The 71,410-nt window shown below is 48.6% G+C and overlaps 1 protein-coding gene across 1 annotated transcript; it reads left to right on the top strand.

Annotated features, from left to right (window-relative positions):
- Positions 1-30,367: 30,367 nt before the first annotated feature.
- Positions 30,368-54,634, top strand: ATOH8 (atonal bHLH transcription factor 8). Its single transcript, XM_030023088.2, has 3 exons — positions 30,368-31,157; positions 45,440-45,631; positions 54,266-54,634. Exons 1-3 carry the CDS (start codon positions 30,651-30,653, stop codon positions 54,269-54,271), a joined length of 705 nt encoding a protein of 234 aa, XP_029878948.1. The 5' UTR covers positions 30,368-30,650; the 3' UTR covers positions 54,272-54,634.
- Positions 54,635-71,410: the final 16,776 nt, after the last annotated feature.

Genomic DNA, 71,410 nt, shown 5'->3' with positions numbered 1-71,410 from the left:
TAATAAAAAATAAGTTGTAAAAATACAGGAGAAAGCCAAACTTACACCAGCTGAGAATCCTTCTGTACGTTTTTCAGCTGCTCATGACCTTAAGTCTTCCTTCTCACTGACAGGTAATGGAGTTGATTTTCCCATATACAGAAGGGGCACTGGATACTGGAAAGTTTACATCTCTAAGTGTTTGTCTTAACTAAATATGTTGAATGAGTCCTGAAAGAATGATAATTAAGATTTTCTCTGCATGTAAATTGACACTTAGTTGGGAATGATGGGATTGAGCAAACACAGCAATGAAATAATTAAAGGTCAGTATAAAACTGAGCTGCCAGTGTAGTGGTTGGGTGTTAAAGCTATGTCTGGATCTGACACCAGAGGAATCCAGCAGCCCACCAGTATCTGAAGCCCTTGCCATGGCAAAAAATGCACTAGGATAAATAAGTCCACACGAGTCCATAGCCCAACTTTGCGTATTTGGCAGCCGTTAATTAGCACCAAACTTTTCAGCCCTAAATTGCTCTCACTTTCCTACTCTGTGAGTCTTTTCTAAGCAAAAGGTTGTCCTTGCATTAGCTCCTTGTAGTAGTGGGACTGTGCATGAGGCTCTTCAGTGGCCCATCTGTATCATACGGCTTGTATTATGTCTTTCCCACTGTCACAGTATTTATTTAAAGGCCACAAATGAGTGTTTACATTTCCACAGGTCTTCCACTGGAGCTCCCATTCTTTCTTCTCTCCCCTACACGTTAACTTCAAAACATGGTATATAAAATGATCAGGAGCAGTCAGCAAGAATTTACAAAGAAGTCACGCTTGACCAGCCTCATTGCCTTCTACAAAGAGGTGACTAGATTGGTGGATGAGGGGAGAGCAGTGGATGTTGTTTACCTTGACTAGTAAAGCCTTTGTCACTGTCTCCCATAACACCACCATAGACAAGATGACAAAGCATGGGTTGGGTAAGCGGAAAGTAAAACGGATTAAAAACTGGTTGAACCACCAGACCCAGAGGGTTGTGACCAGTGACAGAAAGTCAAGTTAGAGGGAAGTCACTAGGGGTGTACCCCAGGGCTCAATTCCTGGGGCCAATACTGTCTGACATCTTCATTAATGACCTGGACGATGGGACAGAGTGCACCTTCAGCAAGTCCACAGGTGATACAAAACTGGGAGGAGTGGCTGGTATACCAGATGGTCGTGTTGACATTCAGAGGGACCTCAACAAGCTGAAGAACTGGGCAGAGAGGAATATCTTGAAGTTTAACAAGGGGAAATGCCACATCCTGCATCTAGGGAGGAATGACCCCATGCACCAGTACACACTGGGGGATGACTGGCTGTAAAACAGCTTTGCTGAGAAGGACCTTGAGGTTCTGGTGGACAACAAGTTGACCATGAGCCAGCAATGTGCCCTGGCAGAAAGAAGGTCAGCAGTATCCTGGGCTGCATTAGGCAAAGCATTGCCAGCAGGTCAAAGGAGGTGACCCTTCCTCTCTACTCAGCACTGGTGAGGCCACACCTGGAGCACTGTGCCCAGTTCTGGGCTCCCCAGTGCAAGAGAGCCACGGACTTACTGGAGCAAGTCCAGCACATGGCCACAAAGATAATTAAGGGATTGGGGGCGTCTCTCATATCAGGAGAGACAGAGAGAGCTGGGACTCTTCAGCCTGGAGAGAAGGCTCGGGGGGGATCTTATCAATGTGTATAAATACCTGATGGAAGAGAATGAAGATGAGGGAGTCAGGCTCTCCTCAGTGGTACCTGCTGACAGCACAGGAGGCACCGGGCACAAATTAAAACACATTAAAATGGTTACTCTGAGGACGGTCAAACCCTGGAACAGGTTGCCCAGCAATGTTGTGGAGATAATTCAAAACCAGACTGGACACGGTCCTGAACAACCCTCTCTAGATAACCCTGCTTGAGCAGGGTTGGACTAGATCTCAAGGTTGGGCTAGATTTCAAGAGCTGCCTCCAACCTCAACCATTCTGTGATTCTGTGACCCTGTAATAACGCATGGCACAACAGCAGCATTGATATTCTTTAAAGGCAAAGCATATCCAAAATACGGCATCGCTCATTAGTCTATGAATTGTTTATTAGCATAGTTCTCATTGAGATATTAAAGTATGTATGCTTTTAGACTGTATTTTCAGTTGCAGGCAATTTGACAGACTGTAATATAATAATTATAATTGGAAGTGCAGCAGCGATCAGATCCAAGAAGCGTTTTGGCTGCAGACTCTCAAATTTTCAGGAAGTTCCAGTGCAGATCTGCACCTCGCACCTGGTTCCTGTCTGTGTAATGGGCAGAACCAGCATTTCTTATCTGAACAGCCACCTGCTATTTCAAGAAAACCCCAAACCCACAGCTTTGGAGACATTCTTGTTTAGATTCAGACTCAAGTTTTTTAGCCAAGGTCAAGACTGTAGCTGTAAAATTTTCTGCCTGCTCCACTCTATCCTGCACCTCTAAATGTAAGAAAAATGTAGGTTTTAAAATGTTTTAAAAGAAAAAAATTTAAAAGGGGACATTGTATTATTGCTGAACAAGACAAGAATAAAAAGGGTTTTAAACAGATTTGATCTTCATTTTTTGGCAAGTTTTTCAAATAGCTTTTGGTGACACATATTGCTAAAATGGAGCCAGAAATAAACTGCTTACAACAAATTGTTTTTCCAGTAAGTGAGAATTCAATTATTTTGATTCAAAGGAATTTTTTTTTAAAGTAACATTTTAAAATGTTTTGGGGATTGTTCTTTAAATGAAATAAACAATCTCAGTTTGCAGAGGAGTGCTCTCCCAAGGCGATGGCCCTCCTCTATCTGAAGAACCAGACACAAAAAGAGAAATACTGAATCCCAGATCTTCAATGAGAATTATTGCATTACACCAGGAGGGTCTAATTTCACGAGCTGAGAATGTATTTGCTTGGCACCTTTCCTAACAAGCACAAGTTCCATTACATGTAAATGTGTATTATTACAAAATACAACTGCTCTGACAGAGTGTAAATTCAGACTGTATTTTTTTTCATTTTGTTTTCTGTTGGGGACTGCTGGTGACACTTATTTTTATGCAATTGCCTACATTTCCATATCACTGGAGTGCTCTTAAACCACAGCTAGTGTGGATCAAAGTCCTGACTCAGGACTTTTTGAAATGATCCCCCTAAAAGAAGAAAGCCTCACTCCAAGAGCATTAGCAGTGGATATTGTCTGCCTAGACTAGCAGTGGATATTGTCTACCTGGACTTCAGTAAGGCCTTTGACACTGTCTCCCATAAGATTTTCATAGACAAGCTGTTGATGTAGGGGCTGGATAAGCAGACTGTGATGTTGGATGAAAACTGGCTGGGTGGCTGGGACCAGAGGTTGGTGATCAGTGGCACAAAGTCTAGCTGGAGGCCAGTAACTAGCGGTTGGACCCCAAGGGTCAATACTGAGTCCAGTCCTGTTTAACATCTTCATTAACAATTGGGATGATGGGGCAGAGCGTACCCTTAGCAATTTTGCTGATGACACACAACTGGAAGGAGTGGCTGATAAGCCAGAAGGTCGTGCTGTCATCCAGAGGCACCTCAATGGGCTGGAGAAATGGGCTGATGGGAATCTTGTGAAGTTCAACAAGGGGAAGTGCAAAATCCTGCACCTGGGGAGGACCAAGCCCAGGCACCAATACATGCTGGGGGGCACCCAGCTGGAAAGCAGTTTGGCAGAAAAGCACCTGGGGGTCCTGGTGAAGACCAAGTTGAACATGAGCCAGCTTTGTGCTCTTGTGGACAAGAAGACTAATGGTATCCCGGGCTGCATTAGACAAAGTATTGTCAGCAGTTCAAGAGAGGTGATCCTTCCCCTTTATTCAGCGCTGGTGAGGCCAAACCTGGAGTACCGTGTCCAGTCCTTAGTGTAGACAGTCAGACCTACTCTACTGCGTGGGATGCTGCTTGGCCATGTGGTCCTCGTCTCTGACTGCTCCCCTATCAGTGCATTTTCATGCATTTTGTCCCATCTAGTTTAAAAGATACCACGTGCTGAGCCTATTACCATTTCTTTTTCACAACTGTGTGGGTCTATGCGAATAATTTTGGCACCTTACATGCTACCTAACTTTAATAAAGAGACCCCTGTACTCTTTTCTACCTTTTACAAAATGCTGCTAGCCCAGGTTGGGAGGATTAGAGAGTAACCTGCATGGCCGTGCACCTCTTGCTGTTTTCTTCCCCCCTTTTTCCTTGTGTCAGTTTGGCTTAGGAGGGTTTTACTTCAAGAGAAACTTTCAGCAGCGCTGGCGATGGAGAGACCGTATGGAGGTGCAGTGTCCCATCCTCACTCACGTGCCAAAACGTGTGGGCTATGTCTCGATTATGGGCTCCTTGTCCTCCTGCAACCCCTGGTGCTGGCACAAATCGTGCAGCAGGCTGCTGTGTCTGTCTTGGAAGTTGGTTTTCTTTTGTGTTGAAATTTCACGAAGCCTTAACAACTTTCACTCATAACTTTCCAGCCAAAACTTCACTGCCGTTGACCCTGAAAAAATGAATATATAAACAAAAGTCTGAGAAGTGAATGCAGCTGAGCTGAACCAACTTACTGATTAGGACTATAGTGGCTTAATGGGTAAAGCATGTACTTTCTGAGTCTCTTGCTTTGGCTTACTTGTGGTGATGAAGAAGAAATAAAGACCAGCTCAACATAGGAAATCAGCAGACAGGATCGACGTGGCATTGGCTATTGGTAACTTTTGTTACCCCAAGGAATCTCAGGGAAGACACCTGAAATCTGACAAGATTTGTTAGGAGAACCATTAGCACCATCTCCTTATTAACAGTTTTATCACATTCTGAAAATAAGGTATTGGGAAAATACTGTGCCAGAGAAATTATATATATTTGTAAAAAATATCTCCTCCATCAGAGTCTGACAAGTCCTGAAAACACTGAGCTAAGGTACATCATGCAGTAGGTAGTCAGGCATAAAACCAAATAGAAAACATTACAAGTTTGGTTCATAGTTCAACCATAGCTCCATACAACCTCATCTAACAGACAAATAAGCAAAATACAATATTTAAAAAATAGCATAGTGCCATTGTTCTCCCTTCCTGACACTCAAAACCTGGCCCCAGCTTTGCTGTGGCTTTCACTGGCTACTGAGAATGTGTCTGACAAACCTGGCTTGAGCCTTGGGCTTTTAACTAAAGAGCCCATGTCCTCTATACAGTTATCTGTCCCCAGTCCCCTCAATTTAACAGCCAGATTCAATGCAGCTCTCCCTTCAGCTGCCGGAGGTGTTGATGGTTTCTCCACTATTCCTTTTCTGTTTCTTTCAAGTGGGGTATTCTCCTCTGAGGACGAATCTCACCAGTCTTGAAGGGACTCTTGCAAAAATAGGAATAATGTAAGTTAAGATAGGACATGTTTGGAGAGGGACAAGAGATAGTTAGAAAAGAAGTGGCAATGCACTGGGGAAAAGGAGGACACATTTTAAATGCTTCAGGGATATTCAGTCTCAGCCTCTGAAGTCTAAATCTATGAATCCATTCTGATTTTCTGAAATGATTGAATGCGTACTTTAATAATATGGATTCTTGCTTTCAAAGCCCAGCTAGCATAAATCGCAGATCTGCATCATCTGCAATATATATGCCACGTTTTATTACCTAGGTTCACGGCCAACACTTAACTCAATTTAATGCTCACCCTTTCATGTAATATATTCCAAGATATGCATCACTTCATGGTTCTGCACCACGATGCTCAAAACTGCCTATAGTATTGATCTATATGATGATTAAATCTCAGCATTTTTTAAGAAACTGGACTTAGAGAGCACTAGATGGTGCTAGAGAATGCTCTTAGCCAGCTCCAGGGCCACGTCCCTGTAAATTCTCTCCACGTACCATTTATTTTTGTAGGATATAACAGCATAATCTGCATCAAGCATCTATATTCTCAGCAGTGTTTCAGATGGGCTGCTGACATTGCCCATCACTCTTCCTTGCCGGGTGATGAGAAGTTGTTTGTTATTGCCAGAAGCAAGCTGTCAAACCCATGAGTCAGGCTCCCCGCATCATGAGACTGCTTTCAAAAACAGGGGATATATATATTTTTTAAAGCATACTTTTTATTTGCACTCTGGTTCCTAAGCTTTAGGACTGTTATGATGCTATTTATGTGCTCCCTAGGAAAGTGTGGAAGTGCTGGGCACTAAAAGCATCTATGATCAGGGCCAGGCATGGGTCTGAGCAACAAGGTTCAAACCACAGTTCAGACTTGACCTGGGGGTGTTTGGAAGTATGGTTTTGACCCATCCAAAGTAAAGAAACCACCCTTGGAAACCATCAGATGAAAAAAGAAAATTAGGAAACGGAGTGGGGAATTGTACAGTTCTGAGTCTGCTAACTACAGTAATTTTTTGGCTGGACCACAATGCTTGGAGAGGAGGGTTTGGGGAAGACCAGAGCAGCCTGAACCCAGCAAGAGGTTTTCTCATGTCATCAAGGGCAGCGGGCTACATCTTTAGCTGGTCCCAGTAGGATAAGGCTGGGTATGTGTCCTGTGATGTCCAGAAAGGGAAAGGAAGGACGTAGTGTCTTTACCAAGGCAATGGTGGGCTGCACTTCTCCATCTCAGAGATGGCCCTGGCATCAATGACGACGAGCCATTTTGTCACCAGCAGCCGTACCACGCGAGGACAGGCTCTTGCAGAGAAACCCAAGTGTCGGTCCTTCGTCTCCTGCCACGTGCCCCAAGGACGTGGGGTGTCTCAGGGAACCAAGGCACACAGATACTGGCAGTATAATGGGGATGATACGGGGCATTTTTCCCTCCCTGACAGCTCAGCTGCGAAGCTGCACGCTGTAGGCTGTGCAAGACTCAGGTGCTTATAGGCAGCCCGTATACGCTTTGCAGACAGGTGCCAAATCAAGATTTTCACGGCCTTGGTGCCACCAGAGATGCTCCCCAGCTGTGCCCATCCGGGGGGCCGGCGCGGCGCGGGCACGGCACACAGGCGGCCGCCGAGCCGCAGACGGCAACTGCTGCCCGACAGCCGGAGCGGCCGCGGCCAGCGGGTTATAGGGCTGCCTTGGGGTTAGCCCCGGGGGCCACGGTTGGCAGCAAGCACCCCTTCTCCTCCTGCCTGCGGGCCAGCTTCCCCAGGCGCCGACACCGCACGGCTTGGCCTCATCCTGCCCCGCGCAGCATGGGCTGGAGCATCCTCCAGCTGCAGCTCCCCCGTCCCACCAGGCTGCAGGCTCAGCCCACAGACCCGTCCAAACCACGACTCCCATATACGAGCCAAGCATGTGATGGGTCCGTCTCCTGTGGCTGTTTCTTCCTAGACATGGTGTAGCTACCATACGTTCATGCAACAGCCAGCAGCACGGATGGAAATACCGGAGTGCAGCCGTTGACCATGCCATGCTTCATTCCACCAGGAGTACCAATGAAAAGCAGCGAAGAATAAAACCCATGGTTTGGACAACACAGAAGTCCAGACAGATGTTTTGGGCCCTGAACTTATGTGCCTCTGATATCACGGACTGAAAGCAATCGCTTCTTGTGGTTTATTTAACCCTGGTTTTGTTGGTGATACACGATCCCATTCTGCTCTGGCTTGATGATGGCATTTAAATCAGATGGAAACCGTTTGAAGAATTCAGATATGACATCATGGAATTACAACATCATCACTAAAACAACTAATCAGACAACAGCTAAAGAACGACATATCCAGGGAACTGAATTTGCGTTTTGTGTTTTTAGCACCATTAAGACATTGAAGGGACACAGTCAGATTACATTGGGCCCGTAGCTTAAGACTTTTTGAAAGATCAGTGGAAACATTCTCATCATTTTTCTTTTAGCTGAAATCGAATCAAGTGTTTGTATGAATTTAAATGTATCCCTGAAGTATTCACAGAGGATGAAAACTACAAACCAAAAGGAAAACCCCACCACCGTGCTGGTTGTCCCAGCTAAGTAACCTGCTTAAAGTCTTTGCACTACCCAAGAAACTCACCATGGTGCCTCATCCCTGTCTCATTTTATATCAACCACAGCCTTCTAACATCACACAGGGTGGGAAATTTGCTTTTAATTGATTGTTAACCTACCAGCGTCCCTCTGTGTGCCTTTTATTTACATTAGCTGCCTGAAAGAGCAAAGTATTCCCCTTCAGGTTTCATTCTGCTGGAGAAATGGGGTTGCTGTCATCACTCCTCATAAGCACAGCCTGAGACCCGCTTTCCTAAATCTCTCCCTTCCACCATTTGTCTTTACTACCTCATAGCTGTCAGTTTTTCTTCTAGCTGCTACTATGAAATGAGCACAGGGTTGTATTGGCCAAAAATCACTCAATAATCCACAAGGAGGGGAGGAAGGGAGCAATTATTGATCTTCGAAGGGAAAACTTCCCTGGATGGGTTGCAACCCCCAGATTGAAAATCACTATTAATCCTACCCAATAATAAATTCAAGAGGATTATAAGCGATCACTTATTCCTGTACCACCAAAGTTCTCAGATCCTCCTGCCACAAAGAAACCTCTTCTCTCCTCAAATAATTTGATATGTGGAGAAGCCCTAAAGTGTCTCTCGGGTCTCTTATTGCAACAGCTGTATTAAACAAAGATTGACAGCGCTCTACGATTCCCTTATCCAACAAAATTTTCCTTAGGCAAGTTATTTCATCCACGTTGCCTCAGTTTCCCCACCTGTAAAATGGACATAGTGGTAGCTGCTGGTTTGACAGTGGAAGATGTTGTCCAAGGAGGAACTGTGTTTTCAATGAGCTGGTTGTTTTTCTTTCCCCAGCTGAACGAGTATTCAAACATAGAGAGAAAGTCAGGTGAGAAACATACCAAAGAATCTGGGAGAAGTAAATATCCCAAATTACTACAGAGAGAGCTCTCGTTGGACCACCCCATGAGAAAACAGAAAGCCGTGTTCAGGCTCTTTCTGTTCGGGTGATAGATACCTTAATAGACAGTCAGATAAATGTATTTATTTTCCCTGAAGAAAGAAACCTTGTGCAGAAAAGCCTACTATATTTTAATGTCACTGCAACTTTCACTTGGGCCACAAAAGTCCAAACATTTCTTTCCAAGCCCTTGGCTTCCCAGAGGGTTTTTTGTCTAATAGTCACTGAAAATTCAGACAAATGCGTCAGATATCACAGGCATTTCAGAATGAAAGAAGCAGTCCATCAAGACAAGAAAGAGAAGGCGCCTTCCTTTACCCTGTTCAAGCTTCTTGGCATCCTGCTGGGTCATTTACCCCCACTTTGGGGATGCAGGATGAATCCCAGGAATATTTGAAGAGGGAAGGAGGCTGAATTCTCACTTTTGCCTGAAGTCCTGGGTAAGAACAGCCCATCAGCTGTGGGGCTGGTGCACAACGCAATTAGATATAATCAATAAAAAACCAGCGCTCTGCAGTCTGAGCAGGAGCCAACGGGCACTGGTGGTGGTCCGGACTGTCACCCACCTGGGTGACCTGGGTGCTGCTGGGTGCTGTCACCCAGCTACCTGCCAGGCACGGAGGATGCTGGAGGTGCCGTCCGGCGGTGAATCCGTGCCCTTTTCGGGGGAACCCCCTGCTACCATACATCATCCCAGCTGGCTGAGCAGCAACCCTAACCTGGGTCTGTACGTCAGGGCGGCCAGAGCGGAGCCAGGCTGTCCCCTCGCTCCCCTCCCGCCACCCCCTCGCCGGCCGCGAGGACTTTGTGTCCTAAAAGCTCATTCTTTCCATAGTGTAAAAAATAAACCAGCATGTGCTCCTCTCCAACGCCGTCCGTCTCCGCAACGGCCCCGGGTGGGTTGTTGTTGTCGTTCGACTCCGTCTCTCCTTAAATAACAGAATTACAGCGGGTCTAATCCTGCAAAGCGCTGAGTAACAGCTCGTTCCCAATAAATTAAGCAGGCACTCAGCGCTGCAGCCTGATATTTGTATCCATGTCCTCCCGGATTATCGGTCTCTCCTCCTCGCTCTCTCCCCGGCCCCTCGGGGAGCAATTATCTGTGAATGAGAACAGAATAACTCTTTTAGCAGAAGGTTTCCACACTCGCGCACAAGGAGCGCTCTGAATGGATTTATCATGCTCGCTTAAAAGGGAGGTGGAAAAAAATCCCCCCTTCCCTCTTTTTTTTTTTATTTTAAGGAGAAATCCCTGAAGCGGCAGCTGTTCCCCGGTGGCTCCACGCACAAGGAAAAAAAAAGGAAAAAAAAAAGAAAAAAAATGGATATAGTAAAACTTTTTAAGGGAGGCATGAATCGGTTCTTCAGAAAAACAAGGCAGCGGTGCCAACTGGAAATGTTTGCTTTGGGGGTGAGTTAGATGGCTGGCGTCAGCCAGGGCTAAAGACATGCCAGCGGAATGCAATATTGGGGAAGCAGCAGGTCACTCAATCACTGGCAATTTGCCCAGGAGCAACTGGATGCCTTCAGATTTTTTTTTTTTTTCTTGTGTGTGTATGTTGCTTTTTTTTTTTTTTTCCTTTTTTTTTTTTTTCCCAGGCAAACAGAGCCCCAGCAGTTTTGGGGCCGGGGAGCTGGAGAACGGTATTTCTGAAAGGCACGTTCCTGCAGGAATACCCCCACGGTCTGCTCGGCCATGCAGCAGTGGCATCCGGCAGAAGAAGTTGTGTTTTGATGGACGAGGCTGAATCTTGCCTGCTGCTTCCTCGGCGCACAAGGCAGAAGATGCAGTGCCGCGTGCCGGCTCTGCCGGGGGAGTGGGCAGCCCCAGCGAAGGAACGGGGCAGCGGGACGGGACAGCAGTGCCGATGCCTCCAAAAATACCTTCCAGCAGACAAGAATATTTTTTCCACCAGTAACAAGTATCAAGCACTAGAGAAGAAACTTTTGTTTGTATTTTTGGGAGGCAACAGGATTTTTTTTTCAAGGTTAATTTGCTTACAGAAGTGGAGAAAGTAGGTAAAAGACACAAATTAAAATTTCCCCCAATGAAAAATGTCCATTAACTCTCCGCAGCACTGGAGGGGGTACAGACCCAACAGGCATTTTTGTCTGCACGTTTGTAGTTTTTCATTGCTGTATCGTTTGTGCAGAGTGCCAGGCTGCACGCAGAGCCCAAATAACCCAGGGAGGGAGGGCGTTCTGGCAGGAGCAGCTCTGAGCAAGCTGGTGGCCCGACTCACAGCAACCACCATCGTTAGGGATTTGCCCTTTTTGCTAACGAAGGAAATCGGTGTTGGGCCAGCAGCTGAATGCAGCACAGTCACCAGCACATGATTGGGCTGATGTCGACTGTGGCACTTCTCCAGCAGTAAAAAGGAGCAATAAAATTGCCCTCGTTGTTGCCTTCTCCATCCGTACGGGTAAAACCTGCTGTGTGAGAAGGAGGGGAGCTCTCATGAAAACAAACCCAGGGACCAAGCTGTACCTGCGACTCCAAACCCGCAGGGTTCAACACCATTCAGGAGCATTTTCACAGTTAAACACCGCATCGTGATGCCATCACCAGCACCCACCCATCTTCCACTACGTGTCACCACTCCACGGGGCAAAGCCACCCAAGGAGACTGCTGTTGTGGATGGAGGAGAGGTGATCTTCCACACAGGCAAATCTGAGCAATCCATGAAGAAATTGGAGAGAAACTATAGATCTCTGGAGGCAGATCCCAGCTATGAGCAGCAGGTAGGGATCCCTGAGGGGTCTCCTAAGAGGGGTCTGGACCTGTGCTCTGCTGCTGTCCCCCAACCTGACAGCTGCCCTTGCACTGCCACGTCATGGTGCCCGGTGACATGGCCACCAGCCCACCCAAGTCCAAAGACCATCAGGCTTTGAACTTCAGCTTCAGCTCAGGACTCACTCCCCACCTGGAATGAAGCTTATTTTTTCCACTTCTGGCTTTCAGAGCCATTGTTCCAGCAAAGATGATTTTAGCTCGATCACTCTTGTTTCTCCATTGACTCCTTTCTTTTTACATTTTCCTCCTGGTATTGGATCTTGATCCAGCTATGGGGGAGAACAGACAAAAACGCACTCAGCATCCCAGCTCATCATCATTCTCCTTTTGTGTGTCCCTTTTAATCTTAAAAGATTCATACTTGGAACAAGACCTTGTCATTAAATCACTGGACAAGGGCTTTAGTTAAAATAGATTGCAGTCCCAGGTCAGTCACCAGTTTTTTGTGTGATCTTGAGAAGGATGCGCCTGCCCCAGGTCCTTCTACTGTAAGATGGATATTGCAACCTTTCCTTTTCCTTGATGTGCTTTTGTCAGTCTGAAGGGCAGAAAGAGACTCTCTCTCGCAAAGTGCATGCACAGCAAAACAGTGAAAACTATTTGGTTTTATTGTGAAGTATCTTTAACCACTATTTAATAAAATACCCAAGTTCCTGACAATGTCTTGGGGAAAAAACATTTCCCCAGCTTCCTTTCTAGATGATTAATCCTTGTAAAAAGGATCACATCAGAGTGTCCAGCCCATACAACCGTTCTAGATGCTGCAGTTGTCCATTCAACCATGACACCTAATCGCTTGCCTGCAAGCACCTCCTTCTTCCCAGGAGCACCTTCAGTGTGGTTCAAGGGGAGCATTGGAAAGCAGCAAGGAAAGAAAAATGTGGACAAACTTGATCACCCCAAAGGATAAATGTTGCAGTGAGCTCTCTCACCCAACCCTGTGCTCCAGGGCTGCAGCACAAGGCAGGGCGGCCACCGGAGATGGGCAGGACTGAGCCCTTCCCCGCTCCTGCCTCAGCGCTGCTGTGTAACTTGGGGAAATGGGTTTTGCGTCCCGTACCTCAGTTTCCCCATCTGGAATATGGAAATAATGATCTTGGCTTCTTTTTAAAGCTCTTTGAGATGAACGGCCCTTTTAAAGAGGTAAGTCGTATTATAAGCAACGGACTCTCACGTCTGCCAAGAACCAAAAGTGATATGAGGGTGATGAAATTCAGGCCACCTCATCAGCAAAGCATGTTGTCCTGGCCTTCAAGACAAGGTTAGGGCTCTTGGAGAGAGCCCGTTCCTTTTTGGGACAGAAAGAAGTGGACACAGACCCAGCACATGCTTTCCTATTATTAGTCATTTGTATCCATGTATTGCCGCAAATGTATACAGCCCTCAAAAACCCAACCAAAGCAAGTGTGTAGCCTAAAGCCATCCAACCCAGGAGCTCAACCACGCAATATGGGCTGATTAGAAGCTGCCAGGTGATTTCCCCATGACTGCTCGAGGAGGACAGATGCAACCAGCCCTCAACAAGCCTGAAAGCCCCAGCATCTCATTGAGCCTTCCAGTAGGACTGGAGGGGGACAAGAGCAGGCAGAGGGACCTGCCTGGGGACTGACGCTGGAGACCACGGCGTCTCCAGAGGACCAGGCAGGAGAGGATGGTGACGCGCGGTTTGGCTGGGGGAAGGAAGCTGGAAGGAGGCGAGATACAGGCACGGGCGAGGTTGGTGAGGACCTCACAGACGAGGCTGGAGGCACGACCGAGAGCTGCTTTGCACGACAGGGCCAAATCCGTCCCTGGCACAGCTCCGCTCCGGCTGCCTCTGTGTGTTTGTGTAAGGATCCAGCTCCGGCCACGCCGGGAGGCACCGGCTGCGCGGGGCTGGCATGCCAGCCCGGAGGCCCAGACACGAGGACAGTGCCAGATGCCAGGCATATTTTTTCAGCTGCCCGGGCTGCGGGTTGTCACACGGGGCTCAGCGTGCACCTGCGCGACCCCGAGCCGCCCGGCCATTAACAGCCGGCGACAGCCCTCTGATGCCGTATCGCTGACCGCTGAGTGTTGCTGAGCGGGGCGATAAATCAGCCGCCCCGCTGATAACCCCGGGGCTCTTCTGCAGCCGGGATTGATGCAAATGCTAACGCACCTAAGACTCGCTCCACGGCAGGATTCGGCCGCGTGTGGCCAGCCCGGCTCCACCGCGTCCTGCCACCCCGGTTCGCTGCTCATGGGTTGTCCAGTGCTCCTGGTGCTCCTGGACTAGCCCCTTGAGCCGATGGGGCTCTAAGGGTCTCCTGATACTGTTAATGAATGTTTGGGGTCCTCCAAGCAGAGATGAGACCAGCACAGATTTTTCTTGGAGAGGAGCTACCGTGGGGAGGACTAACACAAGATGTGAAGTCGCTGGGGTGTGCTTGAGGACATATAAAGCACCCAGAGGCAAAAGCTGCAGCAGGCACTGAGTATCAGGGGGCTAAAACCTTCTCAAACATGGGGGATAACATCTGAAGGGGTCAGGGAAAGAGGCATTGACGGAGAAAGCTGCATTTACCTCTTTCCTTACTCCCTCTGCACCAACCTAAGCACCAGCCCTGCACAATAACTGCACGCCCAGAGGAAAAGTCCAGCCACGTCCGGTCCCTTTGCATGAAACACGCAATGGGCGATGGCCTTCACATTCTCTCTTTTCTTTCACTGGTGACCCGAAATAAGCACAATCTGACTAATTAAAAGACCTAGTTAGCATCTGGATGAAACGTCCAACATGAACCGCAGACTCTTGGGAAATAGATTTTGGTGCCTTGGGACGCAGAAAAATGATTTCCCAGGCATCATGTGCACAGCATAGCCGGCTCTGTGACTTTTCCTCTTTTTCCTCATCAGTTCTTGGTTCTAGCACAAAGATGATTTTTAATGCCAAATCATTGTGCTTCTTCCCTCTTTATTTCAGGCCGCAGGCTCACCACATTCTGGACTGGTTGCAACCCATCTGGTTTCACTAATACTTCTAATATAATATTTATAACTAGCTAAGGGCTGATCATATGACGGGTGTAATCAATAAGTCATGTGCCAATTGTGGTTATTCTACACCTCAAGCCATTTTTCTGTATTTTGGTGTCCATAGCCTGCTGGGGTATTTGTATGTTTTGTTGCTGTTGTGCCTTTCCACCTTTGCAGCCTGGCATTAAAGAAGGCTGTCTTGAGTCTCAGTAATTCAGAAAAAAAGAAACATCACTTTGTTTCCACCCAAAAAAAGGAAATGAGATGAGAGAAACGACCAAAAGCTCTGCTTGCCAGATACCACTTGCCACCATCTTTGGCTCTACTGAAGGAGCTTGCGCTTAGGAAGGTTGTTCAATCTAAACAAAATCATCTTCTCAACAAGTTCCTCCTTCCCTCTGCCAGAAGGATCACCCAACAGAAACCAAAACCAAGTCTAACAGTTTTAGCTCACCCGTAGCCAGCTGTGGCAGCCCAACTTCATCCTCAATGGGCACAGGACATTTCCTGGCACATCATCGGATGCCAGGAAGTAAAGAACTCCTACATTAAAGGGGGAATTCCCATTGCGTGCAGATACCTCCTTGTTCTTTGTGCCCTTCTCAACCTTCATGGTTAGGGTGGGCTAGTGGGAGTAATCTCTTCGTAGATGCTCAGATACAGCAAGAGGTGTTCTTGACCCCTCCCAAAAACTACTTTATAAAATATCTTCCAGAAACTTTGGTTGAGGCCATCTTTGAGAAAAAAAAAACCAAGGCTTTTAGCTTAGTTTTGAAAAGAGTGAATATCCTTGGGGTAAAACCACTGGAGTGGCACCAGGCTAGGATTCGGCCCCATGTGGCTGCATGGAGGCAGAAGGAGAGTGAATTCTCCCTTTCCACGGGTGCTTATAGCTGGCCACAGCCTGTAAAAGCAGATGATTTAATGATTCATTCTGGCAAGCAGGGAAGGATGACTTCAGGTTTGAGCTTCCCACATCACTTCTACCAGCTCCCCCCAGAGAGCCAACACATCGGTGGCCAAGACGATTGCACGCCGCAGAGCCAAGCGGTCCTGCTTTCTCTGCCTCTGGAGCAGGAGCACAAAGGAGGGTCCCTCTGTGACACATGGGAATTCAGCAGCAAAACGGAGGCTGTGCATCAGCCCCAGGAGGACAAATTAAATATCTTCTTTTCATGCAGAGGCTTTCAGCGGTGACAACCGCTACCTTGTAAGTCAGTTTATTCAGAATGGCTCTGCGCTAACGGGATTAACAAGCTCTTCACTGCTTGGATCGCTTCACAGTGGGAAGATCCAAAATCAACTGATGGAAAAAAGGAGAATTCCTCCTGCGGAGGGAGCAAGATTCTTTGTGGAACCAAACGATCAAACAATGACTCTGAGGGCTGCAAGTAGGCCATGCATGGAGACACGTACCCAAACTCTGTTGGGTGCTGGGCTGGATGATGCAGGGTCACAGTATCATCGCATGGTTGGGACCCCATGCCCTACACTTGGGTGCAGCTCTGTGGGATGGTCAGTGTTTGAAGGTAGGAGAGGCGACAGGGGAAAGGAGCAGTCATTCTCTCAGGCACTTCTCAATTGTAAACCTCAAAGCCGGAGGCTCAGCTCCAGTGAGGAGCACACACTACTTAAAGGAACTTAAAGTCCTGAAATGCCCGAGCACTGCTTCTACTGAGCAGTCACAAGTAACACATCCATACCCACCAGCACATGAGGACGTGCAGAACACTTCTTTTCAGAACTGGGTTTCCCCTTCCCCACAGACACTGCATGGCCTTGTACCTTGCACAAACACCTCTCTCTAAGGTGAAAGATACTCTCAAATTCCTTCATTACCAACTTTGCCAAACTAATTTTCTGGTTCAACCAGCTCTCGTGGGATTTAGCACTGAAGAGGGTGAATTGGCTGAGCATCAGCACCAGCAGGGTCCCAGAGTTTGTGACAGAAGAGCAAGGCAAATTGTGGAGACCCATCAAGTCTTCACCATCAAGCATGAGAGTCACTCAACTGGCCTTGTTTCCTGCTCAGGCTGTATCTCAACCATTTGCCACATAGCACAAATAAACCTAGGGCCCCGCCTGCTCAAGGCATCTTGATGTGTAAGTCCACCAATCATCTCAACTTGGTGCACATGGTCAGAGATGGGCAGGACACCAAAATGCTACACTCTGGTGGGAATGAGCTATCTTGCCAGCGCCAGGCACCAAAAGCAGCTGGTCACAAAAAGGGTTGTGGCTGTCACCTGAGGCAACACGGCAGATTCCTCTCCCATTCACTTAACCTGGTATTTGGAGTCCACTTTTTAAGAAAGAGGAACACTCAAAAGAGCCTTCATGAGTGCAAATGTTTTGCACTAAAGGCAGTCATATACTTAACGTGTGTGCACTCTGAGCAGTTTTAGGACCTCATCAGAAATTATTATTAGAGGTTTCATACATGTCCTGTTTTCCTTTGGTCTCTCCCATGGCAGGGAGTGAAGCCATGCGACAGGCATGAGTCAAACCTATCTAGCCAGGACCCTACTAAGGGTTTCCAGTGTTCACACAGAGTTTGGTTCTTCAAAATGACATTATTCAAGCTCTTCTCCATCTGGAAGAGTGAATGGACTACAGCTGGTCTGAAAATGGAGTTTTCTTCTTCTCTTACAAAAAATCTAACTTTTACTTTAAAAAAAAAAAGAAACAGCTGAAAATAAACTTTCTGCTTTTAGCTGAAAAACTTCAGTAAACATCTGAAATTTCATGCTGAAAACAGACACTTCTCAAAAAAAGTTGCTTAATCCATAATGGCATTTTCTGTCAGAAAACATTTGAGAGGTAAACATTTTGGAACAGCCCTGGAAATGCTCATTTGCCTAGCTCGGTTCAGTGCACATTAACCATTTTAAATATCAGCTGGAACACTGTCATCTGGACCTTTAAAAAGAGAAATCTTTTTTACCCACCTTTTCAGGTAAGCTCAGCAATAGATCCTCATAAGGGCTCTATGGCTTTCCTCCCATCCTATTTCCACCTTGATTATCACCAGGTTTAATAGTTATCAAGATATGTACCTGCAGATTTGAAAGCGAATGAGTCTCTCAGGAATTTATCAGGGGCTCTGAATGTCATTACGAGCAATCGGTAGCAGGAAAATGGTTGCACATTAGGGTGAATGCTAAAATTAAAGGGCCTCATTGTCTTGTTTGACTGTGCATCATGTTTGGCTCTGCTAAAAGGTGAGTGGAAAGAACAAGGATAAAAATGTCCACATGAAAACTGGACTCAGGTCCACACCGTATATTTCAATAGGCTCCTGTTTCAGTGTGGCTAAGGTTAGCTTTCCGATCAACTCAGCCTGGTATCACAAAGGGAAATATTATCAGCTCTTTCTGTTGTGTTAATATCCAATTTATTTTTCAGCAGTGCAATTTCCTGCCTGCTCTTTGAACAGCTATCAAAGGACAAGACACCAGATCATGGCAGACATTCTTCTAGTGGTGACATCTGCTAAACTAGTCAGTCTGTTCCTATACAGCCCACTCAATGCATCCTAAAATATTTTATAAGCCACCAGTGGAACAGAGAATGGTAATGTGGGTCCTTGACCTTTATTTGAGCCACCTTGATGTTCAGTACAGATGGGGAATCACACTTCAGCAGCCAGAATTTCTGGGTCCATTCAGCTTAGGGTTTCTCTGTTACCTCCAAACCCAATAAATTTCACTTAATGCCATCTGGCACTTCACATCCTTCGCTGTTTTTCATCTAAGAGCACTGGCAAATCTGCATATGAGGCTTAATCCAAAAGCCTCTGAAAACCAATGGAAAGATGGTTTTGGATCACGCCTAAAAGTACAAGCCTTTATTTAGAAACATGCTTTCTACAGCTTCACTCAAAGATGCTCCTCCTTTGAACAAGCACTCAACCAGCAGTGAACATATTCAAAGAAAACATCTGGACACCTAGGACAAGGTTGGTCTAATTACATTTAGAGAAGCTAAGAAATATCACTAATAAGGTATTACCCAAACTCTTGCATGATAGCTCCATTGCTAATTTTGCTTTAGGCAGTGCTGCTGATACCATGAATATCAATGTGTTTCACAAACACAGTCAAGTACTGCTAGGGACTACTCACAGCTAATTTTCAGAGTTATTCATAGGACCTGCAGTCTCTGTGTCACTGTCTCTCCTGTGCTCTCTGGCTATATCCCAAAATGTTTTCCATACCAGTGCTGACTTCTGCCTGAATTTTGTGTTCTACAGCCAGAAAACAAACAAACAAACAAAAACAAAACAAAAAAACCCAAACAAACAAGCAAAAAACACACACACAAAAAAAAAAAAAAAAAAAAAAAACCAACAAAAAAACCCAAACAAAATGTGCCCAAGCACCTGAGAGTTTTCTTGGAGGTTTCATTGGAGCTTTGTCTCAACCAGTCACTATTCAAGGAGTCCTTCTCATTACACTCTGCTCCTCACTGTCCTTCTGGGTTGTGGTTGTATCTCCTGAGCAAGATCGCTGCTATGCTTGAGCCCTGATCCATCTCTGTCTGACCTCACTCCCATTCTGTCTAGTCCCTTGTCTGTCCTGGATCCTCTCCTGTGTCACTGCTCTTCCTAATCTTCAACTTAATCCCAGGCTAATCTTTTATTTTCTTCTTGAAAGAGTTCCTCGATATATTTTGGCCAAATTTATGGCCTTTCATCCACTTATATGGACCACTGTATTCTTCAAATTCACATCCATTGACCACAGTCGTCCTCATTCACTTCTTTTGAGCCCTGCCTGACCTTGCCGGCACCTCTTAACAACCAGGGACCTGGCTAAAGGACGTGGCTGACTAGCAATGTCATTCACTGTTCAGTAACCAGCATGCTTGGTTATCTTTTCTCCCAGATACAGACCAAGCTGAGAATCTATGAGGCTGACAGTACAGCAGGCTGGAGGAAGAAATGAGACTTGCTCAAACACACCCAAGACCTTCAAGAACAGCAGTGAAGGCTCCAACTGCATGCATAATGATAAATAAAACAGGTAAAGGCCATTTTCTAGCTATGAGGTCAATTGTCATAGCATAACATGGGTCTGAATGGCTAAATGCTCCTCACCCCCACCCAAAGAGAGGGAAAAAAAAAAAAAAGAAAGGAAAAAAACCATGTTGGCCACATGCGAATTGCACATTGGGAATCATCCCTATCCCAGGCTATCCCTGAAGTGTGCCCAGGCATTGTCTGAGAAAACTCACTTGGCCCAGACAAAACCCATCCAGTGAAGCGCACTTGTGATTTAGCAGAACGGACAAAAGCTCTGTCCTCTGATGGGGTGTGCACCTCTGGGTGCAGACTGGAGGACGGCCCTGGTGTGGCAGTCTCTCTGCCCTCCTGAGAAAGGCTTCCACGGTGGGGAAGAAAGCATTGGCACAGTCCTGCTACGAGTGTCACCACCAGGCTGATGGGACAGGAGCGAATTCAACAACAATAACAAACCAATCCATCTTCAGCCAGCTGAGAGACCATCACGCCTATGACTAGCCAAGGGAGAAAGTGCCAATCCACAGACACGGCAATTGACAATCAACCTCTTCGCACCGTCCCCGTGTCACCAAGGTGGATGGATATGTCCAAATCTCAGCACTGAACGACTCACATCCAATACAGCAGGATACCCAAACCCAACCCTGAAGGCAAACTCCCACTCTAAGGCAGCTTCATATTTGACAATGGATCAAGAAATTTTGGCCAAAGTGCAGTTCTTCAGAAGCCCCAACACTCTGGGCTTTATAGAGAGACTTTAACTCTGTATCACAATTTATCTGCTGTACTTCAGCCCATCGCTAATTTCTTTTTCCCTATTTCTTTTTGCTACACTGTTCACCAGGACCCCGATCAGCGTAGAAGTAAAAAGTTCACAGACCAAACTGTCAGAAAGTTGATAATGTCCACAGAGTATTCATTTATGTGCTGTGAAACATGTTAGGAGGCCAAGGTGGAGAAACTGTATTGCAGAACTGGCTTGAATCTTGGCAGGGGTCATATTTTATATCATATTAAACCTAGGAAGACATTTACTGACTAGTACTAAACCAAGTCCTGCAGTGTACTGACGTATAGGTTACCATCTTTCATCTTTCACATGTTAAGTAATGGACCTTCTTCTCTACTTGTAGGACGCTGACAGGCAGTAACACAAAACTGAAGAGTTGTACTGAAAGGAAGCTGAAAGGGAAAGGTAGGAGTCAAATGATTTCAGGACTCACAGAGTTTATTTAAACAGTACATTTTCAATGCTAAATGTTAATAGAATGAACAACAGAATAAAGTCTATTAGAAGTAAAATATGGGAATGAAGTTCAAAAAGGGAATATAGAAAAAGCATGCACATAGGTAAGCCAATGTTAAAAATTAATATAAATCTATCTAAAAACATTCTGAAGAGCAATTTCCTAAAGCTCTGATAGCTAATAATAAAAACTGCTCCAAACCCTTCCAAAGCAAGTAGTTTGCCAGACAGCTGTTCAGACTAATAGGTGATCAATATGAGATAGATGAGCATTCAAGACACATTATCTCATGATAGCAAAGTCAAATAAATACTGAGGATGCGTCCCACATTGCAGCCTTTCCTCACGGGGAGCATGTCTAAAGTGATATCTCAAATTGAAGCGTCAGTAGAAAAGATTTTCAAACAAACCGATAAGGTGAATAAAAAAATCTGCAAGAGCAGATGGTATTCACCCAAGCGCTCTATGGAAATCCAAAGAGGAAATTGCTGAATGGTTATCTGCAGTGCAGAGCCAACCTGCTGTTTAAATCAGCCTATGTCAAAAGAATAGAAGCAGTAAACGTGATGCAAAATGAAATAGCAGAATGAAATAGCAGTTTCCAGAGACAGTTCATTGAAGAAATAAATACAGACAAGTGTGATTCAGTGTAAGGCAAACTGATAAATATTCTAAAAAAGAATAATAGACACATCAGGGAGCAAGGTGTAATGGGGAAGAGTCAAGTATTGCATCTATAGGTGGAAGTCATGTCTCACAAATCGAGTTCTTTGAGGAAGTCACTGAGTTGAGGGTGGTGGTGATCTGAGTAATATGGTTCACTTGGGTTTCCAAATGTGGGAACCTATGAAAAAATTAAGCTGCTCTTGAACAAGGGAGAAGGTCCTCTTGTGGCTCAACAACTGGGTAAAGCTAGGAGACCAAACAAGGAATACATGACCAGGTTTCATAACAAAGGGAGCCAATCTGTAGGACTGGATGAGGTTCTATGCTGCTAAGACCTCCGGTGCTCAACACAAATACTTATTCTAGAAAAGCCATAAGAAGTAAAAAGCAGGGTGACAACTCTTTCTGATGATACTAAACCATCTGAAATAGTCCAAACTAAAGCTGTGAGCAAAGAAATTCAGAATGACTTAAGATGCTAAGTGACTGCGCAATAAAATGGAAAACAACATTCAGAGTAATATAAGTAATGAGAAAAAAGCAATCCTAAGGATACATGCACAATAATGAGCACTGAGCGAGCTACTACTGCTGGGAATAAGACCCTGGAGCTACTGTGGACGGTTTTCTAAAAAGGAGAACTTAGTGCTCTATGGGGATTAAAAACGCAAAGAGAAAATTAAAAACGAGTAGGAAAAGGATTTTTGCACATAGCTCCAGTGCACCAATCTCATATAGGATAGAGCAGAACTATAAAAGGCAAGACAGGGCAATAAGACACCAGAGACAGGAACAGTTTCCAGCCAAAATAGGCTAAAACGCTTCATCTTGGGAGAAAAGAAAACAGAGGGGATCTGAGAGAGGTCTACGAAGTCATGAGTTGCATGGAGAAGATGAACAGGAAATAATTGTGCACTATTTCTCAGAACATCAAGGGCCAGCGATGTTTAGAACAATCAGGCAGCGAGTTTAGAACAGAAAGGACATTCCTCTCACAAATGAATTATGGGACTCATCACCATGGACAGAAAAAAATTACAAATGGGCTTAAAATAGTAATGGTGGCTAGCTCCAGCAGGGCTACTAAACACCATAGTCCAAACTCAACCTTTAGTTCAGGAGTTCCCTTAGCTGTTGACTGCCAGAAGCTGGGATGATGTACCATGGGTAGGAACACTCTGCACTCAACCTGCTTCTTACTTTTTTGGTAGTTTCTTACAGTCTTTCTATTTTATAACTCCAAGACAGTGTGACTCTGGACTCCCATGTCCTTGTTCACTAACATGCCTCTAAAGTAATGTATCCCAATGTGAAGTTCAAACTTAACCAGAAATAAGCTGCTACATGAAGTTTTGTGGAAAAGTACCAAGTCACATTATTGATATACCCTAAGAGTAAATTCAGCCCTTCTGATGAATGGTTAGTAGAAGAAAATAATAAACTTTGGCAGGTGATAAGACCTCCTTCATGAAGATAAGCCTCTCTGGGAATCATCTATCTTCTCAAAACCTCGATTTCTGTACCATGATGGTGACTGCTCACTGGAGATGTGGGCACTTATCCCATGTAAATGAAGCTCTCAGCGGTAGTACTCTTCCCTTTTCACCATTAAAAGCTCTTTTACACCTGGAGCATCTGACTAGAGAGTTTGTAATAAATATGCCTCTAATTGCATTCTCTTTACTGTAGCCACTAAGAGTCATTGGGAATTCTTGGGACCTTGCAAACCACATTCAACAGCCATCATTAAAAAAATCTGGCAAACAAGTGCTTGCTTTGCCCTCACCCACAAAAGTAAACTTCCATCCAAAATATATAGCTCTAAACTAAAAAAGAGGCTGTCCTGTACCTATGTTCTATTTAAGGTCTACTGTCCTTTTTCTAGACCAAAAGAATATTAAGTGAAAGACTTCAGCAGACCTCATCCTTTTCTTGTCTTTTCTGCCACAATTTCTCCACAGAGATTTTTAATATTCTGGTTTTGCCATAGCATTTGTCACTAAGCATACGATGTCACTGAAGACAGATGACTCCAAGGTCATCTCAGCCTCTTGTCCACCTGCATTTCAGAGCTGGCCAAGAGCTTCAGAGTGAACCAAGTCGTGCAGGAACGGGGCAGGGTTTGAGGCTGACCAGGAATATCAGCTGATGGGGGGGACAACTGCAAAGGGACAAGCTTGCTCTCACTGACCAGAGAGAAGCAGCAATGCTGGAGGGAGATAGGCTGAAGAGAGGGGACCTGAAACGCAAAAAGAAAATCAGCAAAGCCCAAAGGATGCTCAACGCACATGGGGAAACTAAGGCAGAGGGAAGCCTGAGCCTGCTTGCATGAGCCTGTGTATCTCTTGTCTAGACGTAAAGAGTCATTGTTCGAAAAGCCTGGAAAATACTATCCACTTCAGCTCTCACCATCTTGACTGGCTAAAGGAGGAAGAGTTTGAGCTAATGCTGATACTGGGCATCTTGTTGGTGCTGTAAGACCACGGTGAGGAGCTGGGCTGGGGCAAGGAAGGACACGGTGCTGCTGCTTGCCAGGATCCACAGAAGACTGGGAGCACCACAGGGAACAACATGCAAGAGAAGTTTTGGCAAAGCTGGGACTGCACCTCGTGTCCACCTCCACACACAACCCCTCTCCTGACCGCATGAACAACCTCCCAGCCTCAGGCAGGTCCTAAACAAACAAATGGGAGGATTTTTACTGGTTTCAGTGATGGATGAGGTCAGATCGGGCTGAAGCCAGTCCAGCTGCCAGTGCAACTGTGCATAAATCAGTGGATTGGCTCGCAGCTGGAGAAAGAGTTGAGGTTTTTGCAGGTCCTTACCCAGCTATTCAACCTCCTATACATCTCACAACCCTGTAATGCAGAAGCCCGTATCTGCTCTTGCTGAAGTCAATGGAAGACTTGTCCTTGGCCTTGATGGCTTCGGGGTCACTGTATATACGGTGTGGCTAAGCCTCCTGGCAGGTTAGTGGAGACACGTCTTTCACCTTGCCTTAGCAGGAGGGAGGCATTGGGGTGTTGGTCTGAGTAACGGAGCACCTCCACTGGGGCCAGGTTGAGAACTTCAGGCTTTTTTAAATTTTAAACAAAAATGCTTCTTATAAAATCGAGCCTCTCAATCTGTAGCGGAGTGCATCCAAACTGATCTGCAAGACTGCCAAGCACCCAGTGGCTTCCACCAAGATGTACATTGATGTTTCAGAAAGTCAGATACCTGATTGGGATTCAAAGATACTAGGACCAGAGGGATCCCGTATGAGTATTTAGTCCAGCTTTCTACATACAAATTCATACAATAATTCCTGCATCAAGCCCACAGCTTAAACCATAACATATGTTTTTAAAAGATGTCCAGCTTTTATTTATACAATTCAAGTAGTGTAGACTCCATTATTCCTTTAGGTAATATATTGCAAAGATCAGCATAACTACATAGCTCTTATCACAAGCCTCATTTGCTCTGCCTCTGGAAATCATTGCACTTCTTTCTGATAGACTAGAAAGCCACTGGGCAGCAGCAATGTCCTCCTCGTGGAGATGTGAATGGGCCACAAGCATCTCAGTCTTTGCTCTTTGCTGAGATACACTGACAAAACATATTTTTCAGACCCTAGATCACTCTTACAGCTCCTCTTAAGCCGAAAAGAGGAGAGGAGAGGAGAGGAGAGGAGAGGAGAGGAGAGGAGAGGAGAGGAGAGGAGAGGAGAGGAGAGGAGAGGAGAGGAGAGGAGAGGAGAGGAGAGGAGAGGAGAGGAGGATTAAATGTCATCATGCGGTCTAAGAGAATAAAATTAAGCTGCGGACTGTCATAAGCACTTTTCCCTCTGAGTGCATATTGACTGTGTCAAGTAAAAAACAAGCATTTAAAAAGAAATGCAATTTGAAGTCAGTGACAGATATGACGCTGGTATACATTAGGTGTGAATAATTCTCATTTCTTACCTCATTTCACTATCCTTCCTCAGTTTCATATTATCCAAGAGGACTATCCTATAATCCTGCCAATGCACATTTGCCAAGTCTCCAAATAGCTTTAAAAAACCCCACTGATGAGAGACCACCAACTTTACGGGTTCTTGCAACTCCCACTGTACATTTTATGGGTATTTAGCAATGCTACAGGGTTTTCCTAATGCTGGAGAAATTTCTCTTCTCTTCACTAATAATAGACATGTGTTTCAGCAGCCTTTTCTCACTTTTTCTCTCCTCTTCTGCTTATATTCTCAAATTGCTGATTTTTAAGATGTATTTTTCATAGAACTATAAAAACAGTGCATTTTTTCTTTTTTTTTTTTTTTTTTCCAGATTAGGGACTGGACAAACTTTTAGCCTGCCAAGTTTTTTTCTTTCTTTTTTTTTTTGTTGTTTAAATACTTCACAATAAAAGAATGTGCTCCTGATGGAATTTTTATTACAAAAAAGAAAAGTTCTCCCCTTCTCCTTTCTTATGTCTTACACACTTCAAAACACATACTGAAATTCTGTAACCTCCTAAGAAAGATAGCTGCTCAAATGCTGTCAAACTATCAATGATAATGTCAGAGTACATGACACATATTTAAACATTAAAAGAAGAAGGATTAAAGCTGCATCTCAATCTCACTTTGATGACTCAACCTTACATTGATATACTCAGCATGCCACTTGCGATCAGACTTCTGGTTTTGCTCTTCAACAGCATTTTAAAATAATTCCTTTTGCCTAAGGAGGGTGTTGGAAAATGTACATGAGAGTAGACGTTCCTTTTTAACAAGTGCAGAGCTCTTGCTTTGTGTAGGATTTGGAAGTGTGTTCTGGTTTTCAGAAAGTACAAAGCTGTCACCAGCTGAATCACCTTTCAGAAATGCTCAGGATGCTTTCCTGGGGAAGATGTCCTGTTCTTTGGGCTCTGCTTTGGAGACATCTCCCTGGCACCCACCTGCAGCATGTCTTTCCCCCATCGCCTATCCTGGGCACTAAAGACAAGTCTTTCAAACATCCCGAATTGCACCTACTGCTATATCTTGCCACTTAGTAGATTCTTTCCATTTCCTTTTCCTCTCTACTTATTTATCCTTTTAAAAATACTTTATCTGAAGACACATTCTGGGGTTTCACAGTGATTTCTTTCAACCACATCAATTTTTAGTGGAGCGGAGAGCTGCCCAACGAGCTGTTTCACCCACTGGCAGAAGGCAGAGATGGGTTTAGGGCATGGTGCTGTAGTGTCAGCGAGAGCTCGACCCCGTACTGGATGGAGTTAATCCGTGACTTTGAGTAACGCAGTGCCAGAGGATGCTGGGATGAGAGGTTAACACTTCTCCAGTGATACTCTCTGCTCAGATTTTTACCCAGGACTTTTATGTCCTGGGGAGTGGCAAAGGGTTTATTGCCTTGTTTATTTACTGTTGAAGACAGAGGTAGCAGAGTTGCATGGCAAGCTTCTTGGTTGGTGCTTACACTGAAGTTATTTTTTTGGTGGGTCTCAAAGCAAAGGAGTGGTGACCCCTTTCCCACCTCATCAGTGTGAGCCACGGCCACACCACCACGTCACAAAATGCCAGGTGTATTAAACAGGACTGGGCTGGGTTAGCTTTGCTCACCCCGAGCAAAGAGGACCCCAGAGCCGGCAAAGGGAGGCAACGGGAGTACGGCGAGAAGGAGGCAGGGCAATGGGATCGGACAGTGGCACCGGACCACCAGCTTGGCTCTGCCATAGAGAAAACCTCCCCCTGTGTGTGCCTACGCCCTGCAAGTGCCTGCCTGCCTTACCCGTATCTGCGAATACCTGCCCTGTAGGACACCGCAGGACTGCTAAAATGATGCAACTCCAAGTGCAGACGAGGCTGAGATTAAGCGGTCTGCAGAAAGGAAAGGTCAGAAGTTCCACTACAACTCATAACCACAGTCCTGTTACTCTGCACCTCTCCCCCACAGGCAGGCGATTCCCTCCATCTGTTTTTCACCTCATGCCATCATTTTGGCGCGTAGGTACCACGCAGCAGAATGAGCTGCTGCATCCATATGGCACAGAGCAGCCAGCACTGCCCGGAGATTTTCTTGCATTCGGTCCCAAAAGCCATGTTGCTCAGGTGGCTTGGCACGAGGCCACGCTGCTCCTAGCCCGAATACCAGTGTTAGCACGGCCTCGCTGCTTTGATTTCCAGAGGCAAGGTGGTCTCTGTGAGCTCAAGCATCGCTGCCCATCTCCATCGCACACGGAAAGCGTGCCAATGGCTCTGGGGCTACGACGGCTTGTGCTGAAGGGCAGGGTTTATTCTGCAGGAAACTCATCCTTGCTTAATTTAAAGAGTAACTTTCAGCTAAATAAGCTAGTAGAAGAGGTTGTGTGGACCCTCTCATTGCAGTTTAAATCTCTCTCCCTTCAGTTTAGCCTCAAGCAAGCTTTAGTTTCAACCACCCTAAAGGTAATCGGGAGCAACCCAATTGGATGATAAGAAGAGAGTCCGCACGCAGTTTGCACTGCTTTAACTAATGAAGCAAAAGCAGGTAAACGCACTCGGTGCAGGTTTGTACGTACATGGCGTCTGCGCTCCGCGGCTGGCAGCCGTCGCTGCTGTATCCTCTGCGAACGGGGCACAGACGGGGACGGGCTACATGCACCGCACGGTGCGTCACCCTGAGGGACAGGGACCATCGTGACCCAGCCCTGATTCGGGCCTCCCCAGCTCTCTTGTGATACCCATAACCACAAGGATACTAAAATGAGAGAAGGGGAAGGTCTGACAGGCAGTTATGTGACTAGGGACGCTCAGGTTTAGGTTTCTTCTTGGAAGCGCTCCGTAATGCAGCTACCGCCAAGGGAGCAGCTATATAACCAGCACCCAGAAAATACACGTGCCTTAAGGGCAAGACGTAAAAAACAAATGGTGTAAATGGCTGCAAATTCCTTTGGTTTTAACGGGCTTCATCTATTTACCCCCTGAATGGATTTGGTCCACAGAGTCAAGCTAGAACAGCAGGGGGATTTTAGGCAGGCAGAATTTAATGGCTGAGACTTGAAATTTGGCCAAGATCTTGGGTTTAATCCTCCTTCTCTTGTGAGACACCAAATGTTTAATGTAGGCTTCCACTGCTGCTGGAGGGGCTGGTGCTACTGCCACTTACTGGGACATTTGGGCGAAACCAGGTCAACAAAAAATCCCTTTGTTGGCTCTCATCTTTAACAGTTAGAGGAACTCCAAGACAAAAGATGGAGAAAATGGTCATTAGGGCATGCCCTGGCATTAGTAGCAGTAATTCACAGGCTCTAGCTGAGGATATCGGAGCAGTTTGCCAGCACCACCACAAGGCGGGGGGGGGGATGCTACCCCCACGGGGAAGTCAGGCACGTCTGAGTTCAACTGACACACGTAAAGTCCTTCTGCAAAAGAAAATCAAACTGCAGTGACACCTCAGGCCGAGGATTTAATGGAGGAGGTGGCACGGCTGTTACAGATGTGGTGCTGAACCAGGACTCAGCACATCTTCTCTAGTACTGTCTCCAGTACCTCTAGTTTCTCCACCTGAAGAAACCCTTGCTATGTCTGCTCTGGGGCAGCCTGGCCACAGTAGCTCAAAGCAGAGGATGTTAGACACCAGGTAGAGCTTGTCTTGCTTCGTGGACCTCAACTTGGTCAATAGAAGCTCCCTCTGCTCACCTGATGTGGTGCCGATGGCTGCTACGTTGACATGCCATGGGGGGAGGAGGAGGGTTAGGAACCAACATCCCTTTTCTCTGCAGTGAATTCAAGCATCTCACAGCTTACACCCCACTGATTCTCAGTAGGACTTAATGTCTGAGGGGTTTAGGTGACTTGAAAACAGAAGCCAGGTGCCTCAACAACAGATACTTTAAAAAATGACAGAGGACCTCCTGAGGCCCCTTCTGTCCTGAATTTTCCTGCAGTCCTGTGAAAATGCAGTTTATTCCCAGCTGTGCCACAGCTCTGCCTGTGATCTTAGGCAAGTCCCTGCACCTCTCCATCCCTCCCTCCCCCCCCGCCTGCCCGCTCTGCGGAGACCCCTGGCCCTGCTGTGCTGGGGCTGCTCCCCCCAGCGTGGCTGGGGTAAGGGGACTCAAGGGGTTTTGGGGTGCCAGCAGAAAGCAGCCCATGGCTGGTACCAAGGACCCATGCGTCCGGGCTCCCTTGTTATCCCCGTGAAAAACAGGGCAGCCTTTTACTGTGGAATAATTCTTCTAAGCGGATCCAAAGTCGGTAGCAGAGCAGCAAGCGAAGGCTTCGGGGAGCCGTGAAAGACGAAGCGGCGGCGGGAGGGGTATCTGCGAGGTGTTGGAGCGTCCCCGGCTCCCCCGGCTCCCCATCCCGCCGGGGTGCCCTCAGTGCTCCCGGGCTCATTTAGGAAGGCAACGTGCAGTCAGGCACTCCCCCCCCACCTCGCAGATGACGATCCTGCTGAGGCAAAGGAGTGATAGGAGGGGAGAAGCGGGATGAAGGGGGGGGGGGGGGGGGGGCTGGAAACCAAAGCAAATCACGGGTTTCCCTGGGGAGGCAAGACGGGGCGGGGGGGGGGGGGGGGGGGGAGCGCACACGGTGGGTCGCGGCGAGTCTCCGGGGGGCAGGATTTCTCTTCCATCGCATGGAAGAGCGAGATTAAAGAAGAAAGTGGGAGTGGGGTGGGAGGGAAGGGAAGGGGGGGTGGGGGGGGATGAACAAAGGAGATTGGCAGCACAGCTGTTTTGGGAAGAAAAAAAAAAAAAAAAAAAAAAAAAAAAAAGCCAGCCTTCCTGTTTCTTTAAAGCCGCTCATCTGCGCGGCGGGCCGGCTGCCGGCGGTGGGAGGCAGGCTGCGGGGAGCCGCGGACACACGGCCGGCCGGAGGGACGGACGGACGCACGGCCGGACGGAGGGAGCCGGCCCGCCGGGGCTCCGCTGCCCGCCGCGGCCGAGCGGGCGCAGATGGGCGGCGGCGGCGGCGGCGGCAGCAGCGGGTCGGCGGCGGGAGCGGAGCGGCGGAGCGGCGGCCGGTGGTGAGCGCACCCGCGCAGCTCCCCGCGCCATGCGGAGCACGCCGCTGGCGGAGGGCGAGCCCTGGCCGCGCCTCTGCGCCGCCGCCGAGCTCGGGGGGCTGCGGCGGCTGCGGCGCAAGCACGGCTGCAAAAGTTTCCGCGTGGAGCTCAAAGTGCTGAGCGGGAGGCGGACGGGGCTCCGCGCTCCCCCCGCGCACCCCCCACCGCCACCACCACCACCTCTTCCTCCTCCTCCTCCTCCTCCCGTTGCCGCCGCCGCCCCGCCGCCCGCCTGGGAGCCGCGCAGCGCCGCGCTCGGCGACGCCGCCCGCAGCGCCTTCCCCGCCGGCGCCGCCGCGCCGCCCCCCCGCCGCCCGCCCGCCGCCGCGCCGCCGCCGCCGCCGCCCGCCGCCTCCCCGCGCCCGCGGCCGGGCGAGGCGTCCGGCGTCTCGCCGGAGATCAAAGCCCTGCAGCAGACGCGGCGGCTGTTGGCCAACGCCCGGGAGAGGACCCGCGTCCACACCATCAGCGCCGCCTTCGAGGCGCTGCGGAAGCAGGTACCTGCCGCCGGCCGGGGTACCGCGCCGACACCCCCCCCCCCCCCCGACCGCCGGGGCCCGGGGACGCCGGGGCACGGCTTTGCGAAGTCCTTCTTCAGCCGCTCTCCCACTCGGGGACGGCCGAGGGGTGCGCGGGGTCGGGGCCGGGGGGGGGGGGGGGGAGAGCGCCCGCCGTGCCCTACGGCTGAGGCCGGGGGAGGTTAAAAAGGCAGGAGCCTGGAGTGGACGCCTGACAGAAGGGGAAGTCGGTTCAAAATGCCTGGAAGTACCAACCCTAGAACTGTGCTAACACTTCAAGATAAATAAATAAGGGCTTTTAATTTGCTTGCACTTAGAAACTTTTGGACTTTTCACCGGAGAGAGAACGGCACGGAGGGGGGGGAAAAAAGGAAACAAAACCGAGAAAGCCCTCCGAGTGAAAACCGAGGGTGGGGAGAGGCACTTGGCCAAGCTGCGAGCTGGGGTGATGCTCCTGTACCAAGAGCACGTGTACTTGTTGGATCTCCTGCTGGGGTGGGCTGCCCCAAAGGGATCCCGGGGAATTTGGGCAGCGACGTGCTCCTGTTGACTTTTGTGCAGGGTGCCTGACCCCGCAGGGCCCTTGGGGATCCTGCAGCCTCCTCTGAAACTTTCCGCGTGCCCCACGTCTGCCAGGGATAGCCGAGATGAGTTGTGGTCCCTTGCCAGTTAGTTTCCCATGATTTTTACTGTAGTGTGTGCTTGAAGTGCGTACTGTGCCGGGCTTTTTTTGTTGAGAGGTCTTGAAAATCCTCACGGTCGCCTGTGAAGGATAATAGATGTGTTCTCACTGGCAGGGTGGAGGTTCTGAAAGGTAAATGGAGTTGTGGACAAAATCCCTCCACCACCTCCCCAACATGTGGAAGGTGAGGAGAGATCCAGAGAAGCCGCAAGGTTCTTCTGTCTTCCCCACAAGGAAAAATCGGTGCCCTGGCCCCCTATACTCGGTCCTATACTTCTGTCTGTGTGCAGGCACCCTGTCACAGCTCACTGATAGACGAAGATGCGCTGTCACATTGTGCAAGCCCGGCTTTTCTGCCTTTCCAGTAAGTGCTGACGGGCCTATTCCAGGTGTGTAGGAAGGAGGAGATGCACAGGGCTTGGAGGGCAGTGAGCTGCCGATGAGTCTGATCGTGAGAGATGCTGAGCATCGCCTCTCCCAGGATGGTCCCTCCAGCCCGGTTGGGAGCAGCACGCTTTGCTTGCAGGGGGGCTCGCACATCCAGGCTTTTGGCTACCGTCTTTCAGACGTTACTTATCCAAGCCATTCGCCAAGCGTGCTTGCTTCAGGACTCAATCCTGGTTTTCTGCTTAGAGGAGCTCTGCTTGTTCCCATCTCCTGCGTGATGCCTGCAGCCCTTCTCAATGACTGCTGTGTGTTGGGTGGCTGCACCCTGAGAGTCAATCCTTCTCCGTCATCTACTTCTGCAAACAGACTTCCAGCCCCGACCTCGGTAGGAAGCGCAGGCTGAGACGGGGGCTGTATGTCAGCAGAGAATTGCTGAGGAGCATCTAAAGTAGAGCATTTTTAACCACCGCACGGTGGTGGGATCTGACAGCTTCTGTTATAAGCGTGGTAATCCAGCGTGTGCTGGATGCTGTCCCTCCGGTGCTGAGAGGCCACCCCTTGTAGATGCAAACTCCAGACTTGATATATTTTGTTTCTATAAGCTGCTTCCATATCTCGGTTGTTTGGTGACTGCGTGTAACGCGCTTGGAAGTGTCAGTCTAATTCTCCGTGGACAGACATCTACACCACCAAAACCGCAAGGGGAAGTAGCACTGATTTCCCAAATCACTGGCAATCTTGTTCTAGGCTGAGCCTCAAGCAGAAGTCAGGCAAGCAACAAATTAAAGCCGCACTCTTTTGGGAAATGGGCAACTCTTGAAAAGCCTCAGATTCCTGGCCTTGGCCCTGTCTCCATAAATCATTTCAGTCCTGGACTCAGCTGGGAGCCCAAAGAGCCTGCAGAACAAGTTGCTGTCCTCTCTTCCCGTGAAAGCCAGTCTCTAGGGTCAGCACGGGTACATACTGGCAGAGCTGTATTCGCTCTGCAGAGAGAAAGAAATCATTCTCCGGGAAATGTTTGCTGTGAGGTTTTCCTAGCAATTTGCTGAGGGGTGGGCTGGCTGTCCCGACCATCATTGGATGACATTTGGATTCATTTCTTGTTGGGCTGCCAACGGCGTGCTTGGTGCCGTACGTGACATCAGGTGACAGTCGGCTTCATTGCACATACGCGCGGCGCTGGCTTGTCACTCAAATCATACGCACCGGTGCCGGCGGAGAGGTTTTTGAGGAGCAGTTTGGATGGGAAGAGAGGACGTTGCTTTCCGTCAAGTCTTGGTCAGGGGGGCTGGGAAGCGGGAGTACGGAGAGATGCGTTTGCAGAGGTAAACGCAGCAGGGAGGCTTGCTCTTGCCTCGGGTAACCGCCGTCTTTTCACATCCCTGAGCGTACAAAGGGCCTTCAGCCCCGTGCGGGAGGCAATCCCCGTATGCCGTCAGCCGCAGACCTCGGTTTACTTCTTGTTCCTCGGTTAGCCCTCCGTCCCCTCCTTGTCATCACATATCAGGCTCTTAAGCAGCTGGGAGGCTTTTTCTGAGGCACTGAAACCGATACCTCCCCGCAGACGGGCGGGCGAGGAGCACGGGAGAGTGCCGCGCTTGCACGCAGCCGGCCCTTGCCCCGCGTTCCTTGGGGAAGGGGTCGGCTGCTGGGTGCAGAGCTGCTGGAAGCAGGATTCCCGCTCAGCACCCGGTACCCAGCACCCACGCAGGTGTCGTCCCCTTCTCCACCCTGCTTGGATGCGCGCGGGGCTGGAGATACCCATCCTCGCTGGCATGCACGAGATAAACCCCCAATGCTTGCAGGATCAGGCCCACCATGGCCAGGCTGTAGGGAGCCCATCCATGCCTGGTGAGGAGGAGGAGGAGGAGGAAGGGGAAGCCATGCCTCTCTGCAGGACACCCTCCTCATCTCGGCAGCCCACCCGAGGGTGAGCGACTGGCACGCAGCGTGCCGGGCAGATGGGCTGACAGCGGCGTCCCTGCGCTCCGCAGCTGTGTACATATGGCACACATGTTTCAGCTTGTGTCAGCTAGCTCTCCAGATGGCAGGAAGGGGTGGTGGTTTTTTTGGGTTTTTTTTTTTTCCCCAGTTCTTGATGGAGGAAGAGCCGACCACAGTCGTTTCACACAAGGAGAGGCTAATCCAGCCGTGTCCCTGAGCACTTAGCTGTCCCCGGCTCGCCTCTGAGGCCAGGACCCCCTCAGAGGTGGGAGGTAGACGGGCAGCTGCCGGCTCCGGGAAGCTGCCTGCTGCTGGGAGAGATGTGTCGTTGCCGTTGTGCTCGCCCCATGGTGTCATGGCCACCAGGAATGAGGATCTCTCTCCCTCTCTCTGTATCGAGCTGCTGCCTTTACCACAGGGCCATAACACTGAACTGGGACTGAAGAGTAGGTGCTCCTGAGTTACAGCTCCTCCCTCCTCGTCTTAGCACTTGTGATCTCCAGGTACTCAGTCTGGAAGAGATTTCCTCCCCCTGAATCCACCAAACATCATTTGTCCAAGTGATCCTTCCACTGACAGTGGACTCCTGAGGCTGACAGCGTAGTTCCCCATGGAAAAACACTCACCTGCTCTGAAACACTTTGAGATGGTGGAGAAGCTTCTGCTATACTTTGCTCTCCCTTTGCTGCTGCCTTTCTGGGTGTCCCTCCTGGGTGCCGCTCCTGTCCCCGTGGCTGGGCAGCTCCTACCCAGAGCACTGGTCCCCTGCCCTCAGATGCCCTGGCGGGTGCTGGTCAGTGGGTTCTTGCACTGTCCCGGCTGTTCCAGGACCCCCCGTAAGTGCCATGACGGGTTGTCGCTTCCATCCTTTTTCTCTCCCTCTCCCCGTCGTTGTGGGTGGTCAACGAACCCAGACGTCTCTGATGCAGACAGAAACGCAGCACTGAGTTCACGAGAACCCGATCTCCTCCTCCATCCGAAGTGCCCTTGTGCTGGTGGATGTTCCAGTTCATGAAGCAATGCAACCGTTCGGATGAGACAAGATGCGGCAACACCAGCCGCTATCCAGGCCAGGCCGCGGTTACCAGCAACGCTGGCTCCTTCTTTTGTCTGCCAGTTCCTTTTGGCAGCAAGAGTCTTCTACTCCAGCACACCCCAAATGTGAAACTGAACCATATTCACATTTGTTATGGCATGGACTTAGCCACCAGGTTCGCTTCTGGAGGCCTTGGCCAGGAGGAGATAGCGCTCTCCGCTGTTGGGCTACGGCGGGCACCCAAGCAAACCAACTCCCACCAGTACATTGCACTCGCAGGAGCTGCGATCGAGCTTCTCAGCTGTGCTGACAGACCCTAAGGTGGCAGCAAACTCTCCCTCGATGGACGGAGACAACCACAGCAGCCTTCCTGATCTGGAGCCTGCCTAGGCTTGCACATCTGGTTTCTCTCTGGAGCACTGCTGTCCAGCTTCTCCTCAAGAAAGCAACGCACCGAGCCACAGCGAGCTAGAGTCTGCGCCGGGAGCAAATGTGTCCACAGACATTTATTTTCCCTTGAAGTATATTGGCGTTTTTCTAAATCTTTTCACCACTGCATTACCAGAGCGCTCTCTGCCTTAGCAGCTGACAGCCTCGCTCTCTGCGTTCATGTGGGTTCTGGAGATATTTTAGGGTTTTATAGGGCTTTTTAGCTGCTGGAGTGGAGGGTTTCCCCCCCCCCCACTAGCATCCTTTCACTTTTTGCTGCCGGCGCGCGCGTGGGTGCTGTGGCTTGTCGTTAAATCAGTGCGGAAAAGGCCCCGCTCGCTCCCGTCGGGAGGGTGGTGGGACATCAGGAGCGGCAGCCTCAAGGCCACGGGGGTTGCTGTGGAGCGGCCTGGGGGCAAGCTGTCTGCAGGGGTTCAAAGGGACAAGCCAGGCACTAAATGCAGGCAGGACCTGCGGCTTGAGCGGTGCCTTAGCCGCAAGGCAGTGGAGGCTGAGACTATTCTGGGGATGCGTCATTACGTGCTCGCCCTCTTCGTGTGTCATCCCAAAGGCGGCTGTGGTTTGTCACCTCTGCAGGCGGGACACCGTACGCGACCGGCGTCGCTGGCGCGTCCTTACTGTGCGGTGGGGAGGCTGAGAGCTTTCCTCCGTCACCTGCTGACATCTCCCAGCCCAGTGATTCATCCCCCCGTGATCCCACCAGCAGGAAGCCCTAAGATGCCTTAAAACCCGGCTCTGGAAGACAAACTGCCCGTTGAGCTCCGTGGGGGTGACAGCCGGGTGGGAAGGTTTGGCCCCGCTCCGCAGCGGCAGTTGGAGAGATGCTGCTGGGCTTCGGGAGAGCCCGAGCATCCTCCACACGTTGCTCGCAACGTGCGGTGCCACCGCTGCGCGTTGTCGTCGAACAGCACAGCGTTAACCAGAGCGTCTCGGTGGTTTCAGCCAGCCCGGTGTGACGCTTATGGTTATTTAGAGCCCGGTTGGGGCAGAGTGGGGTGGCACTGTGGTTTAACAGCTAAAGAAGATGACAAAATACTGGCCCGAAGCAACACGAGGGGAGAGAAAATAAGGGAGAAACCAGACAAAAGGACAAAAATCCTGAAAACAATGACTGTGTGTCACCAAGAACGGGGCTTGTTTGCTCCCTTGGCTGCTGTCTAACTGATTTTTATCCTCTGCTACAAATCCGGCTCCTGTCGGGAGGTATTTGCTCTGCCTGCTGCAGCCACCCTGAGTTAACCTCTGTGTTTTCTTACGGCTCCCGCTGAAATCGGAGGAAAGGGTCTGCTTTTCTCCATCGGGCTTTGAATCCAGCCTCCGCTCCCTGCCTTAATCCACTCTCAAATTCCTATCTGGGCTGCAGTCCCCACGGTGGGGAGGCGAGACACTTTATGGTACCTTACAGCAGAGCCCCCCGGGGCTCTTTGTTCCCGACTTGCATCTCCTTCGGTCCATGCCGTGTGTGTTCGCAAAGCGATATATCCCACCCCGGTCCCAGTTTGCACTGTCCCCCGCGCCAAGCAGGGATGCGAGCAGGGATACACGTGTGCTGCACGAGGGTTGTGCTCCTTGCAGCTGGCCACCGGCTCGGGGCAGCTCCTGGGTCTAAGCAGCGATAGCAAGGGATTGGAAAACCCTGTGGTGTCCAGCAGTGGCCGGCGACTAAAGAATCGCCAAGGCCAAGCTGGGGCTGGTGTAATGCTATTTGCTCCGGTGGAGCTTGTTCTCCTGTTCCCCAGTTGAATTGGACCCGTTGGACCTCAGAGGTGGAGATGATAGCTACTACAATGTAACCCAAGAAGGGGAAACTGTAGTTCTTGGGGGTAGCCCCTCCTAGAGGAGATTTTCTGTGCCCAATGGCCCTGGGATTTCTCCTGTGATACCCCAGTAGTCCTCTGTGTAGTTATTATTTTGGGAGGTGGTTCAAAGAGCCTGCAATAACGTAAGAGCTTTGCTGCTGCCCGGCAATGTAATATTTTTCATGCATGATACTGCGGGCGTGTGTTGCATGCCCTGAGGATGTGCAGGAGGCTTTGAGGGTGCAAACCATCCAGGGAATAGTGCAGGAGGACTGTCCGAAACAGACCAGAGCCAGGCCTGGGGCAGCATTAACCAGACTGCCGTTTGGAAGAGATCCCCGGGGTGAACTCACCCAGCACCACACCTAGGTTTTGTTTGGAGGAAGCCAATTCAGTCGCTCCAAGGAGTGAACTCATGTTTTTGCAATGTGAGCGATGGGGGAGCCAGGAGCTGGGAGGGAACCGGGAGCTGGGTTATTTGACAGCGTGGACCCACCCAAGAGGCAAAGGCGCCTCGGTCGGGACTAGTGCTCCCGCATGAGTGATGCTGCTTTTGTTCTTGTTGGCATTTTTAAGCTAGGTTTGGTCCCTGGCTGGATGCTTCGTTGCCTGTGGCGAGGCAGGGATGAGGCTTTCTTTCAAGCTGCTGTGATTGCTTTGCTAGCACGGGGCTGCCCGTTCCCCACCGCTGCAGTCTGGTGGCAGAGAAACAAAAGCCTCCCACACCCATGGTATGAAAGAGCTGCCCATCACTGGCAGAATAGACACCGTGATGCCCACAGATGGTCGAAGGAGGGGATTCTGCCCATCTACTCCGCTCTGGTGAGACCCCCCACCTGCAGTACTGCGTTCAGCTCTGGGGCCCCCAACGTAAGAAGGACATGGACCTGTTGGAGCGGATCCAGAGGAGGGCCATGAAAATGATCAGAGGGATGAAACACCTCTGCTATGAGGACAGACTGAGAGAGTCGGGGTTGTTCAGCATGGAGAGGAGAAGGCTCCAGGGAGACCTTATAGCAGCCTTCCAGTACTTAAAGGGGGCTTATAAGAAAGATGGGGACAGACTTTTTAGCAGGGCCTGTAGTGACAGGACAAGTGGCAGTGGTTTTAAACTAAAGGAGGGTAGATTCAGACTAGATATAAAGAAGAAATTTTTTACGATGAGGGTGGTGAGGCACTGGCACAGGTCGCCCAGAGAGGTGGTCGATGCCCCATCCCTGGAAACATTCAAGGTCGGGTTGGACGGAGCTCTGAGCAACCTGATCGAGTTGAAGATGTCCCTGCTTATTGCAGGGGGGTTGGACTGGATGGCCTTTAAAGGTCCCTTCCAACCCACACCATTCTATGATTCTGTAGGGCCCTTCTCCAAAAGCGTTCCCCTGAGAACCATGCCATTTATCCACAAAGCAGGATCTGGCCTTGCTGGGTTCAAACGCATGCCATGCTGCCCCAAAGGTCCAGTTCAGTGTAGTGAGCACCAGTGGCCTGGAGGAGCCATCGGTGGAAGCTGGCTGCTGCTGTGCCGTGGGCAGGAGGAGGGGTATCTGGGGACCAGGGCCATGCAGCAGGCTCTGCTGCCGCTGCACGTCGGAGTAGTCTTGCAGGCAGCAAAGCTGCCTGTCTGGTAGCTGCAAGTTGCTTGGTGGCTCTGAACCACGCACCGTGGTTCTCCTGGGTCCTAAGTTCAGGCACTCCATGGAAGCTGTCTTCTTACATGGTGCCGTTACTGCAACTGCCAGATCCACCCACTGATAACCAACTGCCCACTGAAGGGGTCTGGCAGGACTGCGAAAGGACATCCCAGCAATGCTTGCAGACTTTTCCATGATACAGCTGTATAAATCATCATTGTCCCACCTAGGATGTTAGGAGGACTCGGGGCACGTACCTGTCAAGAGTAAGGTAGGAAGCCAAGTCCCTTGCTGGTGAATCAGAACACACCAACTAGCCCATCAACCAATGGGTCCCTCAAGAAGTAGGAGAACCCATATGTGTTCACCTCCCCCCTGGAACTGGGTAGAAGGAAAAAGGCTGGCTCCAAACCCTTCCCAAACATGCTCCACAACGTAATACATGTTGAAAACAGGCCATGATCTTCTGGACAAGGCCTTCAGCTTGTTAAGGCTGTTACTTACAGAATCACAGAATGGTTTGGGTTGGAAAGGACCCTTAAAGATCATCTAGTCCAACCCCCCACTATGGGCAGGGACGCCTTCCACTAGATCAGGTTGCTCAAAGCCCCATCCAACCTGGCCTTGAACACTTCCAGTGATGGGGCATCCACAACTTCTGTCCTCTTCCCAGTAGCTCCACAGACACCAGCCCTGGAGATACTTTGGGATGGTGAAGGAGGTTTCCCCTGTGCTCAGGACCAACAAGCAAGGAACGCCAGCAGTCCTGCTGCCCCAACCTGCCACCTTTCCCCAAGATGCCTTAACCCCAGGAAACGTCTGACTCACCCCGGGCTGGAAGGAGGAATGTACAAAAGGCAGAACTATTAAGCACTGGACATTTATATGAACCTTCTGGAAATATTTTTGGCAGGAGGTGCAGCACAAGCAATGAGACAGTGCAGTTGCGCTGTGTGTTCGGACGCAGGGAAGAGGCAGCCAAATGCTCTCCCGGGGGGCCCTGATGTGTTTTAACTCCCAGCATAAAAATAAACCAGATGAATTAGCAGACAGGTAAATTCAGCAGCTTATTATGGCATGTTGCGGAGGAGCTCCTGTCAGGAGGGCTTAGCTTACGCTGCATCGCAAACGCAGACGTTTCTCTGCCTTGGAGCCACCCCGTCTTCCCTGCTGTACCCAGGGGCCCCAATTCTGCCCTGCGTGACCTTCATGTGGAGGGGATCTGTGCAAGTCTGTGCTGCGAAGTCCTGTTGCTAACATGATAACAGAGAGGTCTGGACCCCCAGCACCTGACGCCCTTCTTTCTTCCAGCTTTTTCATGCAGCATAAAAGCAGAGTAGGCTTGGCTTTACAGACGTTATCTGTACAGGTCCAGAGGGTGTTTATAGAAATTATATTGTATTGATAAGGACAGAGCTGCCTGGCCAGAAGCTCAATAGTGTGAACTTGCTTAATGCTCCTGAAGTGCATAGGATGCTCCTGGTTGTTCCCCACAGACCCATCGTGGTGAACTTACCCTGCACCCTCACAGGGCAGGGGTGGTTATTGTTCCCACTCACCCATCTTTTTTCTCTAGCTGTTCCCCAACCTCATCCCGCAGTCTCCTCTCCTGTGGTGAGAATCAACTCCAAGACCATGCCTTCCTCGAGAGGGCTGGCTGCGGGCCGAGCGCTGCTCTCGTCAAGTGTGTGACAGACTTCCCATGGACTTCAAAGGGAGCATCTTTGGTCTTCCCAGGGCGCTGCCTCTGAATTGCAGACGTCAAGGATGGAAAAAAGACCTGTTAGGTCACATCCCGTCCTATCTTCCTGCCAAAGAAGGGCTCTTCTGCACAGGAATATGTCTCAGGAGCGTTCATCTTGCATTGCTTCAGCCCCTGCCAGCCTGGAGATCACTGATAAGACCCATGAGACTCTGCAGAGCCTTTCGCAGATGCAACCAACAAACATCCTCTGGCTGAAGCTCTGGTTCCTGCTGGTCCCAGCCCACTGCCGTGCTGATCTCCTGAAGCTGAGAACGGTGCCAGTAGCCTTTCCTTTCTAGCAGACAGCTGCATTCCTTCGGATCGGTGTGAAATTTCAGTTGCAATTCCTTCCTAATTCCTTTTAATCATTGGAAATATTGCAGGCAAGATGGTAAGCTGTGCTGCTGTTCGACAGAAATCAGTGAGGTCAGATAAGGGAAATATTTTCATTAACTGCATGGGAACTTGAGCTCTCCCCTGGTTCCCTCTGGCTCTGAACGGACCTGCTCCGCTCCTGTCATTGCAGCTCTCCCACTAAAGCACTGATGTCTGTTCGGCTCAGGCGTGATGAGCAAGAAGGTGACAGAAGGAAAGGGCTTGGTGCGTACCAGGCGCGTGACGGATGCCTGTTTGCATTACCTCCTGCTGAAAATCTGTATAGCACAGACCCCAGTGGGAGCTGGGACGGTTACACCTGCGTGGCCACACCAACATCAGGCATTTTTCCCATCTCTAAGATGCTCGCTCTGTTTTGGGTTGGATTTTGAAGACTTCTTGGCATCCAGGTGTGTCATCAACACCCTGCACTCCACCTTATGCAAATCTGTCCCCTCTTCCCTGCTGGCTTTATGTTCAAGAAGGGATAAAAACAAAGTTCGCTTTCTCCCCCCCGCCCCCCCACTGCTTGGGGAAGCTTTGGATCTGGATCTGAACTAAAAGTGGCTCATTCCTCTCTCAATTTCCCATGTTTAATTCAAAAGGAAACATTAAAATGGCAGGAGCTGAGCCAAGACAGGGAGGGTTCCTACGCAATAGTTATTCTAACACTGTTACCATGGCAAAAACTCTTATCTCCTAATGTTGGTGCCCCGCACCCACCACAGTGGTATCTGAGCTGCTCAAGGTGAACCTCTTCTCATGGACGTACAGGGCAGTTCCAGTTTGGACTTTGCTGCAGCATGTGGGAAAAGTGTTGTGTAATCCTAGTCGACAGTTTTGTCAACTGTGTTAGCATTGAGATCTTTCTTGGAATTTGTAGCAAACACGTCCTACGAAACGGTTTGGTTTTTATTTTGTTTCTTCTTTTTTTAAAAAAAAAATAAAACCACAAAAGAAAGAGAGCAAAACAGATGAGCAAAAAAGACATTAGCCTGCCTTCTTGTGTTGTAACTGGACAGCGTCTGTGCATCAGACTCAAGGATTTCGTGGTCTATTATTTTCCTTCCACTCGATTTAACTTCCTTCTTGCTCTAATTCTGAAATTATTCCCACATTTCACTGAATCCTTCCATTTTAGTTTCCATCTTGCTTTGGTCTTTCACGCTGCTGTTTGATCTGGGCTCTCCACTGTTCTTGTTACATTGGCGTCAGGAGAGACTTGGGTGTTTCTGCTGCCCGAAGCTCTTGCTTTCAAAATAACTCTCAGCTTACTGCATCTCGGGGCCAGGTATTATGGTCTGAGGGCAAGCACAGTTGGTGGGTGCATAATGCTGGCAGAGGAGTGAAGGCAAGAATTTAGAGAGAGATTTTGTCAGGCAAAAAGAGGCCCTTTGTGCCACCAGACTCCAGCCAGAGAATAAATAGATTCCCTGCAATGTCCCTGCTCATTGCAGGGGGGGGGTTGGACTAGATGACCTTTAAAGGTCCCTTCTAACCCAAACTATTCTATGATTCTATGGTTCTATGATTCCTTGCCTCCTCGGGGGTATCTATAGCAGATGGTGTGTATAAAAAAAAAAAGCCCTTTGAAGCTTTTTGGCTTGCTTCTGGAGAGGTTGGGTACTGCTGGGCACCTCAGCTGTATCATACAAGCCAAATGGCCCATAGCGTCAACAGCATTAAAGTCCATGTGCTTGTGGATAAGGGTGATCCAACCGATTGTAGTTGGTTTGGATTTCCCTAAATATTATGGCAGAGCTCCTCCCTGGGAGCATTTGAAGAAACTGAGCATCTTGGACAGGAGTGTGCATTAGCGATCGGTGGACAGGCAGGGACTGGTGGGTAGGGAAAAAGGGCTGGTTCCTGCAGGGAGGGATGTCGTGAGTGGAAGAACCAGGGTCTGACTCTGAGCTTAGCTCTGCTTCAAGCAGGGAGTTGGGTTGGAGACCTCAAAGGTCCCACCACCTGAAGTTGTGACTGTGTGAGCAGTGCTGCTGAGTGTGTTGATAAATGACCTGGAAAGGTGGGTGAGCAGTGTGATAGGACGTTTGCTGGTAGTACTCCAGCAAAAGGTACTGATATTTGCTAAAGGTAGCAAAGATAAGAATTACAGAGGGACCTTATGACTCTGAGTGACTAGGTAATAATATGGCAGATGAAATAAATACAATGTAGATAAAGTGAAGTGATGCATATGGGAAAAACCATACCAGATTCCACATATGAAGTGATAGAACCTGAGCTGACCATTATCTCAGAGAAGAGAGACCTCAGGGTTTCTGTAGATGGTTCAGTGGAGGTCTCGGGTCAGTGCCTGGTAGTGATCACAAATCAAATCCAGAGTTATGAGAAAAGGAATATTAAACAAAACAGAGAACATACATAAATGTCTGTTAGATAAATACACAGAGCACCCACAACATGAATACTGTGTGGCGTTCTGATCCTCTCAGCTCCAAAAGAACTAGGAAAGGTTCAGGGTAGAGCAGCAAGGGTCATCAAAGGTATGGGATGGCTTCCACACTACCGTCTGCTAAGGAGGTTTGATATTTTTCTTCTGGAAAAGAGGCTGAAGAAATGATGGAAGACTAAAAACATGTCACAGAGGAGGTGAATAAAAATCTGTTGTCCTTTCTTCTAGTACAGGAACTGGGGGACCTCAACTGAAGACAATAGGAGCCAAGTTCAAAACAAGCAAGAAGAGGGCAGTGTTATGTAGGCTAGGGAGAAAACTTTGCAAAAGGAAGTTGTGGGTGCTCAAAATTGGCAGGGCTTCAGCTTACCAGACCAAATTCATGGACAAAAAAGGCCGATCATGGGTTGCTAAATATGGGGAAGGCACATCTAGCTGAGGTCATGGAGGTGACATTAGTTGGAGCCTGGCAGAATACTTGGGGAAATCCTAGATATGCCTGAGCTGTGCTGCTCCTCCCTTGGCATCTGTGTATGGCTGCTGTGGGGTTCGGGAAGGGGGTGAACCCATCTTACCTTATGTAAAGTCAGGGGCATCACTCCAGGGCTGAGCCTGGCTTTGTGTCTCTGTGGAGAAAAGAGAAGCTGAGGCATGAGAATGGCAAGAAGCGTTAAAAAATCTCCAACCCCAAGCAGAGAGTGATACCCTAGAGGGATGAGGAGGATGGAGACTGGTACGGAGACAGATGGTAGAGAGACACTGAGGCATTCCAGGGATTGATGTAGTATGAAAACTAAGATTGACGGGCGGTCAGGCAACCTGAGTGGCTAGGATGGATTTCAGATAAATGCCCAGCTCCAGTTTCCCATAGGCAATAGACTCTTGTGCATTAAAGGCTGAATGACCTTTAGCAATTTTGCAAACGATCGAACATGGCCCCAAGCCTATTGAACTCAGAAGATCTCTCGTTAAGCTGGACATGTCGAAGTCGTGCGCCTAAAATTGAGGGCGTATGTGGTGTTGTGCTGGATCACAATCGGAAAGCAATCAAACCTTCTGCAGCAGGACACGTGTACTGTTCAGTTCTTTAGACACATGTTGTTTAGTTCGAATTGTTTGAATGTTTCACATTACACTAGAAATCTTCAAGGGTAAAGAAATAAATTGCGTAAGATACAGCCAGGGCCCTGAACCAGGCTCTGGTTTGGTCTCTTCTGGGAGGTGAGGTACCGTGATGGGGTGTTTCAGCAGGTAGGAATTACTGCCTCCAGGTCCTGTTCCTACAACAGCATCGTGTTTTAGCACAGGCTGGAACTCACGATTGATGCTGTTTGAGCGCAAAACCACCAGGTTGTGATACATTTGGTCATGTCCCCCTTATTGCCTTATTCTGCAAGACCTGCGATGGCATTGGAGCTACTTGCGGGGAGTAAGTTACTCAAGACGAGTAACTGAGTGGCGTGGGGGTTGCAGGTTTCTGAGAAAAACGGGGCCTCTGAGAAGCGAACTGAACGGCAGGCAGACGTCCCAGGCTGTATCCTGCCATTGCGTTTTAAGCAGAACTGCCCCGCTGAAATCAAGAGGCTTCGTGCTGCTTTCATCCCCATGGAGATCAGCGGGGGAGTTCTTCTTAAAAACCTGTTGGGACCATATGGCCTTTTATCGCTAGAGTTCCTATTTATGTTAAAAACTGCTAAGAAAATAACCTACAGTTGTTTTTTCATGCTTCAAGCAAGATATTTTGTTTATCTGGCCTAATTTTTAATTATTTTTTTTTTTCCCTGTTACCCTTTCTAGGTTCCCTGCTATTCTTATGGTCAAAAGTTGTCCAAACTGGCCATCTTGAGAATAGCCTGTAACTATATCCTTTCCCTGGCCAGACTAGCAGACCTGGATTACAGCGCTGACCACAGTAACATGAGCTTCTCTGAATGCGTGGAGCAGTGCACTAGGACCTTACAAGCAGAAGGAAGATCTAAAAAAAGGAAGGTATGTTACAGCCTCCCCTCCTCACCCCCCAAATAACGGTAAAAGTTACAAAAGGGGAAAAAAAAAGAAAAAATCCAAAGTGGTTTCCTTTCTTTCTCAACCTCTTGAAATTTTCCTGATTTTTTTTATCCCTTGCCTTTCTCTCTCGCTTTTTCTCCTCCATCCGTCTGATCTTGTAATAACCGCATTCCTCTCTAATCAAAAGCTTTTCTCTCCTCCCCGTCTTCCGTGCCGGGCTCTTCCTCTCGTTAGTCGCCCATCGTGTGTTTTAACACAAGCGTGATCCTATTAGAGTCATCTTGGGGCTGTTATTTGTTAAACCAAACCAACCTCGAGTTGCCTTTTGGAGCCCATAAAACACGGTCGCCCGCCTGTGTTTTCTGTTTTGTTTAATCTAACACTTATCTCCGAGAAAAATCACCCGACAACAAAAAAAAAGTAGCTAATGGAGACGTTGTATGTATAAACACATTAGTAAGATGTATGACCTGAAGGACATGTGGGTATCTTGAGGAAACAACGTTAAATCTAATTACGCCTTGCATTCCTTTAGGTTACTTAACACTGAACCAATTAGGTGAAATCATCGTCAAGCGGCGGGAGGAGGAAGCGGAGCGTTCTGCCAGTTTTCCTCTCGAAGAGTGACATGGGTGAATTAAAGGAGTGATTGATGTCTTTGTTCAGGCTTTTATGACAAAAAGAGTTTTGTAAACTCGAATTGAACTTCCCCCTGCTTTCTGGGCTCGCTTGTCAGGCGGGATAATAAATCAGCGGGATTTTAATGGATGAATGGGCAGCTAAGCCAGGGAGCAGGCTCCTTCTCCGGTGTCGTTAAGATCTGCCTCCAATTCGGGCAGGTTTCCTCACTTTTCCTCCTCTTTAGCCCAACAAATCATCCTGCAGCAACTCGGTTTATAAATAAACACAATAGCACACTCCCTGTCGCTTCCTCTCGCTGTCACGGGCTGTATTTATGCCCCCAGAGCAGCAGTGCCAGGCGGAGACACGGCACCGCTCGCCCACGGCCAGCAGCACTGGCCGAAACTGGGAGGTGTGGGGGGAGCTCCTGGGCAGGCCCGAAATGAGGGGTTCATTGTGGGGTCCGTCGTGCCGGTGGTGTCCCAGGGACACCGGTGTGATGCCACCGACCCTAGGGCGAGGTGAGAGTTGGGTCTTGGGTCCCCTCTCCGAGTGGAGATGGGGGAGAAGAAGGGGATGAGCATCCTTTTTGAGGCTTTGGCAGATTGCTAGTTGGGTCTTGGGTCCCCTCCCCAAGTTGAGATGGGGGAGAAGGAGAGGATGAGCATCCTTTTGGGGGCTTCAGCAGATTTCTGGGCTGGTGTTCAGGCTTTGGGTGCCCGATGGGCTGAGACCCATTGTCTTGGCTTATGTAAACCAACGCGAGCTTAAAGACAGAAAACGCAGAGCCAGATTTCAAATGGCTCCAAATCCCAGGGTGTTCACATCTGAGGGTTAGGGCTGGGCCCATCCTTAATTAAAAAAATAAATTAAGAATTAAAAGCCTTCCATTTATGGCATTTGTTCTCTAAAGTTTGCTCCGGAGTGGACACATGGAGAAGAGCCCTTAGCCCATCGAGAGTGCACAATGAAACTCTCACGGGGCATCAGCACATCCCGCCTCCCAACGGGCCACCCTCAATCCACAGAAACAGCATCACCAGGAGAAAATCTGCCTTTTCTCCACATTCTTGAAGGACAGCCACCCTAACCCCTCTCCAAAGGCCCTCTCCAAAAAGAAAGCTGGGCGTTGTACCTGGGGCAAGGTCTTGGTCCCTGTTCTGCCTTGCTTTTCTTTCTAGAAAGTGTCTTGCAAATGCTTTTCTGCTATTTGGGAGAGTCCAAGTTTAGGGCAGCCCAAGACCCCGTGGATTCCCCTGGCTGATAGGTATCATTTTATTTCCAGCAGTATTTGCTCAGGTGATGGCAAGAGCACATTCAGCTGCTGATGAAGCCAAAACCAGTAGGTACCACTAAGTTACACCAGTAATTCCCAGTAGATAGGAATTGGGATGCAAAGCCTGGGCTGGGAGGACTCAGCCTGGTATCTGTCTCCCTTTCTCCCTGAGCCAAGCAAATCGATGGCATCACGAGCACAAGGGAGGGAAATGCCGTTGTCAGAGGGAAATTACAGATCCGGGATGGCTGTGCAGGCAAGATCCAAGCTCTGGATGTCAGGTGGTGTGAAGGGATGTCTCTCCTGGGGGGTCTCACGTGGGCGGCTGGATGAGGATACAATGGCTTGGCCCAAAATCACCACGCCCTCATTAATATTGAAATCGGCACGTTTTTCTAAGCTGTGTGTGTTTTTAATCAGGTCTCCAAAACCACTGCTCACTGAGCAGTTCCTCTGAATTATCGACTTTGGGGTGGTTGTTACATTTTTGTTGGTGGTGTTTTTTCGGTTTCCTTTTTTATTCTCTCTTAAAAAAAAAAAAAATCACAGCAAGCCCAACCACAGACCTCTGCTCCTTGAGCTCTACCATTGGGTCCATGGCACCCTTATCTCCTGTCATCTATCTCTGTTTTATTGCGTCTCTGCCTCTATCGCTGTCTCTCTCAGCTCTCTGATTGCGATGTGCTATGGCACCGTGAGCTTTTCACACAAAAAAGTAGCTGGTTGGAGTTTGTTTTGGCAGGCCGGGGCTCCAGATGTTGCGTTTGCTGGATTGTGCGTCGCTTTTTGCTTTGTTTTTGAGGGCAAATTATCTGCTGTCCCTAACGTTAGGTTGTTGTTCAGACTTTGCTGTTGCAATAGGAAATTTAATGGGTGTTTTCCCCCCCTTTCCACTCCATTTTGTTAATTAGAGAAGTTGGCTTTAGCCTTTCAAGCTTGACTAGGAAAAAAAAAAAATCCCCTTTCCAGTCCTAACTACAGTTATATGGTGATTTTAGTTGTTGCGATTGAGACTTGACCGAGGGTGTTCGGTGATGGGAGATCTCATTTATAAGCGGCAAAGGGGGTAATTGAAGGGCTTCAAATGCCTTTTCGTTTAAAAAAAAAAAAAGCTGCATGGTGGGGGCAGGGGGTGAATTCTGATGATAGTCTTCCTTTTTTAAAGCTGCCTTTTGCTGGTTATACAAGTAATCTGGACTAAGCCTTGCCCTTCAACATGCAAGCAAGAGTCGCACCGTGTTGGGAGATTTGGGTTGCAACACCCTCAGCAGAGCCCGAGTCCTGCTGGGGCCACACCGATGTCCTGGGAAAAGGTGGGGGATCCACCCTTGGCTCCAGCCGAGAGCATCCTCCGGCAGCGAAAAGGAGGTGGATCAGAAAGGGGAGTCCGAGTTCCCTCACCCCCGGTGTACCCTGTTTCTGCACGGGGCACGATCCCGAGCGGCCAGAGGTCGTCTGAAAGCCTCGCGCAGATTTCGTAGGGTTTCTGGTCCAGGCTTCTGTTTGCACAGTCTTTTTTTCTAGCTTTTTCCCCCCCCAGGGCCGAATTCTGGTGCCCTGCAGAAGGCAGCGTTACGGCTCAGGGGAGAGTTAGGACTTAGGGTGCATGGCCGGGGGCTCTCCCTGGAGACTGGAGTTTTGGTGGGTGCAGAGCCGTGCAGCGCAGCCCCCCCACACCCCCCAGCCCCACAGGATCCGGCCCCCAGGGCTATGGGACAGACCTTACCTCCCCGCCAGGCAGCACAACCACAGCCCTTCGGTCTGCAAAGAGCAGGATCCGACCCGCTAACAAATACCCTATACAGCACACCCAGTACCCGGCACTAAACAGAAAACCCCGAGCGCTAAAAAAAAAAAAACCCACCCCCCAAACTCCCATCGCAAGGTTCATTTTCTTCTCCTTCCCCTCCCCTCTTTGCTCTTGATTAACCCTCGTGCTAGGCAGCAACATCGCCGCGGCCATGGGAGCTAAGCCGGAGCAGGGAGGGATGGGTGAGGGATATATTTTTTTTTTTCGCTTTATCCTCCCCCCGTCCCGACTTTTCTGGCAGTCGCAGACTCCAGATGTTCGGAGCGCGAGCTGGGAAGTCCTGCTGGCGCCACTTGGGGCAGAGGGCAGGGGAAAGGCACGCGAGCTGGAACCCGGAGTACTCAGTCACTGCAGGACTTGGCGCATTCCCCAGCTCGCTGCTGGCACATTCCCCGGCTCTCTCCTGGCCATCTGTTCCAAAAAAACACTTTCAGAACCTCATCATCACTCAGGATACAACACTGCGAGCAGCTGTTAGCGAGGCAGAAGGAAAAAAAAAAACACACACACACACACACATATAAAAAAAAAAAAAGAACACCAAACCATGCGAAAGGTCTCTTTGTGAGAGAGGAAGCTGGGTTATGAATAACAGGCGAGCAGTTGGAGCTCAATAAAAGTTTTCGGCTGGAATTTAGTTTCTTGTTTTTGTGCCTGTGTGTGTGGATGCGCACAGACGCAAGGAATTAAAAATTAGAAATGTGCTCTCGCTCTCTATATATATACTCCTCAATAATTAAATGATACAGAAGCACATATAGAATGAAAAGCCACTCTATTTGTTGCAGTCTGCTGCACTAAAATGGCTCACATTATGTATGTAATTATTGCATTATATAAAATAGTTATTGTGGTGTTCTGCCATGCCTTGATGCCGCCTCGTTGCTACTTTGCTAAAAGCAGAGCTCCCGCTGTAGGTAACACTTACTCCCATTGAAAAATTCAACGGAAGGCATTCTGCGGGCATATTTACTTGCGGGAGTGAACAAGTTAAGGTTTTGTATTATAAAAGAGAAATGGTCGTGGCAGGCTTGATTTGTATGGCAACGAAACCATTCGCTTGGAGCATATTTTTTCGGTAACGCTGTATCATGACTCGTGATTTATTTAGACAGAGCCCCGAGATAAAGCCACAGTTCCCACCCCCTGGTTTGCGCGGATGATCCCGGCTGCCGGGGTTTGCTGTTATTGATCATCTGATATCGATTATTATAACACATTCAGAGCCAGCACAGTAAAAAGCTTGATGACCTGCGTGGCATTTCTTCCTCGTGGCTTCCCGTCCTGTGTGGGAGCGGGGGCTCTGATAATGAGGTTCGAGCTCCCTTTCCCTGCAGTTCGACTTAGCAGAGGTTCCTCTTTAAAAATAGCTTCATTTCCCTGCTAGGACTTGCAGGCGAGAGCGGGCAGCCAGCCAGTCTGCTTCCCCACGGCCGCCAGCTCCGCGGGCCCCGGGGAGGAGCTGGACCACAGGAGAGCAGCGACCCGCTCCGAGCCGTCCGTCTGCTTTCGGGATGGCAGCGTCCCCGGGGCTGGCGGGGTGGGGGGGGGGGAACCTGGATCCTCCTGGCTGTGAGTTATCCCTGCCCCGTGAAGGATAACGCACCCGGGGAACAGACCCGCTTAAAAATAAGGCGGCGAGGGGGGGGGTAGCGAGGCTGCGTAAGCGCCGTAGCGGATTCCCGCGCTTATCGCTTGCGTTTGATACGTCCCTGCTAGCCGAAACGGCGATTGCAGATGGGGCGCGGGTGGGAGGCTAAGGGCTCACGACAAGTCCGTGAGCAAGTTCACCCAGCGGCAGGCGGCAGCGGCTACGTGCATCCCCGCGGGCGCTGCACACCCTGCATTGGCCCGTCGGGTGGTCGAGCATCAGGACCCCAAAAAAGCAGGGCTGAAAGCTTTTTCTTGCGAAAGAGATGTGATGTGGGACCCCACTGCTGGCGTGGCAGCACACTAAAAATCCCTTTCCTTTAAGTGGTGTTGGAGCAGCCGCATAGCAGCATGCAAAGGCTGGGGCCGGCGATTCACTCCCACGGTGGGAGCAGGGTCCCGGCGTAGGCTCCGTTCCCTTTGTAGGGAGGGTATTACCAAGAATAGGGTAAGATCCACCCCACAGATATCGGGTAACTACAGCAAAAGGAAAATGTGAGTAGAAGAGACAGGAGAAGCCCTGGAACAAAGGCTGACTCAATTCCAGAAGTGCTTTGATTTATAGAGATTGAAATGCTCCAGGATGCTGCAAACTCACCAAGGTCATTGGGCCAGTTGTCAAATTCAAGAGCCATGGGAGTTCTGATATTATTAGTTTAAAGCAGACCCTGGTTAATAAATCTGTCTTCAGAGCTCCTGGCCGGAGTGGAAAAGGGTGAAGGGGGAAAGAAAGGAGCCTGTTCCCACCTAACACAACCCACTGCCCGCGCTGGGGCAGACCGAGCAGCGCCAACGAGGTCTGCTGAGCTCCTCCAGCGCGTTGCAGAGGGATCTCTCCATTCCCTTTCCATTTCCTTCGCCTCGAAGGTACAGCGCGATTGCCCTTGGCTGGTTTGTACACGTTCCCTCTTGCCCCACCGTGGCTGGTCTTCCCCAGTTGCAAAGACTTCGGAGCAGAGACCTGCCTAAAAACCCAGAACCCACCGATGTTTTTTATCGGCGTTGAGCACCCTGACTAAAGGGTAGGGTCTCTCTGAACGAACGCGGGAGGTGTTAACTGCGGTCTCGGGTCCTATTTGTTCAGCACTTTAAAGAGCAGCGGAGGCACAAGAGAGGGGACCGGGGGCCCTGTGACTCCGGTGGCTTTGGCTTAGGGCATGAGGCTGCTATTGCTGGGTAGTTTGTTCCTGCAGTGGAAAAGGGTTTTGCTTGCTAAGACTGCTGTTCCAGACGGGAACAGGGAGGCGGATTTGTCTCTCTACTGTCTTTTAATATTAATGAGAGTGGTCATTGCCTCCCTCCTTTTTCTTCTTTTACATTTTCTTTCCATGTGGGATAAATTAAACAACCGACTTTTTTATTACAGGTTATTAATATCTATTATTTATTGTTGGAAAATAAGTTTAGGGGGTTTCTGACAGAAACGTTAGCAATACACAAGGCTGTTTGTTTGTCATTCTCCCACCTAAACCTCATCTATTCAAAATCCCAAATTCTAATTAAGGCCTTGAATTAGGGCAATAGTTTCTACATTCTCCTTCTCCGAGCAGCACTAGGTAGTGTCTTACAGTCAGCAGAGCCACCTCCTTATTGATAATAATTGCAATAACGAGCTCTGTTTTCAGATTTGGCATGTGCCAGCTGTGAAGAGTTCATTATTGCTTACGTAGGAGAGCAACCGATGTGGGCTGGGACCGACAGAGTGAAGTTTATCCGGGGACTTTGCTATCGCTGGGATGCGCTGGGATGCAGCCAGCCCACGGCTCCGTCCTGTCCTCCAGCAGAGCTGCACGGCCGAACGCCTCCTCCACCGTATCCAGATGTGCTGACCCCAACTCCAGGAGTCCGGGGTCCAGCAGCGACCAGCATTTCTTGCATGGAGGATGACCTGGGCCCTTTCAGTGAAATACTCTTAGCGAGGGAAATCTTGATGGTCCTGGGGCAATCCTGTGCTTCCCAGGGTCTGCACTTTGCAGGAGAGGGTGGCAAGGTGGATTTTTGGGTCCCCCTGACCCTTAGCCTGGCATGGATGCTCAGCTGTGATGGTTGTTCTCACATAGCAGCAGCCCTAATGATAGTAATAAAATAAAACAAAACAAAATAAAATGAAATAAATAAAATTAAATAATAAAACAAAACATCAGTATCTTAGTAATATTTTATACCTTAATGTTACAGTATCCAGTAATGGAAAAGGAGAGGCAGTACAGAAACAAAACAGATTGAGGAAAAAAATGTTTTTCAGGCCAAGCTTTAAGGAGTTTGACCTTTTTAAGACTGTCAGAAAGACGGCTGATCTGTCCAGGGATTTGATGACCGTGTCCAAAGGACCTGCAGAGGCCGAACTGCACCCTGAAGGGCTCTTAAATCCACTGGCAAAACGCAAGAAACAGTGGTTGGACTCGGTAAATGGGATCTCTTTTCCAAGTTTCTAATTCCTAAGTTACTTAAAGGAGGATTTAGGAGCCCACGTGATGAAGGCAGTTTGGACAACGGAGATGTGATCTCATGAAAGAGCAGGCCCTGAGGATTTTACTCTGTTTTGAACTACGCTAACGATTGTTCGTGGGATATTTGTGGGGCTTATTTTAATGTTAAAGGGGGTTTAGATGAGGTTTTTCCCTGTCTGAAGGTGCTGTGCTTTGGAGTTATGCGTTTTCCAATGGACCTGGCCCTAATACTCTGTAGCCAAATGCAATTACCCAAGTACATCTGCCACAGCCGTGATGCGCGGGGGGATGCACAGGCACAAGGGACAGGTTGCAGTCCTGCAGGCTGAGAAGCCGTGCACGCAAAAAAAGTAAATGCAGCTACTAAAATACAGAAGTAAACCCCGTATCCTGCGCGAATCCAGCTTGTCCCAACTCCTTTGCTTTCCCTCTGTAATTCTGAGCTTGGCTTCTGAAGCTGAAAATAGACCCAAAAAGCTGCAGGTCTTGTCAAAAGCAGGTATAGTTGCCATCATTTCTAATTTTTTTTTGCAGCAGGAGCTAGAGCCAGCACCTAATTACCTGGTTGCACGTCTTCCCCAAACCTTCCGCGTCCCCTCTCTGCCGCTCCCTCTGCCCTGCGTGGGCTCTGGCCACCGTTGTGGCACCTACAGGTGGTTGCTCTGCGAGCCCAACTCTTAAAGATCTGCCCATCCATGGCCGACGGTCCCCGCGGACACCCCAGCGGGCATCGGCGACGGTCGTTCGTGCTAGGAGCCGGCGGGACACCACGTGTTCGCTGTTCTGATGGTGCATCTTTCTCTTTCCAGGAGTAATAACCAGGAAGGGAGGATTCAGAAGAGCTTCCAGCCAGAGTTACATCTGTTCTTGGCAAAGGTTGCACGATCCAGATGAAGACTGCAAGCAGCTTTTTTGCAGAAACCCCTTTTCGAGATGACAATTGGCCAAGGAACTTTCTTAATCTCTGGAACAGAAAGGAAAAAAGGAAAACAAACAAACAAAAAAGGACGGGGACGCTTCTTAATTGTTGTTAAGCCAGCCACCTTTTAGTACGTGCAATTTATTTAGCACTTTTCCCTTTGCTTAACTGGGAAATGTTACCCTCTCAGCTCATGTGTACAGTAATTTTTCGTTGTTGTTGTTGTTGCTGTTGTGCCAAAGATTTGATGGAGCTTCTACACTGTGTCTTATTTTTGCCTTAACGTTAAATCTTTGAGCCAAAGAAAAGTCAGAGGTGCCATTCAGATGGTGGCAAGCAGGCCAGCCAGCTGTCGGTGACAAATCCGAATTTCTGAATCCTTCTGTGAGTCGCCTCTTATTTCTCCTGCCCGCACTTCTCTGCCTGCAGTCCTGGAGCCAGCATTCAGTGTGGGCAAGAGCTGGGACAACACCAAATCGTGCTTCGGTGTTCAGGTTTGCTTCTTTCCCTGAGCTACTCCGTAGTTCTGCCTCTTGGGCAATTTCCTGACATTCCTGCCTGTGCGACACATTCACAGAGTAGAAATACTGACACGAAGTGAGAGCTGGAACAGGAGCTATGATTTTTTTTTTTTTTTAAATAAAGAAATAAAAAAAAATTAAATAAGCAAAAGCTAAGTGCATGTAAAGCAAAAAAAAAAAAAAAAAGGAAATCAAAAGAAAGTTCAGCTAGGCAGAATGAAATGCAGCAAAATGATTCAGCAAGCATTTCAGGTTTGTGAAGTCTTTTTTTCCGTGGGGTTTTTCAAGTGGTCAGAAACCCGTGTAATGCAAAAGCATTTGAATCCTATACTGTACCTTTCACTTCAAATTGAAGTAAAAAAAAAAAAAGAAAAGATTGAGAAACATTTGCTTGGAGTAAGCAGACTTTATAGGTAATGCAGTTCATATGCAAGACATCTGCTAATGATGGGGGGACAGAGCTCCGTGTTCAAGTAAAACAAATACGGGTTTCCAAACCAAGGAGATTAACAGCTTTTGTTTCCCGCTCAAGGGGAAAGGTTATTTGCGAGGCCAGATTCGCATCCTGGCTGCATCAGCGTAAATCAGGTTCCCAGGTGTCTGACTTACTCCAGTCTGAATCTGGCCGGGCATCGCCAGGCGCTGGGGAGGGCGAGGGGCTGGGGTGGGCGAGCGCCGGCGGGCAGGGGAAGGGAATAGTCTCTGTTTTACTGACATGAATACAAAAAACTTGAACTCCTCAGCGCCTGCCCGTTTATTTCCCAAGCCGAGCAACTGGCAGATGAACGCCGAGCTGGGGAGCCGGTATCCAAAAACCCGAGCTCACCGGAGCAGGATCTGGGTCTGGGGTGCACGGTGACGGTCCCCTGGCCCAGGCGAGGATGGGCGAGCTCCCGGTGAGGATGCTCAAGATGGGTTCTGCGTGATTTCTGGGACACACAGGGGACAGCTGTGTCCAAACCCCCTCCCAGGAGCTCCATTATACTGCTCACCCCTCCACCCTCACCGCCGGTCATTATTAGCAGCCCAATAAAATACATTTTTAGATTGTCATTTGTATTTCTTTATTGAAGCACAGTTCTTAACCCTGTCTTTCGTTATATACATTAAAGCCAGCTTTTTAGCTTGTAAGAGGGAGAGGGGCTGAGGTCATGGACTGCGGGAAGCACTCCAGGGGTGTTTGCACCCGTGTCAAAGGGTTGGGTTTAAAGTGCATTGGCTTTCAAGAACCAGCAAGCGGCTGGACCTCGCGAATGTGGCCCAGCAACAGAAAACAGTGACAGAAAGGGAACTGGAAGGCAGTAGAAAAACAAGATGACCTAAAGGAGGAACTACAGGTTTTGTACAGGGCCATGCTGCAATTCTCCCATCTGGGGTTTGAGCGAGAGCGAGAGACAACCCCAAGTTGTCCCCACGCCAGCACACCCAGGCTGCACCGTGCAGCCCGGGGCTAAGGAAACCCTGTGGGCATTTCTGTCTTCGAGCAGCGTCCAAAATTCACCAAGCATTTTTAATTTGAGAAATACCATTGTATTTTAGTCATGAGTTCTGCAGTGGCTCTCAGTTTGCGAGAGTTAATAATTATCAGTAAGGCAAGGTCTGCAGGGAGAGTGAGCAATACAATACTGCTGATATTCTTTATTTACCTTTTTTTTTTCCTTTCGATTCCTGTTGATAAGGAATTTGCTGCAAATATATGTCACAAACTGGGCGGCTCATTGGGTTGCAATTGGGGCTTTAGGTTATGCAACTTTGTTCCCCTCATTAGGGAAACATTAACCCTTGGGATCAAGTTGCTTCATTTACAAATTCCCAAATTCATTTTCCTTAAACATTCCCTGCTATTCCCACCCTACCGCTGCCTTCCAGTAAATGCAGGCAGAAAGATAGCCCTTAAAAGTTTAAAAAAAAAAAAAAAGTTTTGCTTGGTTTAAGTGAACAAGCCTCTGCAAGAGGCTGCGTGGATGCTTTTGCATCCCAGCAGGAGGTCAGGCAAGGTGAGAGGAGCAGCAATGGGGATCCCTACCACTGCCCCGTGCTGCTCAGCCCTGCTCCACCAACCAACTCTGACAACAACAAGGGTAAATTTTTACCGAAGGGTGGCAAATGTGAGTTTGACCACCGCAGCGGAGGTGACGCTCTGCTTTCCCGGCCAGGCACGCAGCCGGCGTCAGCCGAGGTACGGAGCCGACCTTGCTTCACTCCTCCCCAGCCAACACGCCAAGCCATCGCTCTCCTCTGCGGGTAACAAGGTGGTAATGATGTTTGTGATCACGCTGGAAAAGCAAAACGGCCCTTATGCTGTCACCTGGGGTCAGCAGAGCCAAAGCCAAGCTCCACGCGTGGGGTGGGAGGGCGCGGGAGCCCTTGTAACGCAGCCCCTGCGTAGGACGACTGGTGGGAACTTCACCTCGCTGCCCTCTGTGCCGAGGGCTGAGATGATGCGTCTTGGAGTGCCGGGATGGCGGTGCCTAAATCAACCCGTTAACCGACGAGCATCAACTCAAACCACTCATAAACTCCTATGCATCGATCCAAATGGCTCATAAAGCTGCATGCAAAGGTCAGGACTGGCCTTGCACCCCTTCTGTGTCCTTAATCCACACCCGGCGCTGCCTGACGGATGCCAGCGCTAACACCTTTTCCCTACAAGCTACCTACATTTGGCAGGGATCAGCCGTCACCTCTCAGGGAAGGTTTAAAGTGCCTCAAAGCACTTTTATTACAAATCTTGGGCTGAGCCCAGCTCTTCCAAACTGCAAGGTGAGACGCGCCATTTGCACAGCTTACCTGGTGACCTGCTGGCCCAGCTCTGCTTGCTGCTGCGTTTATAGGATTTATTCCCTCCCTCTACAGCCCTGGGGCCTGGAGAACCATCTCCCCCCCATAACTAGCTAGGAGATCCATCATCTAAGCAAGGCAATGTGCATCTCTCTTCCTAGATGGCTGCTTTGATGAATACAATTGTCATATATATGCACATGCATACACACAAAACTATAGGGACAGTGTTTCTACCTTGGTTTTTGGATGTGATATTTCACAGACTCAACCATATTTCAGCGGGAGTTTCCTTATTCCTGCCCCTGCCCTGCTACATGTCGCAGTGGCACTAGTTACACTGCAGCTGTAAGATGTGTATTGTAATTATTAGTAATTGTATTCACTTACTCCATATAAAAGTATCAGCACAGTAACATGAATGATTTGTGTAATGATATATTTGCTGTTATTAGGACCTAATATGTTATGCCTGTAATTACATACTATGCCCCATATAATAGGCCTGGAATTGCTGTGTAAATTTTGGGTAATTACAGAAAACTATGCTACAAACAGGTCCCCCTAGACCAAGTTGACCATTCACTACCAGGAAATAACAATTTTTAAAGGCTCTGCAATAGACAAACTGATAGACTGAAAGCCAAAAGTCATCTGAATATATAGCAGTAGTGGTGGGGAAAAAGAAAGAGCATGCAGGTATATAAGGGGGAGAAATAACCAGTGCAGGGGAGCAAGAGAAGTACCAGTTCAGGTAGTGTTATCCCTGGGGAACCTTTCTTCTAGCTCTTGGTTTCAGCAATGCTCCAGCAAAAATCCAAGGAACATCCAGTGGGTGCAAGGTAAGCTCCAAGTAGCACAAACTCATTCAGGTGCAACTGTTTCAAAGGATTTAGAAGCCATACTCATCATTAAAAAAGAAAGTTATAATGCTTGCACTAGATTAAAAGTCTGCCAGAGGTCATTACAGCTTAATGCATAGTCAGGCTTTTCTAAATCAGCTGGAAACATTGACATTGATTAAAATTTATCCTGCCTTTCCCAGTTCCAAGATCTTTTCCAGACTTCAACACACGTTTTTGGTTTTTTTTTTTGTGAAGCTGATCCTTCCCCTCCTCGCTGCAGTATCTGCACATCTTCCATCTAAAATCAATAGCAATAGCATGGTCCCCCGTGGGCTTCCTGCAGTCGTGAGCGTTTCTCCCAAGGATGGGATGTGATGGGAAGAAATGAGATCAGCCATCTTTATGGCTGAGTGAATAGTTACAGGCTTTGAGGGCTTTCTCATGGTCATGAACCTCAGAACAACTTCTGATTATTTTAATTTCACTGCAGCCTTCCAGCTTCGTCATCTACACTGCCAACTTCTATTAAGGTTCCATTAAAAGGCAATGAAACACAGGGCTTTTTACAATACCCTTGACAGAACAATTTCCCTTTCTGGATACAGTAAAATTTTTCAGCCAAAAATACATCTTTTTGGTTAAAAAAAAAGAAGAGAGAGAAAGAGAGACAATTTCAAGCAGATCAAAATATTTCATAAAATGTTGTCAGACTGTTTCAGCCAAAAAAAACAATCCAGAAAAGGCTAATTTTCAAAGCAAAATATTGATTTTTCCTCTCTGCCTATCATAATTACATTTGTTTCCACTTGCTTATGAAAAGCCCCAGATATCAGACAATATTTCATTTTGTGTAGAGCTAAGTGTTTTGTTCAGATCAAAATGTTTTCCACAACACTTTGTCATTGATAGATGTTCGGTAATTGAATTTTACTGTTATTAGTTGTACCTTTCCCTTCAAGGATCCTACCATCTCTTCACTTGAAGTGTAACTCAACTTAGCAACAGAGGGAAGGACAAACCCTGCCCTCAGATATAACCGGGTGAATTCAAGCAAATCCTGCTTGAAACAAAATGTGTTGTAACAGGTAAGGGCTGGGAGGAGTATAGAATTTAACCCTAAGTTACACATAGAATAAGCTTGTCCAAGACACTGTTCTAAAAGTTTTAACCCACAACATACCAATAACGTATAAAATCTGTGTCCTTTCATATCCGTATTGAAACGACAAGTCTGATTTGGGGGCATCTATGCATGTGCTTGATCTTCCTGAAGTTCATGGGATTTCTCGTAGCATTAAGCACAAGCAACCGGTTTGGTGCCCCAATGACTCAGTGTCAGGGATGGGTTTTGTGCAACGGAAGATCGGGTAGCTTCAAATATTGGTAGATATTAAAATTAGGTTCCTGTTCCCATGAGCGTGTTCCCTCTCGTTTGGCACATTGCACTGAATGAGATGACAAGGGCTGGCCCGCATCCCATGTACGTAAGAGAGTGTAAAACATGGGCTTAAGTATAGGGGTCTTTGCGATGAAGCAGAAGATCTCATTGCTCTATCCCTTTCCATGACACGCATTATAATAGCATATAACTCGTGAATTACACCATAAATCACTCCTGGGGTTGCTGTGCAGAGGAAAGCAAGGGAATTTTTTTCAAGAAGCCTGAGAGGGCTGAGAGTGAGACAAGTTGGCAAGACCCACGGATGAGCTTGAGCCCCTGATTGAGGAGCCAGCGGAGGAGAGCGGGACTGCGGGGTGAGCAGGGCCCCAGGCAGCCGAGGCTGATGCGGGGAGAGCTGTGATGGACTGAGATCCCCACCTCATCAGTAGCGCACGTGTTGGAGCAACCACGGGGCTGACACAAAATCTTGAGTGGGCGCACCTTGCGAGATTGATGCCTCTTTGGTGAGCTGAATGGAGAGGATCCTGCACAAAAATACTGTATAATGGTCATAAGACCATCATGAGACATAGGCTTGTGAAAGCTAAATGAAGACGGGAGATAAAACCTTCATTCTGGAATCTCCTAACTTCTCTGTGGTGGAGTTCATAACCTCCGTGCAGTTTATAGGCAAATACTACCCGAGTTTTACAGACTGCATGTTTGCACATCTACAATTCAAACCTGATTGCGATGACCTCACATAAAATAGTAATAATCAACTATCAATAATACTTTGGGAATTGGGGGAAAAATAAAGGAAAAATGTTCATTCTTAATAAAAACCGGTGCTGACGGTCAGGAAATTGAACCTTCTGCTAGCATTAGTTACAGGAGCCAAAAACATTGCTGCTGAATGTTTCTGGGGAGCATATGCTTTATATACTTGAAAGATACTCTTCTATATCAAGTCTTTGTAATTGCAGAGACATGGAAAATAAAGGCAGAAATCATAAAGATTTCCTTTCCCTCTGGTAGCTAATCAGCCCAGGGTGTATTTATGTACAAGCAGAGAGCTGTCTTCATCCCTGCCTCTCTCCTCCCTGCATCCCCAGGATGCAGTCCTATGCGCAGTTAGCTGACATTTCCCTAATGAATCAAACCATTTGCTCCAGAAATACAAGATGCAGGGCCAATATTTTCAAAAGCTGCCTTTAAAACTCTGGCAGCAATTTAGTGTGGTCATGTTTCCGAGTGTGAAGTTCTTCATGTATGAATGCTCGCACTCAGGATTTATTTGCTTGGACTGCACTCACATCTGTGCAGGGAGCGTGACCGTGAACCCAAAGTTTTCCATGTGCTATCTACTAGATGGGGGAAAATGGGTTTAAAGGATTAGAAACCAGGTAAGGGCTGGAAACCTGGTAAGGATTTGCAGATCCAGGGTGGTGTTTAGGGCTATAGTGCAGGGAGCGACTTAGAGGAAAGGAAAATGAAGAAAATGTTACATTTAAGTGAAAAAAAACCAGCAGTTTTGCTACATTCACTACTATCTTTCTTTCCTTGCACTTCACCAAGTGGGGGCACATCTGGGAGCACAGCAACACGAAGCATGGTGCGCAGATCCCAGAGGTGGCCTCAGACCTGGAAATGGTCTGGCCACATCAGCGTCATCCAAAATCAAGACTAATTAGTCCTTGCGGGAGCATATCAGCTCCGGTGCCGCAGTGTTAACGTGACATGAGACTGCGATCAGGACCTAAATGGGGACATGCCGTTTGGGTGTACTAACCTTCGCTGACCTTGCTTGGGGACCCCTAACACACCCTTGCCTCACACCTCATCTGTTATCCACTGTGACTAGAAGGGAAGGGCCACAGCTCAATCTGGGCAAGATGTTTGCAATGTGTGTTTTTGAATGTTTAGTGACATGCACTGTCTCAGACGCACGGGGCAGGACCACGCCGTATTGTGCACACCGTAAGTGCAAACCAGAAAGATGCCACTTGCCCCAGCCTACACGCAAATCTGCCCCGGCTCTGTGTCACCCCCACTTTTAGCCTTTTTTACTTTTAAAGAATTGCTAAATTTAATACAGAAATAAAACCACCAAGAGTCTTGCAGCTTTTACGGAGAAAAGTGTGCTTGCTAGGGAAGCGTGAAATTAAAAGCTCTCGAGTGTGCATTTGCCCAGCTCCACACCACGTGTACCTCGCCAGCTCTGCAACGGGCTGGGAGCTCACTAATTCGCTCCATGGCCTCATCCTGCAAACATGTACCCCTGCAAACGAGGCTTACTCATGGAAACACTATGCCTGCATTCCCGTTAGCGAGCAGCTCGGGAGGAACCTGCTCCCCAGGCTGCCCAGGGGACATGGCTGGCACCGTCCAAGCCATCAGCCTGGCACCATCGGGAGAGCTCCGGCAGCACAGCAAGCCACCAAGCCTGGCCAAGAGCACGAGATCCCACATGCTCTGAAGGACACCCTCTGGCCATGCTCGAGGCCACACTTGGATGTTTTCTGACAACACGGATACCAGAAATCTCTTCTTGAAATAAAGTGCCTTCGAGCAGCTCTCAACAGGCTCCAGAGATACGCCCAGGAGTTTTACTAAAAGCAGCTTGCCTGCCTGTCCATCCCTGTGTTATCAGAGTTTGCTTTGTGGTGTATTTTCCATTAGGAAAATGTGGGTGGTGTTGTTCCCCAGCCCCCTCCAACAGCCTTCAAGTCCTCAGGGCTGGGCATGAGACACACAAAATGGGGTCCTGCCAGTTGACTCCCAAATCAATGACAGCACCTCGCACGTTTGCAACACTGCGTAATGGTCGGTCTCCTGCTCCTCGACTTCACCGGTCAGACAGAGCGGGGCAAGCTGGCCTCCGATCCACAAACCACGTTTTCTGGGGCAAGACAGGACCACACCGGGTCTGGAAGCTAGGTCACCTCCCAGGGCTCCCAGCTCGGACTGTCCCCATGGAGGTTGTAACCGTGTGCTGTGACACATGGTCCTCCGTCCCTGCCTGTGCACCCTTCCATCACCCGCTGGGAGGCTCAACGTATGTGATCGCACACTTTGGAAGAGAAGAAAGCCAAGGGACCTGCCCTTCTTTGAGAGATGGAGTAGCGAAAAGTTGCTTGCTTGCTTTCAAACCCAGCAGGGTTTGAAAGGTTTGCCCCCCTGGGGGAGAAACCGCCCTGGGTCTGAGGTTTGTCCCCACCACGACAGCGGCTGAGGTACACGCCGGGACCTCAGAAATCCCCTGAAGACCACGGTGTCCTCGCACAGCTTTGGGAAGCGCCTGCTGTGACCCCCTCCCGCACGGCTACAGCTCTATCGGTAATGGTGCACCAACGTGCACGTAACACGTTCCAGACTCCTTTGGTTTGACTGATGCATATTTTGACAGCTCGGAGAAAACATTTTGCAAGATGCACAGTCAAAGGCTCTTTCAAGCCGAGATGTTGTGGAAAGCCGCGTGAGCTCTCCAAGGCACTATCTCTCTCTCTGCCAGCTGCTCTAATGAAAGCTCCCTGTGCAGGCCAGAAGATACAGCAGGGAATAATACATTCCTTTAAATAGCATCCTAGCTGGCTTGAGGAGGCCATGAACATTTTAGCTTGCTTATAATCTTCCTGCGGTTCAACCCTCTCTCCTGCAGCAGTCTGCTCTGGGCACCACGGCCAAGCAATGACATGGGAAGCCTTTAAAACGGCATTAGCTAACCCATAACCGTTCAGGGAGCGCTTGTGTTCATGTCCTTTCCCGAGCAATACCGCACGCCACACAATACCTACCCTGTAGCATGCTGCTCAGATCTTAATTACCCGGAGGTAATTGGCATATGAAGACACAGCGCTGAGGTCAGCAGAGGAGACCTTGTTGCACCAGGGACTCATCTCAAAGAGACGATCGCTTCAATAACACGTGGCGCTGGCTAGAAAATGCTCCCCTAACGTCTTCCACGTGACATTTTTCCAGAGGCAAAGCCAGCTAAAGAGGTCCCCGAATGTCCTCCTTTGGACCCACGTAACCATCTGTGGAACAGGTCAGTGAAAGAAAACACTCGGGGCCAAGGGGGGGGAAAAAATTAATTGAGATTAAAAAAAAGTGCACAGAACCCATTTGCAGCACGACCCACAAGCAATTGTTTTGGCACAGCAGCAGGACAGCAAACTGCCAAGCAGCAGCAGGAAAAGGTTTGGGGCTAAGGAGCATTGGGATTCGCTTAATGCAGCTTTGCTCGAGGAGAAGCTTGAATAGCGGACTGTCTCCTGGATGACTAGAAGGAGCAGCATGAGGGCAATGTTGAGAGGTTTAGAATTTCTATATAGAAAGAGTTATTTAGAATAATTCCCAGTCTCCCGCCCATAGGAAATTTCAAATAAAAACTTAAGATTCCGTGGCAACAGCAGTCTCCAGCCTAAATAAAAAATAAAAAGAGGAAAAATTGTTTCGGGGAAAAATATCAAAGGGAGCATTTTCTCTGCTGAAAGCTGAAATTCTTCCACAAAAAAGTCATTTTGCCACTCCCCAGAAAACCAGAAAAAATATTAGCATTTTTCCATGGGTGATTTTTAACGGTTGCCTCATTGTCTTCAACTTCAATGTTCCTTCTGCAGAGCCTCCCAGCCCTGCCCTCGCCTCACTGCACCCATCAGCTCGCATATAGTCTCTCCAGGACGGGACAGGTTTCTCTCCCATGCAGCTCACAGCACACCCACTATCGGTGTTTTAGTCAGATTATATTACTGATGGCAATACTCTGATACAGCCATAGCTTTGCGATGCTGAACCTGTGAGCTACCACAGCATGTCAAAGGTGCTGGGCTTTCTCTCCGGTTTAATTTCTCTGCACCACCCTGTGCTTCTTGTCTTGCTCTACCACTGCCCCAAAATACATCTACCTCCTATCCCAAAGGTTCGATGATATGGAAATAATTGTTGGCACTGTAATACTTTTCAACATCGTGAGGCACATGGTGTCAAACAGCCCTAAAACAAGTGTCCCATGTTTCGCAGAGGCATTTTAGGGACTATCCCTAAATTTTATCAGGTGCTTTCCTTTCTTATGCGGCTCCACAAAGGATATTTTAAACCAACCGTCTTGTCATGGGTTTGTTTGCTGGTCTGAACGATTTGTGTTGCATAGGTCTACCAGCAATCCATTCAAGTTTATCATAGAATATTAGAAAAAAAGTTGCATCATCATGGAAGTGTCAGCAGAACCAGGTCTTCTCTTAGCTGGGAAGATCTGGTTTTGCTATGAGCCTTTACCCTCAGAAAAGAAGTTCTTTATATTTGCTTTACAATGAGACATTTGGGAGCCAAAATTACCTTTCCTCACTTATTTCCAGTGGTTGGGAATGGGTTAACTTGCATTGAGCCAAAACCACGGTCAGGGCTCCTCAAACTCGAAGCACAACTCTGTTTGCTAGAAATTCATCTCTATGCAGCATTTCCAGCACAAGGAGAGGGCGTCAAAACAGCTTTTCATGGGAGCTGAACCACTTTCACACCTCCAGCTGCCACTGTGTGAGAAAGGACTCTCCATTTTAACCGTACTGAAATATCGCGGCTCTTCTGGTGACGGTGAGGACAGGTTGCCTTTCCCCGCTTCCCAAACTGCAATTACAGCAGCCGCAGCTTTTCGCTTTGTAAAGCAGCCCTTTGGTAAGTTGGTAACGAGGGTGTGCGCCGTGCCCTGTCGCCAGCCTAGCACGATGGGGACCGGGGCACGCTGCCAGCGCGCTGCCTCTGGGAGAGGACCCACGTCCTGCACACGCCGCCGCCAAAACTGCAGATGGTCACCTATCTTACTGTTCCCTGCCCCATTCCCTCAAACTGCACATAGCTCCCAACACCACGGCTGCTCAGCTCCATGCCTCGCACAGAAAACCTCCATTCATCCCAAATCTTTCAGTTCTTTCCTCGCCTTCCACATAACTTTCACCCATTTTTTTCTCCGCCCCCAATCCCGTCATCACCCATGGGGCAGTTCAGTCTCTTTTCTTCTTTGTCTCCTGCCCAAGAAAGGGCATGTCAGAATTAACGTATCCAAGAAAAGGATCCCATTATCCCGGCAAAGCCTGAAGCAAAGATGTATTCCTGCTCTGGGCTGGGTTCATACCACGCTAGCACACAGACAACTTTGTTTAATTTGGGTGTCTTCCTATGGCACTGCATTCAGACCCATATCAGCTGCACCCAAGCCACAGACAGCTTCAAAAACTCAGTGATGGCACCATTTTAAATGCACGCACAAGCCAAAGCCCTGCAGAAACACGTGCGACATATTCCTTGCGCGCCAGCTTATTACACAAGGAGGCAGCTCATTTCTGGACACGTCCTCCATGGAGAGTACCTAATTGTAGAGTACCTAATCTGAGATCAGAGCTGTAGCGCGTTCCGCATCACTGATCCATTGCCTGAAACTCCCCAAATTATAAATCTGCTCAACACGAGCACCCAACTCCTATACACTGGCCTTTCCACCCAACTACCGCTCTTGCCCTCAGTCCTTGCAATGTCTCAACCAGCTTGTTCAACGCGGAGACACCACTTTCCCTGGGACAGCAGGAGGGAGAGGAGGAGCAGTCACCCAGGACCCCAACCCTCAGATGAAGGCTGGTCGCTGCGGAGGTCCCAGCCAGGGACCCCGACGGGGTTTGCCATCCCCCCGGCCGGGAAGAAGCAGCCTGCGAGCACATCCATCGCTCAGCTGCGGGAGCCTGCAGCCCGGAGAATTAAGTATTCAGCAACCACTAAACTCACAAATAGACAGTAGGCGCCAGAATCCTCAGCTGTGGCTCCTTGGACTACACTGGATTTACGCTGATTTAAGCCAGCTGAGGATCCGCGCCACCGGGCCAAGTCCCGCTGGCCTACCTCAAGCTGATGGCTAGTTGACGTGACTGATGACTAAGATTTCCATTTAGCCTAACTCGAAGCATGAGCAGTGCCTATGTAGTGCTACCATTGTTGACTCCAGCCTTTTGTCTCGGGCTGTAACCGATAGGCCTAATAACCGAAATCATACTGCATGCATTCATTCACCCTCTTCACAAACAGCATGTTATTGAGCTCAGTGGTGAAAAGGCATGCACAAACACAATGGGGCTGGGATTAAGCCCAGCTGCATTACCAAAGTAAATACTTTTGCTGCTGACAGTTTGTCTGTAGGGATTTGGAGAAAAGTTTTGTGCATCTACTTAGGCAACATATGGTTTTATTTTCCCTGTTAACAAAAACAGTAGTGGTCAAAAGTCAACACCCTCTGATGACTGTTTGGTGGCCAATGTGGAATGGGCTTGGTGGTCTAAGTCCAGTTCCTTACATGTCCACATAAAAATGATCCTCTTCCTGCATTCCTCTCTCACTTGGCACTGTGGTTTACAGTCTCCGCAAGGAAGCCGAGGGGTTTTTGAGGTTAATCTCATCTGTCCTCCTTCCTGATTGAAAGCAATGGGTGACATGGTTTGGGTTAAGATACTTTGCTAGCTTCTTTAATTCCCCTCGTGATGAAAACCCCTCCACAATCTGTTTCCTTGAAGCCTGAAGAGAGTCAGAATTAATCCACATTAGCCAGTGGCCGGGGCATGCCAGCTAGTCAGACTTCTAAAGCAAACACAGAGCCGATGAGGACGAGCATCATGCCAAGAACACAAATGGTCTGAATTTAGCCCTTCATCTCCAAGCCGAATGCATACTGTTCTCCAAAGATCTCTGCAACACTCAATCAACAGCTGGTCACCTTCACATCTGAAACCGAGAAGAAAATCCACAAAGGCCTGGGTTTATATCTGGCGATGACTTCAGTGGGGTGGTAAAGGGCAAAAAGTTGGCTGAACTTCCACGGGTACCCATCTCGCATAGCTCCAGTGAAGTAATCGGCAGATACTGGCACTCAGCATTGTTGGGAAGAAAAAAAACCAACCAGCACCACCATCAAACCCTCCATAGCTGACTCGCCTAAAAGATTTTAAAGCTTTCAAGGTGCAAACAGGTCTTGTCTACACTGAGGTAATGAGAATTACAGCAACAAGAGCACAACTGCTAACACTTAGCATCTGCGGGGTCAGAGGCAGCTCGAGAGCTGCGAAGGGAGGTTAACTAGACCCGCCACATGAAGTAATTGTTTTTAAGGGAGTGTATCCAAGCTGGAACACAGCAATGCAGAACATGCACATTAAGACAGGTGTAATCCCAGGCACAGTGGGTGGGAAGGAAGGCTGGAAAATCACAATTAAGAAGCCAAGACGTGTTGCATAATCCAGACTTCCCCGCCAAGATGAAGGTAGTTTATTGAGGGCCAGATTCTGCGTGATGCCCAGCTACTCCCACAATGCGTTTGCCATCCTCAGATGCTACTGAGATCTCTGGAAGCTGAAGGTCCGAAGTATTTTGCGGAGGATGCTCAAACCTGCCCACAACAGCCAGCAATGGGCAGGCAGCCAGGGCTGGAGGTGCTAAGCCAGGAAGAGAAAATGCTGCAGCTCAGGTTGACACGCAAAGGGATCTTGCAAAAAGGCCATCAGGGTCCCATGGTCACACACGCATCCATCCACAGAGGAAAAAGGTAAAGGCAGAAATTGTTTCTGTTCCTGTGAAAGACAACTGGTGAAAACAAAAGTTTATCTTAACATTTTTCTGCAGCAGTTTGGGGGGTTTCATTCAAAAAGCAAAAACTGAAAAATGTTTGGTTTCTGGCAATCAAAACCTGGAAACTTTTTGGCCACAAACCAAAATAATTTGGGGTTTCTGGGTTTTGGTTTTGTTTTGGGGTTTCGCCAAACTCCTTAGCTTACTTTTGCCAAAAAACTGCACATTTTTCAAGCTTTTTCTTTCTCAATGAAAACCCTAAAATTGTTGTTGAAATTGGACATTTCCCATAGAATTTTTTGATTTTTTTTTTTTTAAAGGCATTTTCGGCAAAAAGAATGTTTTGAATGAACAATTTCATCCAGCTCTGTAAGCAGATCCCTTGGAGGGACTATCACACCCTCACTTTTTTATCTCCTCTCCCCAGCTCACTCTTCTCACCCACGGGACTCGGGGCCGTGACCGTGGTCTGGTTTTGACCACCACATGGCCAAGCTTTACAGCTGTGGAGCAGCCATGCTGACCCTCCCAGGGACAAACAACTCTGAGGTGGGAATGGCTTGAGCTTTTCCTTTGAAATACCAACGATCTCTGTGGAAGTTAAGAAATGTAGCAAAGGAAAATAAGTATCTGGAGTCTAGATTCAGCAGTTCTTGTACTTGGGCCACATTTGGACCCATGGTTCTTGGAGATGAAAGTGCTGGTACCTGTCCTCCAAAGTGCCAAACGTCGTTTACCCACAGGTTCGTTATTGCTGCTGGCCCCTGGGTCCACCATAAGCCTCACAAAGTACGTGGCTGATACAGTCTGCATTAATATTCAAGGTTTGGCACAGGAAAAGTGGAGATGAAAAATGGACAGGAAAAATTAGATATTATGGACTTCTGACACAAACACAATGCTAGCGACTAAAAAGAAAATGAAGAACTGTAATACTTTTCTAGCCCAAGTGCTGAACTCAGAGATGGAGCTGAAGAGCGAACCCCCCTCAGAACTGAGAAGGTGTTTGTACCCGGTCTCCAGGATAACTTTGATCTGACCCACCGCTGAAACCAGAAACTGCACAGAAGTGAGGGAAGTTTGGACTGGAGTCTGAGTGCCAGAGTTTAAGACTGCACTTTTACGAGACAGATCCAAACTACAATAACAAATCTCAACTTCCTGAAGTTCTGTGAATGTGAATTTGGACCGGGCTTTGAATTTCACTCTTCCAACCAATCTCCCATTAAATGGCCATTGAAAGAGCCATTCTTTGCCCAGTTAAGAGATCTTGGAGTCTTTATAACAAAGTAGAGCCATCTTATGGCGGCTTTTTTCCTGGAAATATCCTCTTTTCTTGCTTTCAAGGTCTGTTTGGATGTTTTCTTTGGTTGGGGCACTGAACTAGGTATTTGATGACCCTGCCAGAGCTATGACTTCTGTGAGGAAGGCCGGGAGAGGGAAGGCCAACAAGGGGGAGGGCAACCACACGTCGGTGGCAAGTGGGACACTATGCCAGGAGGGAGAGGGGAGGTGATGAGTCTCAAATTTAGGCAAACATGAGATTGCCACGCAGCAAAAATGCCAACTTGGAGGACTTTGAGCAGGGAGTTTGGAGGGGTCAGCCAAGACAAGAACTGGTGACAGGAAGAGATGGATTTGGGCTGGGCTGGAGAAGGGAAGGAATAGGGAATGGGTGGGTGAGGTGGAGGCAGGTAAGGTGCTGGTTATGAGGACCAAGGTATCTCTCAGGAGTTGGGGACAGGGCAGGGATAAGAAGGAGGGTCTGAGGGGCTGGTAGGTTCTCACAGGGCAGATGAAGAGAAGGGGGTAATGACAGATTAAGAGGGCTGGGTGGTTGGTGAGGAAGAGGAGCAGATGAGGTTTTGCTTTTCTTTTTTTTTTTTTTCCGCATTTGGAGAATAACGGCCCTTACACTATTTTTAATCTGATTTTCAGCAAAGTTTATTTAAGCCTTGACACAGCCTGTCAGCTGAGTCATGGTTAACAGTGCTGTCCCCTAAGTGCAAGGCAAGGGGAATAAATTAGTTTAAATCTCTGTAAAAGGTTTCACAGTTGCAACAGGGTGAAAGTACAGGCACAGTAAATTACTGCAGTTCAGCTCACTGTTAAGTCGTGCATCTGAATCCTCCAAATACAGAAGAGACACTCTGTCATTAATACAAACCTAGGAACGAGCTAAAATACCAGCACAGGCTGGTTTTAGAGGCCCTTAAGTGGAGCAGTTAGCCTGGAAGGCGAGTTGGGGACCCTCGTGATGAAAACCTCACAAATGGAGAGGTGGGTGAAATGCCAGACAGCTCTGGGAGAGAGGAAATATTTATATTGATTTATTCTGACATTTGAACTGTAATGTCCTTATAATAAACCATGCCCCAGGAGTGGGTGTTATTTGGATTGTCTTGACACCAGATAGTGAGAAACCCAAGAAGGGGAAACTGAGGCAGGGCCGAGGTTTGACATCCAGCTACATAGGCTCCTTTTGTGGTCCTTCATCAGGGCTGTTTTCACCCATCGTGTGCTCACATAGTTAAGAGGATCTAGGAAGCTACGATTCCTTTGCTTTCCAAAGCCGTTACTCAGGAAAAGACTAATTAAGTGCCGGTGTTATTACAGCAGGTCCTCGACTCTCCGAACACCACCAGCGGTGATTAGGCAGGCGTCAGCTACTGGGCGGGATTTCCCACCGCCCAGCTGTGTAATTATCACGGCAGCTAAGCCAAAATCATTTGACAAAGAAAACCAGCTGCAGGCTGCGGGTCTGGGAGATAGCACATGTCCAGCAGAGAGAGAAACAATAACCTCTTCTCCTCTGTATTTTCCCAAAAGAAAGATCAATGAAGACAAGCACGCCACATTCCTGCAGAGGAGCAGATAGAAATATCGATTTCTGGGGAGCACCTGGA

Source organism: Aquila chrysaetos, chromosome 1 (genome assembly GCF_900496995.4).
Source record: "Aquila chrysaetos chrysaetos chromosome 1, bAquChr1.4, whole genome shotgun sequence".
Classification (NCBI taxonomy): domain Eukaryota; kingdom Metazoa; phylum Chordata; class Aves; order Accipitriformes; family Accipitridae; genus Aquila; species Aquila chrysaetos.
Note: the sequence above shows the minus strand (reverse complement) of the source record. Positions and strands in the feature narration are given on the sequence as shown.

Coding starts and splice junctions, on each gene's coding strand:
- ATOH8 (XM_030023088.2), top strand. CDS start 30,651: ATGCGGAGCACGCCGCTGGCGGAGGGCGAGCCCTGGCCGCGCCTCTGC. Junction 31,158..45,439: donor TCGAGGCGCTGCGGAAGCAG/GTACCTGCCGCC, acceptor TACCCTTTCTAG/GTTCCCTGCTATTCTTATGG.